At 46.4% G+C, this 58,753-nt stretch overlaps 1 protein-coding gene and 1 pseudogene across 4 annotated transcripts; both read left to right on the forward strand.

Annotated features, from left to right (window-relative positions):
* Window positions 1-8,669: 8,669 nt before the first annotated feature.
* On the forward strand, window positions 8,670-14,662 carry LOC115326923 (putative nuclease HARBI1). Of its 4 annotated transcripts, none has more exons than XR_006076955.1 (5): window positions 9,350-9,386; window positions 10,128-10,180; window positions 10,394-10,547; window positions 12,842-13,081; window positions 14,021-14,662. XR_006076955.1 is itself a non-coding variant. In XM_040218534.1 (2 exons), exons 1-2 carry the CDS (start codon window positions 9,001-9,003, stop codon window positions 10,549-10,551), a joined length of 810 nt encoding a protein of 269 aa, XP_040074468.1. In that variant the 5' UTR covers window positions 8,670-9,000. The 4 variants fall into 4 exon arrangements, 1 of the variants encoding a protein (XP_040074468.1); XR_006076956.1 differs by having other exon boundaries at window positions 14,024-14,662; XR_005798772.2 differs by lacking the exons at window positions 9,350-9,386; window positions 10,128-10,180; window positions 10,394-10,547 and adding an exon at window positions 11,790-11,935.
* Window positions 14,663-17,371: 2,709 nt separating this feature from the next.
* On the forward strand, window positions 17,372-45,439 carry LOC121048041 (annotated as a pseudogene).
* Window positions 45,440-58,753: the final 13,314 nt, after the last annotated feature.

A 58,753-nucleotide genomic window follows, 5' to 3' on the forward strand; every position in this document is an offset into this window, starting at 1 on the left:
GTGGAATATGGAAGGATTAAGAGCAACTACAGAGCTCCAGCTGACGGGCAATGTTGCCGAGAACTGGCGTCGCTTCAAGCAACGGCTAGAGGTCTTCATGACGGCAACAGAACCCACCGCTAAAAGGAACGATCGGCAGAAGACAGCGCAAGGGGGCTATGTGGCACTTTTTGCACTCCCAGGAGACTAGGGAGAGGGAAGTGACGTCAACGACACAGCAAACGCAGATTGGGTGTTGATTTCGTTTTCTTCTGTCAACATTCAATCTGCATTTGCTGTGTCGTTGACGTCACTTCCCTCTTCCAAGACTCCTGGGAGTGCAAAAAGCGCAACATAGCACCCCTGGGGTGCTATGTTGCGTTTTTGGCAGTCCCAGGAGACTTGGAAGAGGGAAGTGACGTCAACGACTAGAGCAAATGCAGATTGGATGTTGACAGAAGAAAATAAAATCAACATCCAATCTGCATTTGCTGCGTTCTTGACGTCACTTCCCTCTCCCTAGTCTCCTGGGAGTGCAAAAAGCGCAACATAGCCCCCCTGCTCCTTCATGTAGCTGGAGAAGAGGCGCAGGAGGTCTACAGCACCTTCCAGCTCGGTGAACAAGCGACGTACGCTGAAGTCGTGGCTAGATTTGAAAATTACTGCACACCTAAAAAGAATGAAGCGTATGAGAGATACGTCTTCAGAACACGCATCCAGGCCGAAGGTGAGCCATCGAGCAATTCCATCGCGACTTGCAGTTGAAATCCAAATCGTGCGAGTTTTCGATGCTGAAAGGGTCAATGATCCGAGATCAGAATGCATATGAAACTGCAAGCAAGAAATTGCGCCAAAGACTTCTTCGGGAACACGATCTGACGTTAGAAAAGGCTGTGGAAATTTCCAGAGTGGACGAAATCGCTGCCAAGCAGATGAAGGCATTAGAGGGGCCAGAAAAAACGGTCCACTTCATTAAGGGTAGAGGGTCGGAGGGGCGAGTCTCTATTCACAAACAAGGCGAACGAAAAGACCGGTGCGCAAAGTGCAACTTAATTCACCGGGGCCTTACTTGTCCAGCTGTAGGCAAAGTTTGTAGAAGCTGTAACAAGAAAGGCCATTTTGAGGCTTGTTGCGAGGCGGACCGAGTGCATGAAGTAAAAAACATCGTGGAACAAGAAAGTGAAGGCAGCCAAGATTTCGACATTCTTGAAATCAGCGAATGCAGTGAAGGACGTGGTTCTGAGTGGCTGGCACCGGCAACTGTGGCTGGCAAGGAGATCTCCTTCAAACTGGACACCGGAGCTCACGCAAACTTACTGCCGCTCTCGTGGCTGCTGCGTGCCAGAAAGAACATTGTGCTGCAAAAGAGCGCTGCAGTCCTGCGAAGCTACAACGGCGGTTTGATTTCCCATAAAGGAAAAACCAGCTTGATGGTGTCATGCAACAAGCAAGGCCTACTGGGTAGCTAAACTCGTGGAGCAAAACATTCTTCGCTTTTTGACGTAGCGGGGGGAGTGACCAAAAGAACGCCGCTAAGTTTCCTCCTCCCAGCGCGCGCTCAACTTCGCAACTTTTGACGAAAAATCCCCCGCGATCCCTAGGCGGTGCACGAGAGCACGAGACAGCGCGGGGAGGCGAGCGTTCACGCCGCTCGCTGTACGTCGTCTTTGGGCTCTCTAGCGCCGACAATCCCGTCATGCCTCGCCCAGGCGAGGAGCGAGAGCAGACGACGAGAGTTCTTCTGCTACGATGAGGCATTCGCACAGCGGAACTGAAAGAAAAAGTTGGTTTTCTGCTCGAAATCGCGTCCCGCGGGCCACAAACTGAAACGCGAGCTTGAATTGTAAGCGTCTGATATTTCACGAAGGGAGGAATTGACGGCCCGTCTTTTATTTGAGAAATTTGAGTCGTTTTGTAGCCGTACAGACGCTGAAACCTACCAGTGTGTAATGAAAGGCCCAGGACAACCACAGTGGCCGCGAGATCTAGCATCATTTGTGTATGGGTAAAAAGTGCAACATTTTTCGACAAAACTCCCACAGCAGAAACCTGCGACGCATTCACTTAGTGTCCAAAAGGCTAAACATGGAGACGTTGCCCGAGACTCAAGCAAAGTCATATTTGAACGGCAGCTATCTTGGCCCGTCATATTGTTTTTTGAGAAAGCTCTCGTTCTCAATGCTCTCACCAGAGAAATAAAAAGTCTTACGAAACGTATTGCTAGCTGTTCCAAATAACTAGATTTAAGCCGTATCCTTTCAGTGGTTCACTCATAATATTATGCTTAAAACGAAGCAAGCTCTTGCGCGTACAGTGCCATCAATTTCCTCAAGCGTATGCTGCTTTGTAGTCAACTGGTTTCGGAAACTTACGCCGTCTGTAGATATCTCTGACAGCCAAGTTGCTTAAGTGGAAGTCATCGCAAATGTAAGTTCCACGTTGCAGCAACCAACGGGTAAACGATGGCAGCGACTGCGCTCTCGCATTCCCACCCATCACGTCGAACCAAAAGGCGCTAGTTTCGGTTTGAGGTCGGTACTTTTCTACAACATCTATGGCGACAGCATCAGTCCGCACTGGGTGCATTCGGCAAGTTCGTTCGGGGCCTGTTCTCCGTGCAGCACTCGGCGGGTGTAATGCATTAGAACTCTCCTAGTGCAAGTCTGTATCGCGAATTGGGAGCCCTTCACTGGCCTCACCGGGGACCATTGCTTGACGACAGACAATATGCCGCGTCCTGTCTTGTTCTCCCTTCGTTTTCGTCCTTGTTGCTTTGGCCTTTTACACCATGAGGCAATACACGCAAGCCTAAGTAAGAAACATGCAAAAATTGGAAGCTTGTACGCGGTGCTCGAGGGCGAGCATTTTATGACGTGCTCCGGTGTTTATGTCGGGTTCTTTGAGATCAAATAGACATTCGTCAAGCGTTTGAACATCGATTAAAAAAAATTGGCCGGAGCACGATTGACTTTACCGACGTCGCTTGCTTCGGTTGCTAAATAAATGGCACGTCGAGCGACTGAACGGCGCGCTCCGACTTTCAGTTTGTCACGGAAGCCCTCACAGGAGTTCAAAGAAAAAGCTTTCACCATGAAGCACTATGTACAAGCGGTCAAAACGATGCGAAAATCCCCAGTAAAGGCATTCTAACTTATCGTTTGCTGAGCTTTGATGACTCCGAAATCACGGATGATTCCACAATAGCTCTCGGTAGCCCTTGTCTCATTAAACACATAAACACAAACACATAACATAACATAACATAACCACACAACATTTAGTTAAACAAGATTGGTATTCTAACGCGTTTAATATTCTTGCCCACAATATTAACTGTTATTTGCGGAAATATGATAGAAGTTTCATGGTAGAGAATAACCTACTAACGTAATAAAATTGAGTTTTCCCTTTTCTCCTATAGCATGCATAAGATCGTGTCAAGCGATGACTGCCGGTGGTGCCGCTCGACCCCAGCAATACAGGCCTCTATCCACGTTCTAGCCTCCTAAGAAATCAGTGGTGCCAGTGCTATTAGACATAAATCGTTTATTTGCATCGGTACTCCCACACCTGCCGGATGTAGGGACGAGGCGCAAAAACGTACATCCGGCCAATATTGAAGCCGGTTTTCGGACGATATCGCCTCGACACTCGCCAAGAAGCAACGTGCTGTTTCGGCAACTCGTTTGTGTAATTTATTTGTTCAGTCATATTAATGGGTCCCGTGCCACTGTGTACACCCCAAAAAAGAAATGTACTGTGGTAATTACACCTTGAGGAGAAGCAGGCACGTAGCCAGATTTTTGTTTAAAGGGGGGGGGGGGGGGGGGGCCCGATGACAAAGTGCTCTATGAGGGGGAGGGAGGAGAGGAGGCCCCAGCAAAATGGAAAATCTCGGGGGGGGGGGGGGCGGGAAGGCCAGGCCTATGCCCCCCCCCCCTCCCCTTGGGTACGTGCCTGACGAGAAGGGGTATTGTAGTTTTACATCTTTATAAAAAGGTGTAGGCATTATCATACATTGTAAGAAACGTGTTTAAAAAATCACACATTTTTAAAGGTGTGAAGTTTACATTTCTTTTATAAGGTCCATCGCTACACTTATTAAGGTGTTAGTTATGGGACACCCCACTTACATGTTTAAAGGTGGGAAAATGATTAATGTGTATATACCTCTAACAGAAGACAATCTCTTTCATGTGATTACATCGCGCGCCGATGAAACGATCTGTCGATGACACGTCGTTCGATGAACTGATTTGACCGCCAATGAGTGACAACTGCCAGTAGAATTTCGGGGAAATAATTCTGCCGGCTGCCGGGAGACTCGACCCTACCCAAGAATTACCCCGGTTCTTGTTTGTTTCCCAACATTCTGAATTGTATACCAGCTTATTAGTACCTCTTCGAATATTAAAGAAAAAAAAATAAAAAAAAAACAAAAAAAAAAAAACGATGGCAGCCGCAAAAGCTCTGGCAGCCCGGTTCACTGTCATGTGGGAGACTGACAGGTACTTGTCAGTCGCCACCATGCCTTGAAAGCTACCGGCTCCGAAGAACCGGAGCGCGCAGAGAACTTGTTGTACCACGGTCCGAGGCGGCGAACGAAGCTCGTCGCAGAGTCAACGCACAACGGCTTTTGATAGGCGGTAATGTCGCCGAAAGTCGTCGTCGGGGAGTTAAAAGGCGTCCCCGGTGGTCTCGGTAGCGACGCCGACGGTGGCGGAAGATAAGCTCGGCCGCTGCGTACGGCACCGCCATGTTGACAAAGTTTAACTTCGCCTCGATCCGAAGCGAAGATCTCGAGCTCAAACCACGGCTCTCGCAAAGTTCGGAAACGTCACTTTGACGTCAGCGACAACTTCGACAAACGAGGTTTCTTTTTAACAGAAACTTCGGAGGGATTTTGAGCGTCAGCAGGTCGCCTAGGGACAATCTGCAAAGCATTAATTTTAGCTTGGCGTAGGGATGTAGGGAAAAATGGGCGCTACGTCATCGGCGAAGCCGTTCAATCAGCGGGCTCCTCGCGCCCCTCACGCGCCGCACGCGCGCCTCGATGAACTTTGCTTTGAATGATTGACACCTCGCTCGGCGCGACGTCAGCGTCGCGAGAGTCCAATTAGCGCGTTCCGCAACTTTCGGACACAAAGTTGTGCTTGACGAGTTTAGCGACCCTGGAATGTTTTGTGGTGAAGAAATCTCGCACTCTGATTTTGGGTCTCCAAGCCTGCGAGCAGTTTGGTTTGGTAAACCGAATATCAGCGGTCAGCGACAACACCAACGCAGTCATTTCTGACTTTTCCGAAGTATTCAATGCCTTACGCTGCATCAAGAAAACCTACCACATGGTGCTTAGGGAAGGAGCCCAGCCGGTTGTTCAAGCAGCACGAAGGGTTCCTCAAGACTTGCGAAAACCATTGGAGGCAGAGCTGCAACGTCTGACAGCCGCCGGAATCATCCGGAACGTTGACAAGCCCATCAGCTGGGTAAGCCCTTTGGTGATTGCCCACAAAAAAGACGGGAACATTCGAGTGTGCTTAGACCCTCGTCATATTAATGAATGGGTGAAGCGTGAGCATTATCAGCTTCCGAAACGCGAGGACATTGAGGCAGAACTTTGCGGAGCACAGTGGTTTTCTACCCTAAATGCTAACTCCGGTTTTCATCAGATACCGGTAGACGATGAGACCGAAGACATTTGCACGTTCGCCACTCCGCGTGGGCGGTATCAGTATACGCGACTACCTTTTGGAATTGCCTCAGCTCCTGAAGTCTTTCTAAAAACGATGTCAGAAATACTTGAAGGTTTGCCGGGAGTTCATGTGTATATAGACGACATACTTGTCTGGGCAAGAACCGAAGCCGAACATGATGAACGTCTACGGGTAGTGTTAAGCCGAGCAACGCGAGGTCTCACACTTAATTTAGAGAAGTGGAAGTTATCCTGCAAAAAAGTCACTTTCCTAGGAGACGTGATAAATCAGAACGGAATCATACCGAGCCCCACCCTAGTTCAGGGAGTCACGACTTTCCGACGCCAGATAACAAAAATGATGCGCAGCGTTTGTTGGGATTTATAAGTTATTTGGGGCAAGTATATACCTAATTTTTCGTCCAAAACAAACTTATTACGTGACATCCTCAAAGAGAAGAACTGTATTTGAGTGGACTGCGGCGCATCAAACAGAGTGGGAGCGCCTGAAGATACTCCTAGTGACCGCTCCGACACTTGCGCTTTTTGACCCTGCGAAACCAGTGAGAGTATCGACAGATGCGTCGCAATACGGATTAGGGGCTGCATTAATGCAACTGCACGAAAATGGGTGGCGGCCGGTGTCGTACGCCTCGCGAGCTCTGTCAGATACAGAGACGAGGTACTCCCAGATTGAAAAGGAGACCCTGGGAGTCACTTACGGGCTCAAGAGGTTTCACGACTTTGTGTATGGGAGGAAGGTTTTAGTTGAAACGGACCACAAACCTCTTATCTCCATAGCAAAGAAGTCTGTGGTTGACATGTCCCCTCGATTGCAAAGGTTCTTTTTTACGGTTAATGAAGTACGACTTTGACTTGAAGTTCATTCCTGGAAAGGATCTAGTCGTTCCGGATGACTTCTCAAGAGCATTCTCAAGGAGTGAGAAGGAAGAACAATACGAATCAGACGTTGAGCTACATGCTGTAGGGGTTGATTACAATATGGTCAGTCCGAAAACACGGGAACAGCTACAGCTGCGACAGCTAGTGATGAAACTCTTGCTCAAGTAATGAATAGCCTTGAAAATCACAGACCTATTCAAGGTCTATACAGGGCCTTTGAAAAGGAGTTAACAGTAGCAGAATGAATTTTTTTCAAAGGCAGAAAATTTATCATTCCTCACAGCATGAGAAAAATAATTCTTGAAAGAATTCACGCGGGTCATCTCGGCAGTAACAATTGTGAGGCCAGAGCAAGAGAACTGGTTTTCTGGCCTGGTATCAATGAAGACATCCAGTCTCTTGTTCAGCGATGTCGGGTTTGTCAGCAGTATGCGTATAGGCTGCCAAGTGAGCCCTTCCTTATGCGGTCAGTTTCCGATCTCCCCTGGAATCGAATTGGCGTTGATCTTTTCGAGCGTGCTGGTTCCTCTTACCTCGTAGCCTATGACGCTTTCACTTAACTTTCAGGAAGTCGAAAAACTTCGAGAGGTCACGTCAGCGCCTGTGCTGGAGAAGCTTAGTAGCTTATTCTCAAGACATGGAATACCACTGGAACTATATGCTCGGATAATGGTCCAAAGTTTCCTCACACGAGTTTCGGTAATTCGCTCACAAGTACGACTTCATACACACAACATCAAGCCCTCGCTTTCCTCGCTCAAATGGAGTCGCCGAAAAAGGAGTCCAGATAGTTAAACGAATTTCGAAAAAAACGATTGACGCCAACGAAGATTTTTGGCCTGGACTGTTAAATTACAGGTCAACTCCACTGGACGATGGCCGGAGCCCGAGGCAGCTGCTCATGAGAAGCAGATTGCGGTCTCCCATTCCCCACTTTGCGCCACGGGCCCCATCACAAGTACAGAAGCGCTCTCAGTGCCGCAATCGGGGATCTACACAGGTTCCTCTTGCTGAGGGTCAAGTCGTGCGAATCCGGGACGATCGGGGGTGGAACAGAAAGGCTCAGGTACAACGAGGTGTAGCTCCACGTTCATATATAGTAAGCACGGAAGATGGACAAGAATTGAGAAGAAATAGGGTGCACCTCCGTCCCACCTACGAAGACTTTGTGCTAGATGCACACCACCCCGAGGCCCGTGCCACAGAACGTGCTTACTCTTCCGGCCCTTCAGCAGAAAGTGAAGAAACTGAAAGTGAAGAAACTTATCTTCAAGCGCCTGCGCTGAGCAACTTCATGGCAGACACGCCCGTGGAGACAGGGCAGCTTTCCACAGATCAAGGAACTGCCGCGAAACGAACACGTGCGCGACAACCACCCGCAAGGTTGTGGTACGACGAGCGTTTTCAGCAGCACCCGTAACTTCACTGCTTTCGCCATCCCTCATAAAGAAAGGAGGTGTAACGGTGCTGCTACTCTGGCAACCTGCTGCATCGTGGGTAGCGCCACCACTGGTGGGGCGCACCGCACCGCACCGCGCTGCACCGATGGACGCGTCGCGTTCAGATGGTCGTGTTGGTGCGGCTGCACTACGTTCATTTGGGACTTGGTGCGGCGCACGACACCGGCGCGTTGCTGCACCAGTTGCACCGTCGAAAGGAGGCTTTGCAGCTTCGCGCACTGCGGGCCGACGCGGCCTTGAGTTAACGCTCTCCGCCTCCTTCGGCCCTTTCTTTCCCTCGCTTCGTCTTCCTATTATAGTCGAGGTGTTACCTCGTCTCGGTAAACAAACATGGCGGCTCGGAAGGCGGGGATCTTGGCTCTGCTCACTTCTTTTCCTCGAGGCGGCTGCTCTAGCTACGACTCCAGGGCCCGTTTGCTCGAAGCTGGTTAACTCTAACCGCGGTTAAAAGTTAACCGCGTTTCCCTACCTAGGGACATCCGAGTACCTAGCCGCGTTCGACAAAAACTCAACGCACAATTTCTCCGTGTTTTATTATTATGCGGTAGCTCCCGCCACCTTCCGGTCGAAGCAAACAATAGCCTTTTAAGAAACGTTTTTACTAGTTTTGTCTTTATTAAGAAAAATAAAAACAACATCGTATCACAATGTTTCTTTTTATGCATGAAAATATATATGTACTTTAAAAAAATAATAAATATCTTGATGCATCTATTGTGCCGCCAAACACAGCATAAGTTTGCAGCGTTGATTTCGGGTCTGGCAACGGTCTTTATAGATTCGTTGTTTTTGGTTGTTTTGTTCTCCGTGTTTTGCGACGCACGTTTCCCGCGCTTTAGTTATCACCTGATTTTCACTGTTTGTCTTCTCCTGCCGTTTGCCCAACCGACCCTCCGACTCGCTCGCCGACTGACTACCGGACTGACTGACAACTGATTTGCGGACGGATTGGTGAAGATAAGGGACGCAATGTCGACTGTGACGCGACGCCGACATCGAAGAGAGCGCGTGTTCGCCCAGTACGCTGTTGTGATGATGGGACGGCAGCGTGTGTTCCGTGACCGCTTGAACCCTTTGGAGGAGTTCGATGAGGACGAACTGCAGGAGCGCTTTCGATTCGGTCGCGCGGGCATTGTGTTCCTCGCCGACACACTGCGCCCGGACTTGGAGCGGCCGACGCGTCGCAGCCGCGCTCTCTCTGCAGAGCAGCAGGTCATTGTCGCCTTACAGTTCTACGCCACGGGGAACTTCCTCATCACCGCAGGGGACTACATCCGTGTGCACGTCTCCACTGCTTCGCGGACTGTGAGGCGGGTGACTCAGGCCTTGGCACGTCGTGCCCAAGACTTCATAGGGTAAGTGGTCTGGAGCATCTCTGGTGCGTCCCGATATTAGGCGCATGTGCAGGCCAGTTTTCCGAGAAAAAAAGCCTGGGCCTAGATTGCTCGATGAGCAATCACCATTATTTCAGAAACCCTTTGTATAGAAATTTCGGTGTGTGAATTGTGTTCGCTGAAACCCCCGAATTCGTTAAAGGTGGTCTTCTCCGCACACCTATTCTGCAATTTATTTACGGCGCACCCCCTGCGCAATGACCCTTTCGTTTTTGTTTCCTAAGCTGTAGGCTTGCTAGCCTGAATATCTGCCAGCGCATCGATCCCCACGTATACTGGTACCTCCCTAAAGGATCATTAAAAGTGTTGCTTCAGCACTCGATATTTGTTTTTTGGTAATGAGCGTGACATGCAGACCAGTGAACTGGGCAGTAAAATTACACGAACCAACTGGAGTGTACAAAATGACTCCCTTAGTACCTATTATTGGTGCAGGTGCAAATTCAACTAATCTACAAATAAAGTAGGAGTGCAGACATTTACAAACAGCCTGGTTTCTGCACTCCCAACTATGCACTTGTTGCTACTGAGCTAGTCTTGCGGCTACTGAGTACTGTCATTGTGCAGACGAGGCTTTTATTGCTCACTATTGATGACGATGAATGATAGCTGTGTTATTTTGAAGCATGTGATCATAACAACAAAACTGTCACTGTTAATGTCATAGTGCTACAGACTGACTCAAATCCATCTACAATGCAGGTGGCCAGGTGAAGCTGAGGGTCATGCCTTACAACAGGCCTTCTTTGAGATCGGTGGGTTTCCTTCGGTCGTGGGTGCTGTTGATGGCACTCACATTCGGATACAGGCACCACAAGTGCATGAGGAGGTGTACGTTAACCGCCATCTGTATCATTCAATAAATGTACAGTTAGTGGTTGACGTCTTTTACCGTATCCGCAATGTGGTTGGAAAATGGCCTGGAAGCACCCACGACTCTAGGATATTCACCGAGGGCTCGTTGTCAGGCAAGCTGGCCGATGGCGTTTACGAGGGCCTACTGCTTGGAGACAGCGGCTACACCTGCAAGCCATGGCTGATGACGCCCTTCCTGTCTCCGTCATCAGCAGCGGAGGTCGCCTACAATGCGTCACATAGCACAACGAGGAGCATCGTGGAACGGTAAAGCCAGGCTATGCGTCCTGGTTCGACGGTTCAGTGTTTCGGTACCTTGAAGCACCTAACCTTTTTTATGTGGTTGTGCCTGAGCTTTACATTTGTTGCCATTTTTATGTTCTTGCATAGTAGGCTACGGCTGCTCAGAAGCAAGGAGAGGAAGGCGTATCTCTACTATACCTTATTTATACTACGGGCTATAACCTACTGCCATAGCCTGAAATGTTTATTCTAAGGTTAGCCAGCATTGTGGGAATGAAGAACATCAATTCACAAAATTCAACCATTAGCCAGTTAACTCTATATGTCACAATAATTGTTATATTTCATTTGCTCTTTTCTGTATAAACTCCAGAATAGAAGTTAGAACTTCTCTGAAACATATCCTTCCTGTATGACTGGGTTTATTAACCTACAGGTTTTTACTAGCTGTTTACACATTTCAAACAATAGCAGTTAATTTTTTTTGTTACTCTATATTGCCTAAATGTAAAGCAATTCTTAGAAAAAAAAAACAGCTTGCAATGTTAAAAAAAACACTGGCTTAGGCAGGTTTTGTTTTTAGACAGTTTGTGTACAGACTTATTCAAGCATATCTTATTAAATACTGCTTATCTCAAACTGCAATTTTCCTTGCAAGTTTTTGCGAAGAACATTTTCAATATATCTGTGATGGGATTGCTGCGCCATTTGCGCCAAAGTGATTACCCTGCTACGTCCTGCTACATTTAACAAAAATGTGAGAAATTTGCACCAACGTAGCACCAAAACTTATTTTCATTTTAATAATACTGAAAATATAATAGCTCGGGCTTCGCTGCCCGGCCGGACCGTCACGATATGCTTACGCAAGTTTTCAGGTTTTCAAAACTTTTGATTACTCTCGTATACGATACCATTCCATCACATTTCGTATGAATGACAGGCAATATCTGGAAGTTTCGCAATAATTTTTATGTTAGTCGTCTGTTCATTCTGGAGGGTTAGCTATAGTCCGTTGCAACCTAAGAACGAAGGGCGAGGGTAAGACAGGCCGGGGAGGAGGAAGCAGACGGAACGCTAGAGAAGAGAGGGGGAAACCTCCTTCTATCTTTAGCGTTCCGCCTGCTTCCTCCTCCCCAACCCGTCTTACCCTCGCCCTTCGTTCTTAGGTTGCAACGGACTATAGTGTCGTTGAATGCGCTTTTCACCACGCACCGGTGTACTGCAAAGAAGCAAACACCACGGAGTAGGCATTGCAACTTTGTATGTCTTGCTTCTCTGCAGCGGACCCTGTGTTAAGGAGAAAGCTCTCCTCCAAAGTGAGACTCAACACAATTCCTGAACACAACTTCGGCTCGTAAATATGATGGATTACAAGATCCCGGCGGCACCTTTTCCAATTTCGAGATTTAGTAAGGGTACTTTGGTATTGCAAGAGCATTTATATATGCTCTTATGCATGTTTATTTATTTATGCCAACTCATTTGTTTAGCTATCAATTTTCTGTAGGTGCGAGTAGATTAGAACTAAATTGACAGGAGCAGTGGATGAAATCTCAGGAAGAGCCTGAATGAGTTCGGCGGGTTTGTTTTTAAGTTTCGTTCACATGCCGTTTTTGCTCTGAAGTTCTACAGATAAAATGTAATTTATGTTGATAATCAAATGATAATTGCTTTGTTTTTTTATCTCATTTATAAATTGCAGTTTTATTACAACCTCTAGAACTTGAAGGAAACATCAGTTTATGTGACCAATGTTATTGTACTAATTTAGTGGCATTCAGTACCTAAAATAACCATTTAAAGGAGTTTGTGCTGTCCTTCATCACTCACCTTTTTGTTACCCTGTCATGGTGCTTCTCCACGCAACTGAACGCTATAGTTTTGTGTTTGAGGAACTCTTGCTGCGCAGTTGATTCTAACAAAGGTTTGAACGTATGTGAGAAGGCAACGTAGACTTTGCCCTTTAGTTGGACAGGCCGAAAAATTAATCTTGACGTGATGTTTGCATTGGTATCAATAAAAATGAATGTGCGCTTATGCTACAAAAGTTCTTTTTGTTGCAACATAATTGACTTTTTACTGCTCCAAGGGCTGCTCCAAAATGACTCAGACCAATCACATCACTGAAATCTTTAACAAAATCTGCATTTCATTACTATGTTAAAATATTCCAACAAAAATATTAACTATTAGGCATAATACCATGTTTTCGATGGGCTGGAGCGATGATAGACATCGCATGCCGATCTCATTAGATGTTCTTATAAACCACTTCAAAAGGATAACAGATCTTGCTCTATTTATACACTGTGCAGGACAATAGGCCAGCTCAAGCGGAGATTTCATTGCCTCCATGCTGAGTTGAGGATGCAGCCAGAGAGATGCTGCGACATCACTGTTGCCTGCTGTGTCCTGCACAACCTGGCCAAGACATACCCCTGCAGCATGCCAAGGACTGTCCTCCCCGAAGAGGTTCCCGTCGAGCCCGTGGCAGCGGGCCGTGATGAAAGCAACGAGGCTCGGGATGCCATCGTCAGCCAGTTCTTCGGTTGAGCGTAAGTATACCAATATATTGCACATGCTGCTTTGCATGGTCTTGAGTACCAGTGCATTCTGCTTGTTTTTAATTGATCAAACATTGGAATACCAAATGTTGTTTCTGCGTTAGGTTGGAAGAGAGTGGAATTTTCGCCCACGCCGTCCCCACATATTACGCTTGACTACTGCTGCCGATTACCCCGGCGCAGCGGGAACACGAATACCATAGGCTATGGTTCAGGGAGATACGAAGATAAATTAGGCAAATGATAAAATTAGCCAGACGATCTTCCGATGAGTACATGCAAGGCAGGCTTTTAGTCTTAGCGGCAACTGAGGCGCATACGAGGCTGACGGCGGTACGGACAGAGCACACGGAGATGGATCAGCAGTCAAGATTCCTTGAGCGTCGCAACTATTCGTGCTGTGACAAGGAACTAGAGCAAAAACCCTGCAAGCAGGCGGAGCCGCCGTTAGTTCTTGATAAGCAGATGAAAAACTTGTCTTCGCATGACACGTTTCGGCGCACCGATATGTTTGACGGAGTAAATATACCACATGGTTTCAAACAGGCTCGTGATTGGACCCGGCGGCGTGTAGCATTGGGCTTTAGTCCATCGTAGGACGAGACAGAGTATAGCAGATCTGAATCTAGAAATATACAGTTGCAAGTAAAATGGATTTTATTTATCAGCAGCTGTGTTGGCTTTGTCATATATATATATACATTCAAAATGAAAATTAAAAACAGCGTAATATGTCAATGTTTACTCTTCTCCTAATTGTTTTTTTAGCAATTTGATTTCCAATTCTGCACGCTGTGTTTCCAGTTGAATTAAATTTTTTTGGTCCTCTAGTAATTTTTTTGACTGCTGGTAGAACTCCTCGGCAGCAGTTGCTGCTGCAATTGTTGCCGTGGCAGCTTGCTTAACCATTTCTGTGCTCTCCTTCTCCAGCAGGAGATTAGCTCCCTCGAGCTGCTGCTGCCTTTCTGTCTCCTGCAAGAAGCGCTGTGAAGCCTCCCGGCACCAACGTCGGCTGTATGGCACATTTGTTGGAGCCCGCTGCACCGCCTCCAGCGGCCGACTCTCGTGCAGCACTGCCGCACTTGCTCCGCTCCCAGAGAGACCAGGCTGTGGATCTATTCCCCTGGAGCTGTCACTGCGACAAATTCATGTGTAAAAAGTGGTCAGGTTTTGTTCTTGTCAGCATGGGCAAAGAGAACACACTGTGCAAAGTTTGTAACCCTGATAAAGACACCGATGCTGCGCCAAAATTCATTCATACGGGTTGGTACAGAGGACAAAGTTTATGAGCCAAGTTGGTTTATACACTGACGCACAGGCTTGAGGTCGGAGCGCAGTGTTGTTACTTCTTGCACAATTGCCCAGTACATGGTGTAGGAAAATGTGCATTTGGTTGTGAAGAGCACACAGCTGCATTCTAAAGGTTAGAATGCAGCTGTGTAGCTATGCGATTAACAGTTCATAAATTTAGTGGTCACATGTCCAGTCAAACCACAATGCACTGCACATTTATAGGACAACTTCAAACATTACAGCACATAGCTTCACTGGTATTGATTTCACTCACATAGGTTACCATCATGGGGGTAGTTAACTTCTTGACCAGAATGAAGTTAATGTTTGAGCCAATTTTCCTAAGTTGGTAAAACAAGCAACAGGATGGTTGTACTGTGTGTGATCTTTTAATTTGCATATTGAAAGCGTGCTACAGTTAGCATTAAAGAAAAGCCATTGCCACTTTGTTGCATTTAATTTCTATAAGATGGTAATAAACAGCTTTACCACCTGATTTCTCATTGCATGCCGTGTTATTGCATGAATTTGTAGCTTCGGTGAAACTGTTTCAGCCTTGTTGAAAATAATTAGAAATGTGGTAGCGCTGGTGCCTCGTCAGATCTTAGAGTGCACTCTGGAAGACGGTTTCGTGACTTATATTTCGAACCGCCTTTGAGCTTTTGTTGTTGAAATAGAACTGAAGCCAGATTCCCGGAACTTTCTTACGACAAAAAAGTTAGTAGATTTATCTTATGACAAATTTACGAACTTTTAAGTATTCCCGAAGCACAAAGATCGTAAGTTTTGCGCAAGCTACGGATTTCGTCAGAACTTGCGCAAAACTTACAAACATTTTGCTTCGGGAATACTCAAAAGTTTGTAACTTTGTTGTAAGAAAATTTCGGGCATCCGGCCTCTGGTCTTTATATAAAAGTACTCGGCAGTAATGCCATTCAAATGGCAACATGCCCATCTTCTTATCATCATTTGTCCTCGTCTTTTAGAACCTCGCCTGGAACGACAGTTCTGCATTACTGTGACCGGTTCCTTAAAACCATTTACTCTTCACACAATCGGGTCTAGAAACCAGTCGCCTACTCTTCCGTGTCACCTATGGTGGCCTCCAACCCGCACAGGTTGGGCGAGTCCTCGCCGATCACTTCGAGGACGGCCTCGACGAGGGGCGTCAGGACGTGGGGGTTTGGCCCAGCACCTATGAATTAAGGCGTAGTAATTTCGTCTCGACTCTTACTTACTCGAGTTACGAGCAAAAACAGAGGAGGTGGGGTTCACTGTTCAACCAAGTATGTAAATGGAACTTTCATGGGAAAATTAAAATAAACAAATACTGCATGAGACATTCTTTTAAACATTCATTAACTGCTAGATAACACTGCTGAAACTGTGGACTGTGTAATCGTGCAATTTTTACTTTCTTACAGTTTGGCCTGTCGGCCTCTACCATTGTGCTCTCTTATAATCTGTTTTAATATTTTGTCCGAAGTTTTGGGTCTTCCACTGAACTGTTTTACAAGTTCCATACAGCCTGTGCAGAACTTGTACATAAACTGGAATAAATTGTTTTCTGATGCTGTAACACTGCTTTTGCTGCTGTTCAAGGAAGGTGAAAAGTCGACTCCCAGCAGAGGGCAAAGGTGAACGAATATACAAATGTCCACATTCACGTTTCTAGGTTTGGTTGCTCATGTATTATCACTAAAGCAATGCAATATCTTTTGAACTTAAGAACACAATGAACTTACCGGTGCGCTGTTCATGCTTCTTGAATAAGCTGTAGAGTTGTCTAGTCTTTTTTAAGAGGTTTCTCCAGCACTGTTGTAGCTGGTCTGGGGTGCGCAAACAGCCCATGGCTCTGTAAATTTCGTCCCATGCCTGCCTTTTTGTTTGGGTCGTGACCGTAGCACTGAACTTGCCCATAATTTGATGTTTCCTCTCCCCCACTGCCCGAATTAGTTCTAATTGTTCATCCAATGACCAATTCCTCTGCCGTTTCATGGTGATGCTTGCATTCGCCTGACTCATTTTAGATTTCAGATTGGTTGTGATCGTCTGCTACGTAATTATGTCTCTCTTTATAATCCTAATAAGACATCTAGTTATCTGAAACAAAATAAATTGAAGAAAGACAAGCGCAAGAGAAAATATGCACACTTCTTTTCTGATAGAAGCTTTGTTTATTTTCCAGTTGTACAAGTTCGCAGACGACAGTACCGAAGTTCGATCGAATGCCGTGCCGGCATCCGTGCCGGCAGCTTCTGTTGAGGTAACGGATCTTTGCTTCTGAGGGAAGTTTTTAGTTTGCATCTTGCCTTCGTTGAACCGTCGCTAAAAGGGGCTCGTCGGTGTTGTGGATGCGCTGCAAATACAAAACACGACGAACTGTACTATAAACCAGACTCCGCGATTAGAGGCCGTTTTTCGGAGAGAGATTTGTTGCACTAACATGCGATTGGGGCTCGAGGTAGGTTTTAAAAGTGAAAAAAAGAAAAGAAAGCTGGACGTTGATTACAACGCAAGTTCTGCTGACATGAAATTTTGATAGCGGTACAATCTCATAACTTTCTCGTGAAACATCGCGGCACTTACCTAGGATATACGTTTTGAAGATCCCGCTGACTGTAGCATTCAATAAAACAAGTCCACTTCAGAGGGCGGTGCGTGATGTTATTCAAACTCGACGAAACCAGTCAGGCGTGGCCCTGCTCCCACAGCATGCTCGCCGTCAACTCCGACAGTAGACTTTGTGTTGAAATGTCCTTTTCGTGACACGAGGATGACGCATCTTCGTAAAAATAAATGTTCCCAAGCGTGACGAGCGGCCGTAGCAGCCATATTGGACATATTGTCTGATGCTAGGTACTATTTTACTCCGGCGTCCCTACTCTGCAGGTCACGTGACCTAAAATTCCCCCTCGTAGGGAAATCCGGTTAACCGCGGTTAGTTAACCAGCTTCGAGCAAACGGGCCCTGCAGTGACGACGAAAGTGAAGCCCGCGCGTGCGCCTACATGTTGGAGAAGTTGTTTCCGCCACCAACTAAACGGCCAAAGATCGTCGGTTACATCGAGGACGTCGTCCACAAATACTCGGACGAGGACTTACGTACTCTGCCGGAATTCTGGGAGGCGTCTCATTTGATTCTTTGCTTTTCCTTTTGGCGTGCGGGGTCGATCTTCATGTCGTACGCTTTCTGCAGTTCCGGAGGAACTTTAGGCTGCCACGGTCAGCGTGCTACGACCTCATATCAGATTTCGAGGAGTCGTCATTCTACCCGGACTCGTTCTCCAGAGGAGGAATTCCGCAAAAGATGGCCGAGGAGCACATCCTGTCGTTTCTGTGGTACTGACAACATTTCTCTTTTTGCGTAATAACTGCAAACAGTGTGCCTATCACAGGCCACCATTTTATTTGATAACATAGCGTTTGTTTAACCGGGAGAGGCAGAGAAAGGATAGGGGCGTCCTATCGGCTGTTGTGAAAAAGCAGAGCAGGGAAACAAGGGGGCGCAGATGGAAGGCAGGAGCAGCGGCAGTCACTTTTTTATAGGATGCAGGAACTGTGGCAGTCTACTTTCAATAGTATAATATATACTATGAAAAGTAGACTGGCACTATTACTGCCTTCCATCTGCGCCCACTTGTTTCCCTGCTCTGCCCAGGCAGCACAAGGTGTTGGGCAAATATTGGAGAGCATTGGCAAAAAAAGGTCCAATGATGCTCCACTTTAGCCAATCTGCACCCAATATTGTCTATGCCATTATATAGCGTCTTCAGTGATGGCCCAGCTTCTCCAATGACCAACCAATATTGGAAGCACATTGGCATAAAATGGGCCATCTTGGCCTGTCAGTTCCATTCACTTGCGAATATTGGATGACCACTGGCAAAACATGGACAATGTTGGCCTGACAGTTCTATTGGCTTACGAATATTGGATGAACACTGGCATAAATAGACAATGTTGGCCTGTCAGTTCTATTGGGTCGCGATTATTGGATGAACACTGGTATAAAATGGGCAATCTTTGCCTGTCAGTTCCATTGGCTTGTGAATATTGGATGAATAGTGGCGTAAACCGGACAACATTGGCCTCTCAGTTCCATTGGCCTCCGAATATTCGATGAATACTGACGTAAACCGGACAATGTTGACCTTTGAGTTCCCTTGGCTTGCTAACTTTGCATGAACACTGGAATAAAATGGTCAACGTTGGCCTGTCCGTGCTGTTGGCATTCCAATATTTGATGGGGACTGAAAATGTACACTGTTGCCTTGTCTGCAGCATTGGCTTGCCAAAGTTGGATAAACACGAGCTTATAATGGTTACTGTTGTTTTGATAGTACCATTCGCTCATCGTCATTTCAAAAACACAGTGGCATATAATGGTCAAAGTGTGTTAGTCTCACAACACCATTGGCTTAGTAGTGGAAGCATGTTGAAGTAGGCTGGTTTTGGCAAATTTTGTTTTACCTCAACAAGTTGAAATTGCTCGAGCGATTGTCAATTTAAGGTTATTTTTTCAAAGCGCGATTCAGGTGCTTTTCTGCAAAGTAAACAAAACAATAACAACGTACACAACTTAATGGCGATGTTTTCCTCCTTCACTGTGCATACTAAGGAGTCGCCAGCGATATGGGCTCATCAGGACCGCCCACTGGGGAAAAAAAAGAAGAAGAATCGATGTCCGCGTTATAGTCAACATAATAGATTATTATGTTGACTTTATGATCTCGACAGAAAAGCTTCGTACTCTAACTACGGGCTTGTGGGCTGCACCTCGTGTCAGCTGAAGAACTTCTTTGCGATTAATTGGAACAAGACACTATTCTGAAATGTGGTTGTACAATGACGGCTCTATGACTTTACGGCACTACTGGTGCTACAATAAGAGCCCTAATGCCTCTTACAAGGCGCCAAGCCACTGATAGCAGACGACAATGTTGGTTTGATATGGAGTCTAGCCCCTTTTTTCCGCATTTGATTTATCACTGTCTCTTTTCAATTTTGACATTAGGCTCCGAGCTGATTTCAGAGCTTCGTGTCTGTCAGTCAGTAAAGATGTTCTTTCTTCGAAATTGCGCCGGGATCCGACGACGGAGGCAGCTGATGGTCGCTGACGGAAGAGTAAACCATACAGGACTCCGCGGATAGGGGGAAGAAAAAAAACACGTCTATTTACAAGCCAAGCTAATTTCTGAATCCCTGCAAAAGGTCCCACCACGTCCTCTCCTCGTCTTCTTCTCTTCTCAAAAATGTCCCCTGCCCCAGTTCGCACGAGCGTCGCCAGTTCACCCACACACCGGGGCACACGTGCCAACGCAAACACGCAAAGAAAAGAGCCTGTTTCCGTGTCCCTTCACGGTGATGGCGGGCCGATTCTCACACCTCCCGACTAAGTATATTTTTTAGACCCGAAATGTCAAAAATAATATATAACAACTAAACTCAAACGCGTACGCGTATCAGTCTCACTTTGCACAGAGTTAGTGACTCAACCCATAGGAATCCAAACTATAGAAGAAATTTACACCAAATGTAAATCCCATGCTAGTAAAGTGCTTCTTACTGTGCCCGCCAAGGCTCCAAAGCAGTGACAAACCTCGCGCCGAGAATAGCGCAGCATCTAGCCTCCTAGCCTCGGTCTCTTTGCCGACAGGTTATTCAAGCCACCCAGATTTCGGCGGGGCTTGAATCGGACGGCGTATACCCAAGTAGCACAACACGCCGGGTTGGGGATGGGGCGGTATTGGCCTGCCGGGATAGCGATACCGGCCAGTACCGGAAACGCCCCAAGGGGCGACATCGGCCGGGCCCAATGCCGGAATCCGGCCGGTACCGGGACCTTATTGGGAAACCGGGATGCCGGGAATACGGGATGTTCCCAGCGAGCTCCCGACAAAGATCCCCGGCATGGAACCGGTGGTACGGTAGGAAACCATCAGTGTGCCAGCGTGATTCCGGGTCAGAGCCAGTCCAATTGCGGATTAGTCCCAGCGTAAAAACAGATCAGTGCCAGCGTAATTGCGGGTCAGTGCCTGCGAAATTGTGGATCAGCACCAGCGTATGCGTCGTTTAGTGTACTCTGCATAGAACCAGCAGAATGCTAGCTGTGTCAGGTTTTAAAGCCCAGGAATGACATCCTACTGCATTTTTGAACAGCCAACTTCTCAGTAGATCAAATTGAATTAAATGTGGAAATGCTAAATTTCTCAGTCCAAACCATTTTATTGGTTTTCATATCTTTTATAGGTACTGAACGTTTTTAACATGTTTTTCGGACTTGAACTGAAAAAAGCCGGTTTAGTATTCGTGCAATTTTAAGAAACAATTCTGTGTGAACAATTGACTTTCTCCATGTATACAGTATACTCATGGCAATTACTGTATACTCGTTGAGACGACATGTCCCATTCATCTGTCGCCCAGATGCATATTGTGGGTAGTACAAGAAGGGAACATACAAAATGTTTTTTACCGTGACATTCTTTATTGTGACTTGTGCACCCATAGCAGCTAGCTCCTCAGCCAGAGTGTCCCTCATCGTCAAAGGCGGTTGGAACCACCAGTGGAGTGTCCGTCTTTTTAACTCTATTGCCCTTGCCCGCCTCCCTGGCCGTCAGCCACTTCTGCACCGCGTCCACGCTGCACGAGTGAGACTTTGTATGGCACCTGTAAAGAGAATTGTCAGATCACACAGATTAGTTGAGGGATAGGGGAAGCAAATATCTTGCATATTAGCTACACACAAGGTGCTGTTCAAACACTGCAGTTTGCGAGCGTTTCCTTTGTGTAAATATGGGTCCCTCACCTAGCCTGCAATTCAAAGGTGACAGAAAGAGAGCACCACAGAGGTGGAGATTGTGGGTTTGGCTACCACGCTAAGGTGCAGATTCTACGGAGGCATATGGCTATTTCACGCAACATCCTATTAATCTGAAATGGGGGGCGAGACGGGGTGGGGTGCAGAGATGAGTGGCTAAAAAAAGAGCAAAACTTCCCCAACTGACACTCTACAGACCAAGGCCTCTAAATGGTCGTCATTAGATTTTCAACCTGGAAACTAACAGGATAACAAAACAAGACCAACAAAAACCTTTTTTCACAGTTCCTTCAAAACGCTGCTTTTCAGTATGAAGGTTCCGAGAATGCTAACACAGGAGATAATCATAATAGAGAATGCAAGTCAAATTAAAAAAAAAAAAAAAAAAAAAAAAAAAAAACGACAGGAATTGACGATTTAAATTTTGCATATTGCAAGACTTAACGGGAAACTGAAGCTGTTCTGTATTTGAGGAAGAACACCAAAATCGTCTTGATATGGCCTCCAGGATCACGAATATCGAGTTTATTTTTTCAATCTGGTGCATGGAGGCTGCAGAAATTAATTTCTAAAGTACAGCTGAAGCCCCTCCTTCCCGGGGCGTGACGTCATGCTGGGAGTTTTCGGAAAATTGAATTTGTAAACAGGTCGGAAATAAATTTGTAAACTTTACTTCTGACCTTTTTCTTGAATTTGAAAAAAGGTCAGAAATAGACGCCACAACTGGCGTCAGTGTGGAAAAAATACAACTAGCAAGCTTGCAATTGCACGCGCCGCCCACACGAGCGACACGTGCTTGGCGCCCCAAAGATTCTAGTACGACGTCACGGCTGCTCTGAGGATTTCCGTGTTTTCTCGCGTCTAGTTACACCTTCGGGGAAAACGAAAGCGATATTCAGATTCACAGGACAAAAATATGCCAGAAGTCACCTATAACTCGTTTTTTTGTCCAGAAGTGTTTCAGTTTCCCTTTAATTGTCAACATATTTCAAAGATTGTGCTTGTCTATTGAGCTCCAATAGAGATACCATCAATTTAATAGCTAGTAAAGAATATGCATTACCGATGACCACCTTACACATCATGGCGTCCTTGAACCTTGACTTTCCTTGGTAGCCCAGAAGGGCCGGAGAACTGCTCCTGGACTTGCTTTGAGAACATGCGTCCCACCATCTCTCGCACCACCTTCTGCAGGTTCTTGCTGTCTCCTAGAGACACGAGCTGCCCCTCCTAGAAAGACAAAATGTGTTCTCAATATGTCACTAAAGTTATTTATATGCAGATACAATGGTATGAACATGTCTCAAGTAAGAGAATGTGAATGCCCAGGTAAATGCAGTAAGCCACACCATACATGCATCAAAATTTTACAATATTTACTAGAGAGAGAATAAAAAATATTAGAATATATGGCAACTCTACTTGCCTTAGACGAAACCAGAAAGATTAAAATATTTCCTTCCATACTCTGCTAAATCTCAATAGTCAGTCAAATTCGTTGCAACGTTCAAATTGTGCAAACGTTTTGATGGATCCTCTTTGCCCATCAGCATCCACTCAGTAATTTTAATAATGTATGTGGTTCTCAAAACAGTGCATTCAAGACCCTGCGCATCTTGACTTTGTTAAAGCTTAGTCTAGCTGCCGGTTAGTCACCCTGCAAATTTATCACCTATTTTACGACTTTACGAAGACTGGAATTGAAAAAGGCATAAAAAGGCAGGAATTGACCAAAACCGTCATCATAGTTGCAAAAAATGGCAACAGCAGCACAGTATGAGTAGTTACCTTTCCATATTTTTGTTTAGTGCTGACTCAGTGGTGGCCCTGTAGGCCAATGAACCAACTTACTCAGCTCAAGCTCGCCTCGTGTAATAATCGCTTGTGTGACTACCGTATGCTATGCCTGGAGACACAGCTACGCATGCACTCACACCCCCTGACTAAAGTAGCGGATGCAATAACAGTTACTCTTTCACCTTGGAAAATTTGATTTCCTCTCATAGGGTGACCTTCGGTTAGGACTGGTTAACATCTCATTTTGGAAATGCACTACTAATGTAAAGTAAAGATGGAATTAGGATTTATCTGGCAACCCCTTAGAAATTTGTTTGGGCATACGCATATGGTGGGCACGCTCAAAAGCGATTTTAGACCAGGCTAAAAGTTATTTTCAAGCATGTACCTTTACTTCTGTGGCAGATGTCGAAAGCGCAAATGAATTTATCGCCCTAAATATTTAGATCTCTTGACTATAGCCTCAAGTGAGAACAGGAACAAAACCAAAAGAAGCCTATAATATACTACAGCATCTCGATCCTTCTGTCAAGCAAGCATTAAACACAAAAAGCACGCAGGCAGGTTTGCGCGTGCTCCACACACATACTCACGGCGAGAGTTATTGCAGGTGCGGAATTTAACTTCTAAGGATAAAACGGGCAGAAGTGTCGTAGCAAATCAGCATGATTTATGATTATTTGCAGGCTGACATATTGTAAGCACCCAAAGGCAAATGTGTTGGGCGATTTTACTTCCCCCGTTGTGAAATGTTCTACTTAAAAATATTTCAAGAAGCGGCAGTTGAAAAAGACTTAAAATGCCGTTCAATGAGGATGCACATGAAGCCTCTTGTCTACACGACCTTCGGGTGGAAAGAACCGTTCAAATATGTAAAGATGCACAAATATTTAATTTTTGGTGGCCACCGTCCATTATTTCTCCCTTCAGTAGCCTCTATGAAACGCAGTTTAACAATTGCAAAAACTTTACGCAGGCTACTAAAGCTGACTTGCAAAACGTGCAACTGGCGTTGCGTCACCGTGACACAATTCTATCGCAGGGTTCAGTTTAAGGGTACCCCTTACAATAAATAGCCTTCCGATGTGCATTGGCTGTGCATGCACTCTGCTGTTATAAATAACAGAAGGCCCGTAATGAAGGGACGGCAACTTTCTCATTTTTCATTTGCCACTGACTGTGTTTAAAACATAGTTTGGGTGGGCATCCATTTGAAATATTACGGTAAAAGGCTTCAGTCCACATTCCAACCCCATTTGCATAAATCTTCAGATAACCCAAGTTAAACCACAAAGTAAGAATCGCAGCCTTATACCCGTCAATATTGTGAAAAAGGGGACACATAAATACCGGCAGTGTCCTGTTGGTGAAGTTCTTCAGCTGTGCTTCTGCAGCACTAAGCTGTTCCATGTTGCGGAGAGGCATCAGGAACAGCTCGGGTGGTTCAGGCCTGGCCAGTTCCTGGGGCGTCACCCGTTCCCCAGGCCTCGCCTGCTCTCCCTGGTGCTTGAAAGACACCACGTGCCCGAGCACCTGCCCAACAGACTTGCAGTTCCCTGTTCTGCTGCTGTAGGTGCCCATTCTGGATGTGCAGGTCTATCACGGCCTAAGCAGCTGAGCGTCGAAGCCTGCAAGATAACCAAGGCATAAGAAAGCATTATCCATTTTGCTGATCAACATTATGCACTGATGATGCGAAGAAACTTTTTCAGAAACTTGGGTTTCGGGAAGTTTCAGAAGAACGCTTGAACCTTCAGGTGTTTCGGATGGTTTGGGTAGCTTTGGAACGGTTGCCAGACACAATGAGTGTTTCAAATTTTTGTAAAAATTTAAGAGACATTATAATTTGTATGCAATATTCATAAATGTAATAAAAAAAATGTGTTAATCAAATAAACTTTCTGAAAAGGAGACACGGCCCCAATTTTCAGAACGTCACAGTTTTGGCTTGTATGGTCAAAATGAATGCTCCCACAAAGTTTTATGATGTTTTTTGACAATCAAAGGAAATAAAAATACTGATTCGTCGGCGACGCACGCGAGACGCGCTGCGCTTGGCTGCGATAAGCACCAGCTTAAAAATCTCATATATAGGTCCGTGCCTATTAGGCCTAGCTTGGTGCCTGTACCCTTGTTGGAACTGCCATTTTCTGGGCTTTCAGGACGGCCTTTTTTTTTTAACTATCAACCGTCCAAGAATGGGAGAGAATCCCGTTAAGAACACTTGCCCTGGTATAGAAAACAAAATTGGCTGCAAGCGGCTGCTCTGTGGTCACATGATACCTCGCGCCTAGGCATATGACGCTTTAGAATGAATTGGCACTTCCAAAAAAAGCACAGGTCATCAATTGCACCCCTTGTTAAATAGCAGAAGTTTCCAAGGCAACTTTGTTTTCTATCGTTTCACTTGCAGCATACAGTGTGTAACAGATGATCCACCTTTCTTCGGTTCTGGTAGCAGACGACGCAGCGGCGTCTTGTTTCCCGCAGCAAATGACACTCTAGAGCAGACAAACCCTCCCTCTTTACTCACGTTAGCAGGCGACGTGTCTGTTAAAGAAAGGTCAGCTCCCTCAGTACAAGCCTGCCGAGATCTAAATCTCACAAAACACCAAAATCGGGCCATTGGTACAACATTTCAAGGTACAAACAGAAGCTGCACAGCACGGCGCCGAAGCGAACTTGCTGCACCTAAAAACAAGCATCTAAGCTGTCCGTCTAAAACCTCTCCAGAGTAGGACAGCACCACGGTCGTTCTTGGCAGCATGCAATGCTTTCCCACAGCATTACGAGAAAGTTTTGTGACCAGTAGCGTATTTAAGGACTCGGTCACTACTGTAATTGTGCATGTGTCACTACGAAGATTATGGAGCTAACTAAATTGAGCAACTGCACGCAAGCTAATCTGGTCAAGCATGCTAACAGAGGGCAGATCAAAAACGTGTATTAGCACATTATCAGGACTTTAGATGAAAAGGAACAGTACAAAATAATACTTACTGCATTTCTGCAAACTTGATGCTCTGAACGAAGGCCAGTCAGGGTCTGGTGCTTGGCCCGGTCGCACACGAGACAAGATGTGCGCCCCAGGCATTTTGCTTGGCCACCCGCCGTTGTTTCATACTCACGTCGAACCACAACAGAGGGACGGACGCCACCGTTATTTCGTCATTCTCTTCGATGAACAGTACTCCTCCTCACTAGAATAAAAGGCGTGGTCAGACATGATGTTCATTCAAGTTACTTCACACTGTCAGGTCTTCGCAACCTTTAGCATATATTATAATAACTCCATGGCTATATCCCCATGCACGGCCACAATGAAACACGACGGCGTCGTATTCCGGTATACGCCAAGTAATAAAAGTAGCAGTAAAAGAGAAAAACGGTGCTCATTTCGCGTAAAGGTTCGTTTACACCATGCTTTGTAGCTTTTTACTTGCAACGGTTTCATGATACCGAGGTTTCGTGCAAACAGCTTATTTACATCCAGTTTTTCAAGCAATGGCAATGGCGTTTCGACTATACTCCGTTCATTTTTAAGCTGAGACTAGAAGCTCCGCCTTCAACGCAAGCTTTCTGCCCTTGCTAACACAAGTGCGATCACGCAGGCACGCGCAACCAAAGCACTGCAGAAGCCAGCGAGCTCGCACTGAAGGCGGAGATTCTAGTCTCAGCTTAGGGGCGAACGGAGTATACATTCCTTGCATATGACGGCACGCTAGGTAAGGACAGGGCCCTGTGCCATGCCGGTGGTGGACTTCACAACGCGCGGTTGTGCTTACCAAGGCGTAGGATGCCGCTAACTGCCTGGACATACCGTAGAATACCGTGCATCCGCCCATGCCACATTAAGCGCCCATTACCAAATTTGTGAGATCTGAGAAAATACGCAGAGTACATTTATATGTAAAATTGACGACCGGACAAGCACCTATCCCCCATTTTTTTGCGATTATTTCCAAAGTTTGAGTGCGCGCTTGCCCGGTATTTAACGGTACATCGTATTTTCATAGAAGGAACCTAGTTTTCTTTGATGTGAACTCGAAAAAACGAGTCGAGCTTACGATGATGACTTTTAGCCAGTACGTGCGGAATTTTTCAGCATTGGTGCGATTGCGCTACGAGCAGAAAGTTTCGATATACCGCTAAGTTATAATAAAAAAAAAATGTGTCGAAAAAAAAAAAAAAAGTTGTATTGCATGCCGCAAAATTTGACGAGCGGCTTTAGGAGTCGCCTGTAGAAAAATTGTTACGACTTTGCGAAGTATGGCAAACAATGCAAATTTACCGTCATAATCTAAAACCTGATGCAAGGATAAATAAAATAACGGACAAGCGTCTCGCAGACGGCACAACCCGATGCCCCGCCAGCAGCGTCTCGGCGAGCTAGCATGCCTCCACCAACACGGCGCGGTCGCCCCCGGAGACCGCCTTGATCACCGGACACCGCGCGGTGCCAGCCACCAGTGCTAAATCCCCCCCCCCCCCCCCAACACACACACTCACTCACGGATTAAGCGCGGCGATGGGATGACGAGCGAGCGGGACAGTGAGACGACGCTCCTGACGCCGGACTCCTACTTCTATCTTCTCCCCCACTTTTCTCCCCTCACCCTACCCCAAGTCAGTGACAAATGCGCCTAGCGCGCGTACACGATTGACTCTATTCCCCCCACCCCCCCCCCCCCCCTTAATTTCACTTCAACGCTTACAACAAACGGAGGCCGCCGCCGAACGATCGCGGTCTCGCCGGGCTAGCGGCGCGACATTCGTCCATACTCGGCCGGGAGTCTTGAAGGTGCGCTCGAAGCGTGGAAACAGCGGGGCATCTACACTGCGAACGGGCAGAAGCCGATGCAAAAACGTGCGCGAACGTAAACAGAAAAGTGCCGCCGCTCGCCACTACGAAATAATACGCGGTCGCATCCCTTTCCTGCTGCTCGTACTTTCTCTTACTTGACGGCTACTCCGTCTTGCGGGACATCACGACGTCGGGATACGGCGAAAGGCCGTCAACACCTTCGAGTCAACCACCAGCAAGCGTTGTTTGAGCGGAAGTTGGTTCACTAGGCCTACGTACGACGAAACCGACAGAACACGAACATCAAAATCAAAGCACAGGCGGTAACTTCGAGCGACTTCTGCCCCGCATAGATTTACATGCAGCGCTTTCACACGCCACCACGGTCACATACAATTTTTCAACCCTGGAGCCACCGTACCTGAACCATGCCGCGAACCACGCCAACGTCCCGCTCGCCATTTGTGTTTGCTCACCTTGTCCGGCTTTGGATTGGATGCTGGATCGGCTTTCTAGCAAAGTCTATCAACAGCTGGCTCGATGCTGGATGAGGTCTGTTCTAGTCTAAACACGAAGTCGGAAATCTATAATTGTGCTACTGTGTTACTCTATAAACAAAACAAAAAAAACAGCAACAAAAAAAAAAAAAACGGGGGCACAAAGAAGTACACGACGCTTCGACGAAATGCCCTCTGGGAACTAGTTGGCCACTCAGTTTCGGTTTCGATTGAGCAGCTTCCTTTCATGCTATCACGCCGTGACCGAATGCGCCGCTTAAGTTTTCGATGATCTGACTTTTCACGAACGTACAATACATTCATTCTCGAACGATACAAAACGAAACGAGAAAAGAGTCAAAGTACAGGCTAGCTGGTGGAAGTTTTCGTTTTGTCAACCATTTCGTCGTTTACCCTGAGACCTGTCTGTTTTTTCTGTTACTTCTGCTCTTCAAAAAAAAACCCAGTCTCAGGGTAAACGACGAAATGGTTGACAAAACGAAAACTGGGGCAATTTCCTTGCACACAAATTACTGCACACTAATTACTATGGTGTCTTCTTCGTGTCATCATATATCGCCCACTCAAATTTTACGCTGATAGGAGATTAGGTTTTCGCAAACGCTGAGGTCGGCTAGCTACGACGGAGGCTCTAACAAGCGTCTCCTACTCTTCGCTAAGCCTTTTTGGACGAGCTTTTACTGACGCCCAAGATTTGTGTCTGAGCGGTGTGCCCGAAATTATCTCGGCATACTCAGTCAGGAAGAAAGCAAACACATAAATATTACGGCCATTCCCAACCGTCAAATGCGCTTTGAATAATTTCGTTCCTTTGGCACACCGCATAGAGGTTCACGCCCGTCCGACGCACTTCCGGCGAACGGTGCGACATTCTTCATACAATTGCTCGACTTTTGCTTTCTAAAAACGGTTTGTGTGGGGGAATGTGCCTATATGATTGCAGAAAAAATTTATGTGCATACGCGATGTTGAATATTAGCGGAATGCAAGCGGGTGGGGACTTAGCTTCGTGCAGTGCTGCGGGTCAGTACAGGTAAGAGATAAGATGTGTGTTCAAATTGAGCTTTTCAATGGCGCCTCCAAGTTTTACCTCACGTACTCAGGCGTATTAAGAAAAACAGTAGTTGCAAAAAATATTATTTCGTCTATGGACGCATAAAACAAACAAACTTCCTGACCAGCTGTAAAGGTGCGAGCTCGATGTATGCAAACTTATTGGTCGTTACAGCTTGTTGACTCGTACACAAGCAAGATACCCGAGCTACGCAGCGTCGAGATTCCCAGCACTGGCTCGTTCACATATATCTCGAAACGCAAACAGAAAGGCTCGATAGAGTATAAAAATACAACAAGCATGTGTGAAGGCAAGCTATACGTCTCGGGCTTGTGATATAGATTCGAGGTCTGGCCATTTAGGTTAGTTTAGAGACCAAAAATGATGCTCTCGAGACCAAAAAACGTGAGATCACGGCCGTTAATAGTCCACGCTGCCGATCGAAACCGAAACCATGCCACTCTCCTCCCTGGCCAACTAGTTCCCAAAGAGCAACGCGCGCCGTGTTGCACGCAGGGGTTTATGGAAGTAGTGACCCTTTCTGGTTGAATATAGGGTGCACGTGATGTTTCGATTACGATCATGCAGAATGATGTAAAAAACGAATGTGCCGCCCAAACTGTGTCTTCCTCGGACAGACCGCTCGGACCCGGAGTAGTTCTCCGCGCAGCCTTTTTCGGGGGAGTACGCGAAGGGCAAGTTCGTCTGCTCCTTGCGCAGGGGGTAGCGGTGACGTCAGAACGCCGAGCCCCGATTGGCTGATCGAGCCCCCCTATCTGAGCGTCGTCTGCTTCTTTGCAACGTCGTCTGCTCGCAACGTCGTCTGCTCCCAACGTCGTCTACGTCTGTCTTACGTTTCCTGCGACTTTCGGAAGTGCAGAGGCCAGATTCACGAAACGATCTTACGCCAAAAATGTACGTAAGACAAAACTTGAGAACAAATTCGTATTCACGAAATGAAATTTTCGTAAGTTTTGCGCAGGTTACGGCGAAATCCTACGACAGCTCCGAAGCTGTCTTACGCACTTCTTACGATCAAGTCAGCATGGCCGACAGCGTCGCGGTCGCGACGACCCACGGACGTTTATTTTTCTACGTGAGCTTCTCACGCGTCCTGACTTCAAGCGGCAAAAAAAAAAAGTAAAAATTACTTGAAACAGAGCACGACCAACAAGAACGCTGGATCCACAGACACCGGGGAAAAGCTCCAACGGCGACGATTCCACCGAACGCGACCAAACGAGCTGGGCAGTTAGGCCTAGCAGGCACTCCGCGACTCGGCGACCGTCTGCCCACGACCGGCTGACGTGCTGAATGGAATATGCCCACGCGACCCTTGTGAACCCTTCCCGTGTTATACTTTGATCGCTGACCTCAATTTTAGATTAAGAGGTCAATTTCTTCCTCTTGTTATCTCCTTGTTTCCCGAGGCAACGGTGACTCTCGCCGGTGAAAAAGCGGCGAATCTCCGACAGACGCAGGAAAGGTAAAGCAGCCATCGCTTTGACTAGCAGACGTAAAGCAGACGACGTTAACTGCGCCAACCCGCCGGCGCCGTTAAAGAGTGAGGGGTCTCGCCGCACACGAATGGAGGTAAAAAGTATTTGGGAGGGAACTTGCGGACACTAAGCAAACAAACCTCGGCGCCCCGGGACACCTCGCCAGTGAGTCCTTTGACTTCCCTCCTTGATGCGCGTCTGCTAGTTGTTAGACGAAAACAACGTACCGCTCGAGTTATTTCGTCTGCCCTCCCTTAAAGGACACATGCAAAGGAAAAAAAATTTTTTTAGACAGCTTAGATGGAAAAAGGATGTCATAAAACGATTTTACAACGAAGAAACAAAATTTTTAGAGCTATATTTACGGCGCTATACGAATTTGTAGTTGGCGCTCGCGGGAGCCGCCGCTGGTCACGTGGTAGGCCCGCGCGCCGCCGCGCTGCGTCGCCGCCGCACGCTGAGCGTTGTGCGAACGCCGCTTCAACGCGTTTCTCCACGCCGCCGTCGCCGCCGCCGCACAAGTTCGTCTGCTTCGGGGCGCCGCCGCCGTCGTCTGACCGGCGCACAGGTCTATCACGTCTGCTTGCGCTTTTTCAGGAGTTTCCTTTGGGCTCTAAAAGTTACTTATTCGTCTTGGTTTTTTGTTATACTTCAAACAAAGATGAATAAGTTACTTTTAGAGGCCATAGGAAGCTTCCGAAAGAGCGCAAGCACCACGTGATAAATAAAGACCAGTCACGTGATAAATACAGACCACTTTTCCGCGGTGCCCGCGGGCGCCAACTACAAATTCGTTTTGCGCCGTAAATATAGCTCTAAATATTTTTTTTCTTCGTTGTAAAATCGTTTTATGGCGTCCTTTTTCCATCTAAGCCGTTTAAAAAAAATGTTTTTTTCCTTTGCATGTGTCCTTTAAAGGCGAAGTCGAGTTCGCTCCGAAAGTCGCAGGTAAGGTAAGACAAACGCAGACGATGTTGCGAGCAGACGACGTTGCAAAGGAGCAGACGACGCTCAATAGGGGGTCGCGATCAGCCAATCAGGACTCGGCGTTCTGACGTCACCGCTACTTCCTTGTCATGCGCAGAACACGAAAATGAGCCCACTTGCGAGGCGTATAGTCACTCGCAACATTTCAGTTTCGTTATCAACGTTGCCGCGGGGAAATGAAGGAGTTTCGCTGTTTTTTTGTTTCGATTGCTGGCTGGGCTCTCTTGCTGTGCTTGCTTTCGCTCCTCTTGTCATGACCGACTGGCCCGAGCATACTGCGGCGCTGACATCGTCTAATAAAACGCAGTAGCAGCGAAATCAGCTACAGCGACGAAGATACCAGCTTAGCTCCAGCTCGAGTGACGACGAGGCAGCCGTTCTCGGCGAAGTCTTTGCCGACTCATTCGCCTTGCCAGCGAAGAGGCCCAAGGTATGGCGTTACGTCGAAGACGTTGTGCACACCTATTCGGATGAAGAGCTAGATATGTCGTTTGCTAGAAGACAATACGACAAATTCCCCTCAGATGGAACTCGCCTGCGGAGATGACGGTCGCTTTACGGCATGCGTGTTTGGTATTGCTTAACAGCCCCTTTGCAAACCGTACAGCGCCACGACGGCAGGACATTTTATCAAAGCATGAAGTTCCGATCAGAACTTCATGCTTTCAGCAAAATAGCAATGGGAACCGAAACTGTTAAAAAGCGAGGGCAGACGCTATGAAAGCGGTGGCAGCGCGTGCAACTGGGTGGATCGCTTACTGAGGCCGACCGCTGAACGACCGCTTGCGCGGAGCGCTCGGCATCTGCCTGGGCAAAGGGCTGGATCGCGTATCCCCGCTTGGTCGCTGCAGCTGCAGCACGAGAGTGAAGCCACCGATCGGCGATTTTGCATGTTGAAAAATCGCGTTTTTGGAGCGTTTCGGAGGCTGGCGGCAACATGCTGAAGACACGTTTTCTACTCGTTCGTAGTCAATCGTCGAAGAAGCTCTTTAAAACCCTGCGTAAGCCCTAAGACTTGCCGTTGAGAACATGTGGAAATTTTTACGGAAGCGCAGTGCCGCAGTAAAAATGCCCAACTCATCGAAAGCAAGTTTCGCCGCCACGATGCAACGCGCAGGTCACGAGTGACCCGCGCGTTGCATCATTGGACTTTTTCCATAATGCAACGTGCGGGACCCTTGTGACGTCACATGTGACGTCAATTGTGATGTCATTATAGGAAACGTCCCATAATGCAATGCGCGGGTCACGAATGAGACTGCACATTGCATTATACGACGTTTCCCATAACTTAACGCGTGGTTACGCCGACGGCGACGTTGGCGTCACCGACCCGCGCGTTGCATCATGAGGCGCTTCCCATAATGCAATGCGCGGGTCACAAATGAGACGGCGCGTTGCATTATGGGACGTTTCCCATAACGCAACGCGCGGTTACGCCGACGGCGATGTTGGCGTCGCCGTCGCCGACCGCGCGTTGCATCATGGGACGCTTCCCATAATGCAACGCGCACACGCCGTCATTATGGGAAAGGCCCCATAATGCAATGCGCGGGTCACGAGTGAGACTCGCGCGTTGCATTATGGGACGTTTCCCATAATGCAACGCGCGGTTACGCCGACGGCGACTGCGACGGCGATGCCGCTCAAGCCGGAAACGGGCGTCTAAGAGCTGCTCTCTAAAAAATTAATAGATGTAAACCAAATTGAATTTTCATTCCACAGCCATGTTTGATCCCGTCTTTTTTAACAAAACTGAAATAAGCCTTTGTTAACTGGTTTAAGGATGACGCGCCGTTAATACTAGGCCAAGGATAATATTAGGTGTCACCTTTTAGCATATTGAAGACATGTCCAACCTAACGGTCACTTGTAACCATCATATAGTTTCTATATCAGCGAAAAAGCCATGTCGGTTACATATCAAAACTTGCATGGCTCGAATGGCCTGTGAAAGCAGCGAGAAAACGATGTCGGTCAGTCACCGAAAACTCCGTGGCTGAACTGGCCGGTGATTACAGAAAGAAAACGATGTCGGCCAGTCAGCGGAGACTCCACGGCTAGACTGGCCGCTGACTACAGCAAGAAAACGATGTCGGCCAGTCACCGGAAACTCTATGGCTAGAGTGGCCAGTGACTACAGGAAGAAAACGATATCGGCCAGTCACCGGAAACTCCATGGCTAGGCTGGCCGGTGACTACAGCAAGAAAACGATGTCGGCCAGTGACCGGAAACTCCATGGCTAGACTGGCCAGCGACTACAGCAAGAAAACGATATCGGCCAGTCACCGGAAACTCCACGGCTAGACTGGCCGGTGACTACAGCAAGAAAACGATGTCGGCCGGTATCGGGAACTTTCCGGCTGGCGCTGGCCAGTTTAGACAACGAGTCCCCGATATCGGCCGGGATCGGTTTCTTACCGGCGTCCCTGGCCGGGATCCGCCGTACAGCTCCCGGTACTGGCCGACGTAATCCCAGTATCGGCCGACATGGTGTGCTACCTGGGTAGCTGGTTCCGGAATTTCTCCGCACAAGAACGACGACAGTTTATACTCTCTCTTGATTTACGAATCAGGAATGGTCCTCGGAGGCGGTCGCCGTTGTCGACGTCTTCTGCACTTCCAGCTCTCTCATACGTGGCCGGCTGGCAGGTGGTCGAGTCTTCATCGGCGTCCCTATTCTGGGCATCTTCATCTCGAAGACGGTGTCCTCGTCCCCGTCCCCGCTTTCCCTGACATCTTCACCGGCCGGCTGTGACGTCAGCCACCCTAACAAGATGTCCGATTTCTTGCCGATAAACACTTCCCTGCCGTGGTCACTATCGGCTTGCCAGAACGTCTGCCGCCAAAGCAAGATATTCGGTCCTTTGTCGTCGTCCACGTTCGCGCCATCGTCGTCCTCGGCTCGCCAAAACGCCTGCCGCCCAGGCGATAAGTTCAGTCCTTCGTCGTCGTCCACGTTCTCGCCGTCGTCATCTTCGACTTGCCGGCATTTCCGCCTCCCAGAAGATACCCTCTGTTCTTCTTTGTAACCGGCGCCCATGTTCTCAACGTGGTCGTTATTGGCTTGTAGGAGCTTGTGCAACCCAGGTAAGATGTCGGGACCGGCCTCGACGTTGTCGAAGTTCACACATCGGTCGTCCTCAGATTGCCGGGACGCCTACCGCCCAGGAAAAGTGAATGGCCTTTCGTCGTCGACGTTCACCTGCTTGTCGTGGTCGTCCTGGGCTCGCTGGGACGTCCTCCAGGCACGCGAGACGTTCAGCTCATTTCTGTCGTCAACGTGCGCCTGCACAGACACGCAGCTGCGATTGTTCTCTGACGACCGCTTCATGTCGTCGGCTTGTAACAGAATCTGAAGCGCCTCGCGGACCGATAGGTGCAGCCGCTTCTGGCCTTGGAGGTTCAAGTTGCTACCGTCGGACTGCCCACATCGGTCGTCACCTTGTCGGGCTTACGGCTGGAGTCTTCCTCCACAGTGACATTCTTGGCGTCTACTCTTTTCTTGTGAAACCGAAGTTCTTCGTCTGGTGTCTTCGTCCGGGGACATTCGCGGGAAAGGTGTCCCAATTTCTTGCATTTAAAACACTTCACCCGATGATATTCAGGTATAATGCCCTGCCTTGGGTTCTCGTGTCTTTCCTTGAGAGAAGTGGTGGTTTCAATAAAGGGCCTCGAGACCTCAGCTCGCGACACTCAGAGCTCTAACAAGACCGATTCTTTGACCACATCATATCCACTTCTCTCACCCATGTTTAGCCTATTCACTAGTGCACGCATGCTCTCCGTGAAATAAGGTCGCACAAGATATTCTCTGAGCCGCTCAGGCACTTCATATGTCTCGAAGACGTTTTCTACGCCATCAAACCAGCTCGGCACTAATAAATCGGACAACGGCACGGGATTCAGCACTGCCTTCATCAATCTCGAAAAGCGAAAAACTTCATCTCGGAGGTTGAACTCCATGCCGCCGCCACTGGCTCGACTTCGGTTTTTTGAGCGTAGATGTTCTAGTTCTAGCTCGAGGCGTAACAGCCGTTCTTTCTCCCTTATAAGTTGTATCTCCTTTTCAATTAAGCTGTATGATCGGACTCCTCCGTTCCCATCCCCTTGTGTATGCGAGTTTGCCACTAATCCTCTCAAACGTGACAATTCACTGGCACGTCAACATACCTATTCCGACCCCTATTCTGCTCTGGCGTTAGAACCGGCATCCGCCGCTCTGCGCTGTGTGTATCCATGGCGGGCACACGTCAAAGAATCACGTTACCGTAAGGTCAACGACTGCCGCTGGACCACAGACGCAGCCCGCTGCTCAGAATAGTCAGGCACGAAAATGATGTCCGAGCTGTAGACTCAGGCGTTCCTCGCTGGAGTGGGACGGCATCTGGTCCGAGGTAGCTCTGTCACCACGAAGTAGGTCGGTGGTCCAGTCTTCAAGGATCTCGGTGGTCCAGTCTTCTCTTTACAAGGCTCCACCAAAACCGCGTCAAGTCGCTGTCCGCCGATTCCGTTGTGAAGATCACGCCGCCGGGGTCCGCTGACGCAATCCTGTCGACTGCGGCAGTAAAGATGTTCTTTCTTCGAGATTGCGCCGGGACCCGACGACGGAGGCAGCTGATGGTCGCTGACGGAAGAGTAAACCAGACAGGACTCCGAGGATAGGGGGAAGAAAAAAAACACGTCTATTTACAAGCCAAGCTAATTTCCGAGTCCCTGCAAAAGGTCCCACCACGTCCTCTCCTCGTCTTCTTCTCTTCTCAAAAATGTCCCCTGCCCCAGCTCGCACGAGCGTCGCCAGTTCACCCACACACCGGGGCACACGTGCCAACGCAAACACGCAAAGAAAAGAGCCTGTTTCCGTGTCCCTTCACGGTGATGGCGGGCCGATTGTCACACAGTCCTTCTCCGTCCTCTTGCTGTAGAGTTTATCATGTCTAAGCAATCTCTTCTACATTGGTTTTTGGAAACCCGGATAGCAAATACCAGCAGAGCGAAACGAAAGAATTCGAGAGAGAGAAGTATGCAGGGGAGGGGTCGCGCCGACGGCCTCGGAACTAACGTCCCTGAATGGCTTCCCCTCCCATTTTCCCCACGCCGTCACTAATCTCTCCTTTGTGGGTGAAGTGGACTCGACGACCTTGAGGGAGGAGGACACTGCGCATTCCTAAGCTGACAGTGCCGGGGAAGATACGCGCCGGCCGGACCAGTCATCACTTGCACCGCTCTCTGCGCGTGGTTACGGGAGAGAGTGTGACCACGTGAATAAAAATAAACCTGAGATTGGTTCACCGAGCTTCTTAGCTTCCTCTGCACTCTCAGCTTAGGAGTGATGGAGTCCAGACCGCAAAACACACGCACACACAAGCACACAGAAAGTGGGATCGCGAGCACCAAGGCCACACGATAAGGCAACGACTGGAAGGCGGTGGGGACGGTCTCCTTAATTTCCAACACGCGCATCCGCGAACTGCATGTGGGCAGGTGCGCTTCGCAAATTGTGCATGTTTTTTTTTTATTTTATTATTTATTTTTTTTTGTGGCAGAAATAGTTTTTTTTTTCTAAGGAACAAGAATGGCAAGATAATCATGCTGATACCAGGACACCGTGGGTCCGTTTCCAGGTTGTCCGAATGGATTTGATTGCTTAGCAGACTGCTTTTATCGGGCGAAGCGGCTCGGCATATCCGCCATCCATGGGCAAGTACGGTGGTTCTAGAGCTCCGATCACCAGCAGCGCATTTCGTCTTAGTGCCAAGTGCGATCTTCAACATGCGGATTGCCAAGACCCATGGATATTCTTTCGGCAGCGCCTACATACCGGTGATCTTCCTTTGTTGTGGGCATACATGTGACCACTAGCTTCGACGGACCGAAGACACGACGGACTGCTTTCTCTTCCATGTGAGTGACAAGGAGAGGTCCTCTTGACCATTGGGGATGGGCATTCTTGCTACGCAATGTACGTTTTGTCACTTTCCGTTGAGTTTGAACCGTGTCGGACTCTGTGCCAGGGATCTCCGACGAGTTCAACGCGGAATCCACAGCGATCGGCCCGAAAGGCCCTGTACAGCGCTATTTGTAGTGCTGTTTATTCTAATAGACCGCGAGGGGCGTTCTGATGGGTTATTTCTGTGCTCAAATTTTTTTTTATTTCATTTTTTTTTAAATACGGCTGTCATTTTGGCGGCAGGTGTGTACTGCAGTAAAAAGTCAACCAGGTGTGTCCAAAGCCGAATACTACAAAGCGTTGGGTAGTGCTTATTTGACAAGGTTCGGCTTGTTGTGTGCGAGTTGAGTGTCAGCTATGTCACCGCGCTCTGCGAGTGTAATTGCCACTAATTGTCTTTACACGGCAAGCTATTTTATATGCGTGATTTTTTTTTAATTCTTGATTGATTCAAGCATAAAATTTTGTTCAACTGTCATGTTCTTACGTGTAGAAATATCGGTGTGAACTTAGATGGCGAGATTATAATTCTTAAAACTCCTTATAGCTAGATGAAAGGTTAAGGGACGCCATGATGTTGCAAGATTAGAGCTAAGCAATTGATAAAATAACCTTCGTACTATTCGAATATTTTTTTTTTAAATCACTATAAATATCTGAATCTAGATCGATCGAGCTTTGAGTAAGGACAAGTCGGACGAACGAAACAATAGTAAGCGCCTGGGCCGTCTTGATAAAAACAGCGTCTCAGCCCAGACGGGGGAAGAGAAAGCACTGTCAAAGCCAGCGTACGAGCTGAACGGGACTCAAACCTCGACTCAAGACGCTCGCGCGTTCCACCCTTTACAGTGCTTTCTTTCACCCAGTCTGAACTGAGACAGTGATTTCAGCAAGCTGGCCCCGGTGTCTTTCCTGCGCATCTATTTGTTTTAGAAGGCAGTACTAAGTTTTTTCATATACTAAATAATAAAAAATAATTAACTGGAAAAGAAAGTTTATCATATAAAAAAGTCGGTAGGCTTTTCCCAGATTTTATACTTGAAGAGCAACTGAACCGATTAATCGACGCACGAGGACACAGCGCACCCGTAACAAACACTCAACGTTCACAGTCACACCAAAAGAAAGGGACACTTACACAGCAGCGCTGTGTAAGTGTCCCTTTCTTTTGGTGTGACTGTGAACGTTGAGTGTTTGTTACGGGTGCGCTGTGTCCTCGTGCGTCATGAACTACCAACTCGCCCGAACTTCTGTTTTAACGATTAATCGAATATTTAATTAAAGGGCAGCGATTAGTAATAAAGCTCTGTTTTATTTTGATATTCATTATTGACAGGCGTAAGAGAACTGAGAGCCTCTGAAACCCTTCACTTGAATCCAACCCCCGCTTCTGTCTCTTTCAGAATCCTGTGGTCATGCCCCTGTGTGGTATCCCCTTCCTTGCCCAGCCCTCTGCCCTGTCCACTACCGAGCCTGCCGCCGACCCTGCCACCGAGTCTGCCCAGGCCCCCGTGGTTGCACAATGTTTTAAATATATTTATTCGATCTAAATAAATTATGAACTGTCAAACGTTATGAACAATTCATTTGCATGCTTTAATGATTTCTAATGTGCCCAAATATGGTCAAATTGCCGCATTTATTAAATTTTAGTATAAGAAAGAAGACGGTGCTTCAGGAAAAAGGGAAAGATACTTGCTTGGTTCTCTGCACTGTTTTTGTGACACTGGTTACAACACTGGCTGAAAGATAGCATCTAATAATGTCATAGACAATGGATGCAAAAATTTGCCAGTGTATTAAACTGGATGCCAATATTGGAATAGCCGATATTTAAGCCAATGTTGGAAGAGCCAGTGTGTAAGGCGTTGGATGCCAATATTGGTTCAGCCAACGGTGAAACTTCTATGCCAATATTGGATAAAAAAGCGGAAACCACGTTGGTCCAACGTGGGCTAGAACGTTGGCAAACCAGTGGTCCAACATTGGCATCAATGATGGACCACCATTGGATCGGGTAGCGTTCTCGAAAATGCCAACGTCAGACCAATATTGGAACCATTTTTTGCCAACATTGGGCCAACGGGGGTCCAACAATGGTGTGCTGCCTGGGTGCTTTTTCGTTATCGATATATTCCTGTACACAAAAATACTGCGGGTGGGAAGAAATTTTTTATCGGCCATAGACAGGCACGTAGCCAGGATTTTGTTTCGGGGGGGGGGGGGGGGGGCGCCGGCCATGACAAAATGCTGTATGAGGGGGAGAGGAGGTCCCAGCAAAATGGAAGATTTCGGGGGGGGGGGGGGGGCATGGGCCTCCCCCCTGGCTACGTGCCTGGCCATAGATTTCTGTTTGCTTCTGTGCGAAAGCTGGGACCTCGTGATGCTGTACCTGCTGTAGCTTTTGCTCCGCTACCACGTTTCTCATAGAAAAAAAAGGCAGTTGGTTCAAAGAATCCTACCCAAAGTAGCCAAGTAGATGGAACTAAAGGCTTATTCACACGGTGCATCTTTTCAACGCGCCACAGTTTAGCGAAGCCAACATTTCGCGAAATCGGCCTGTTCACACGTGGAGCTTGACGCGCGAAACCTGTGACGTATTGACTCACGAGAATTTCGCCAAACCTTGTCATCTGCACCGAGAATACCAAGCGTTTCGCATCAAAATGATATGAAGTAAGCACAGTGTGAAGAGACAGTCTGTTTTATTAGTACCACTCAATGAACTTGGTACGACTCGGCTCACTGGGTTTACTAGTCGTGCCAAACGCGGGAATGACCGCGAACGTCAAAGAACAGGAAGATGATCTCGAAGCATTTCGGACATTTTTGCACCACTCATAAAGAAAGTTATCCCGTCAGCATGTATATATGCGGTGCTTGCACTCGTCGCGACTGTTGATGAATCTGCACCGCGCCACCAACTCGTACTGTAGGCGCCGTTCACACACCTGCAACCGAGTAGGACCAAGACACGCCGTTCGTACGCACCGCTTCACCGGCATCGCCGCTTATCGCTTGCCATGTTTGTTTGCTTTCTTTCGGCTTTGGCTCGGATACGGAATCGGCCAAAAATCATACTCCTCCAAAAGCTCGCTCCTCCTCGAAGGTCAGACGTCATAGCGAAGTCGAGCGGCCATTGGCAGTGTCCGCGTTGTCCTTCGGGTGATTGACAGGCCTCGGTGAGGTTTCAGCAAAAAAATGCTCGAGAAGCGAGGAACACGCGCCACTTTTTTCGGAGGCGCGCCACTTTTTCGGTGGCGTTCAGACTAGGAATCTGTTTCCCGAAACCCAGTTTTGCGACACAAGATTCGCCAGCAAGATTCATCGTGTGAACAGGAAGAAATAAACGTTTACTGTGGCGAACTTGTGCCAAAAATAAAAGAGTACAAAAGGATAATAATAGAGCGTCGCGGGCGTCGAAATCGGCGTGGCAGCAGAGTCGAACGCTGGGGCGAGACTGACTCCTGCTTGCCAGGCGGAGCCGCTTTTGTACACGCGTTGGCTTCGATGCAGAAGGTTCGATGCGGAGAACATTCCAACCTCGAACCAGCTAGACGGTTCTCGAATTCACTAGAACATCACATTACAGTGTAAACAAAAATGCGTAGCCGCGGCCAGGAATCGAACCCTGGCCCTTCGCGTGGGAGGTAAGCGCGATAACCGTTGTGCTACGGCCGCGGTGCCTACTTGGCGCGCAGCAATATGAAGGAGCGGGTGGTCAACTATCTGCTGGCCATCGCCCCAAGTGTTATAAAGTTTCCGGCGGACTTGGACATCCTTGCTTCAGACTTCGAAGAGGTATGCACATTTCTCTTTAGATCAGAGCAGAAAAAAAAGGCCATCTCTCGGGACAGTGCCGTGTTTATTTCTTCCCCTGAAATATGTGATTCCGTAGACGGACTCTTCGAAACGACCGGTTCAATGCACGGCGAATGAAGACACAACTCGTTTCAGCAATGTTTAAACACCGATGACCAGTTTGCCCTTCGCCTTCCCCCTCTCCCCCCTTCTAGCCTTTTGCTTCCCCTCGCTTGAAGACTTGGAGAGGAGGGAAGCGTTGCGGGATCTCGAGTTTTAGTAGGTTAGAGTACGTAATTCAGTGCCTTATTTCATGCCACATCATATTTGACAAAGAAATCTACTGGGCAGCATTGTGCTGTCACTGCTTATACAAATAGCCAAAAAAACAATGTCAGGTATAGTTGGGCAAGTTAAGAATACAACATCTGCTCTGCCCACAGGCATGTTGCACTTGCTTTGATCAAATGTGACTTGTTCTCCGTGACAATAACCACTGGCTTTAACGGGGGGAGGGAAGCTGGCCTCTGATTGAGTGAGGTAATGTCGTGGAAAGGTTACCAAGATGCTGGTGCGACTCCGGACTTCCTACCTTGCGTCGTTGAAGTGTATGGCAAGACGCAATTATAATCTTGTCCGACAACCTGTTCATTGTGGTTGTCTGGTACAAAGAGACAGTCATTGCGAGCAATCTCAACGAGCTGAGAAAGTGTGATGTTTCAAAGATTAATAGGAAGTGTATTGATAGTGTCACTTTAGATCACATTGTACATAGGAAGTGAAGCCATAACGTCCGGAAATGGACAACTTCGTATACTCGGGGTGCAACTAGCGAGCTGTAACAGCCTGCGAACGTGGATCAGACAACTCGGACAACAATGCAACCCACTACTACATGCTATACGACGAATGTCTAACAAATACTGGGGTGCACGACAAAAGGCCTGTCAGACATTGGCCCGGGCAGTCGCAGTCGGCAAACTTCTGTATGGATTTCCAATTTACGTCCTTTCGAAGAAACATATGGAGGATGTGGAGCTACTGCATCGTGAGACTCTCCGCACCATCACTGTGCTTCTTAAACATACACGGATAGACCGGCTCATCGAATTAGTGGCTCTACCGCCTATAAGGGCAACGTACGCTGTTGCTAAACAAGCCCTTACAGATAGACTCGAAAACACGGTGCAGCACTTTAACGTGGGACCAACTGAGTCACATAGACAACCGGGCCCCCAGTCTGAGCCCCCATGGGACAGTCCTGTTATTCAAATGAGACAACAGGCAATACCGTTCCGAGAACAAGGGGCCCTTCAAATTCGTATTGCCAATCAGCACCAACAGTTCGAACAAGATCACATGATAATCTACACAGACACCAGTTTTAATGACGGCAAGGGGGGCATGGCCTGGTACTGCCCCACATGACCGGAACTAAATGGCGCCCATAGCTGTCACCTCCTCTATGGGGACGCCCGGCAGGCTGAACTCCTGGCAATATGGGAAGCCCTTTCCTCTATTCCCGGCCCCCTACCACAACACGACTCCATAAGAATACTAACGAACGCCAAGGAAGCGCTCGAAGAAATTGAGACTAACACGGTTTGACGCCACGGCTCAGGCCGTAAGGAAACGAGTGCACGACTTGCAAGAAGTGGGCCTTGACCTACGTATTTAGTGGACACCAGCACACACCGGATTCACGGGAGGGAACGCAGTGGCACATAACACAGCCACGGCAGCTCGAGGGGGTATTGACTCAGTCGCCCCTTACCCTCCCCTCAACCCGCCACTTAATGCCTACGCATGGATCACAGACTCATGAGAATGTCGTATCGATGGTACCTCATTTTTATAAGAGCGAAACACCGCAGGGAACATAAACAATTTCTTACATCAATTAAGCATTGTCACACATATACACCCGAGTAAGACCGAGAGAGACCAGACCGGTTTTTAAGCCTCTTGCGACGTCTTAGGGTCGGATGCGCTGCAGCGGAGCTGGTTCTAAGACGTCGTAAGAGGCTTAAAAACCGGTCTTGTCTCTCTCGGAAATACTCGGTCGCAAGAGTGTGAACGGGCCCTAACACCTCTGCCCCAAGTCGATCCGCAACTACGACTCTCGCGCGCCCAAGAAGTATTCTTAAACAAAGTATTTGCAGACGCAGCCTTCACAGTGCGTATCATCAGGAAATGGTACCCCCCAGCCGCGGACACACCAGTTCGCTGCTGTCACTGCGGATCGAAGTGCAGAGCTAATCTCTTGCACCTTATCTGGGACTGCCCCCCGCTTCTCCGCCGGCAGGACAGGTATTCAGGATATTCCACATGCCGATCATGACACATTACTTGCACACCTCCGAACATACCCCCCCCCCCCCTAGCCAAAACACGCTAGCCCAATATGGTAGTAAGAGTGGCCTTGCGAGGGAAGTGTGAGGTGACTCCCAGTACTTGACCAGCAGATTCTCATACCGGCAGCAAGATCGAGAAGCAGAACGACTGCCAAGATGCCTTCTGCACCCCAGAGAGATTGTCAAGCCTGCACAACTCCTCGCAGATACCTCCTATCCCCCTTCTCAAACCCTAATCCCCAGACATCGGCTTTAGCCATGGTGTTAACAAGTTTCATTTCTAGTACAGCGGGCCCTTTTAAGCATCACCCCTTGAGTCCCGATGTTCTGGTCATCTCAATAGCCATCTGCGTATGTCAAGGAAGGAGTTTCGGGTATTGTCTACGAGTCCACATGTTGCCTCTGCAGGTCAAGGCCCTATTCGAAGGCTTTACACCAATCATAGGACATGGGAAAAGAAGAGAAAGTTTAGCCATCCCCTTCCCATGTGGTCCAATAAATAAATAAATAAGAATTTTCAATTTTTTTTTATAGAATTCCCCTTCCCGACCGTCTTCGAATTAACGGACGAAAGAAATTTAATGTGACCAAATCTTCAGTTTCTGGCAGACGCTCTTCTTCAAGTAATAGACACAAGTCAAAGAGGAAGGAGCTATGTAGATCAGTTAAAAAAAGGTGAAGCTGTTAGAAGACACAGCGCACTTTCTTTTGTTGTGAAATATGTGTGCCCTTTGTTTCTGTTTTCTGTTTTGTTTTTTTTTCTTTTCAGCATAAGTGCTGGTTCATAACAGCTAGTGCTCTCTTATTTTTCCTGCAAGGTTTCTGGAATCCCCGGCGTCATCGGATGCATCGACGGAACATACATCAATTTTCGTTGTCCAGACGAGAAGATCCCCGCAACGTATGTGAACCGGCACGAGGCCCTGTCATTAACCTTGCAAGGGGTATGTGATGACAAGGGCCGGTTCATCGATGCTTTTACGGGGGTTTCGAGTCGGATCCATGACGCCAGGGTTTTCGACCTGTCGGACCTCTCCGAAAGGCTTCCCACTCTCTGTAGGAGAGGGAAGTTCCACATTCTAGGGGATGCGGCATACCCCAGCAGGGAGTACCTAGTGACCCCTTTTAAGGACTACGTCAAGATGACCCGTGAACAAAGAGATTTTAACAGAGACTTCTCTGCCACACGGGTGACAATAGAAAACTCCTTTCAGGTACTGAAGCGCCGCTTCATGCAGCTATCCTACCTTGAGTTTGCGGAGGTTGACACAGCTAGTAAATTTATTATGTCGTGCTGTGTGCTACATAACCTCTGCATTCAGTAAGGAGATCTCGAAATTGAGGGCGTAGAAGCCACAAGTGGTCGTCTGCCAGATGACGATGACACAGTTGAGGAGACTCGCCTTGTTCTACGAAGCAGAGGAATTGCGAAACGAGAGAGGCTTTGTGATTATGTGAATCGGCCTTGATCGTTGCACAAAATAATGTTTTGCATCAAGTATTGTCTTACAGTCCTCTCTCATTAAAGGGCAACTCCGGTCCATACTTTCGATTTTGGGATTATGCCTGTTTTTAGTGCAGTCAGCGTCCCTGAATTGCAAGCTGTATTTTTTTTGCTCGTTATTGTGCGTAGTTTTAAAGATATCGACGCCTCAAAGTTTTGTTTGGGGCGCGGCCAACAAAACCGAAACTAGCCGCTATGTGAGTGTGACGTCAGGATCGTTCTCGATCAACGAGTATGCAGGCCGAGCGGCACCTACCTCTGTTGCGCTAGCCGTCTAAAGATGGGTGATAAGCTAATTTTGTTTTAATTTTGTATACCTGGTAGTTATCCAGCATATGCAGCAACAGTTAGTGCGTATACCCAAAAGCCAGCGAATGGAAAACCCGAAAACTCGTTCGGTCTTCGGCGCACAGAGTTGGTCGCTAAAACGAGCATAGGAGTCCTCACAAGCCAATAAACAAAAGGCTATACCGAAGCGACACGGGCTACAGATAAAAGCAACGGCTAAACACTCCAATCACAAGTCGAAGTAGCGGTGGTAGCTGCTCAAAGAAGCGCACTCCGCGCAACGCCCGGATCGGAGGAAGAAATGAGAACGATACTGGACGTCACGGATTAATGTTGCTTTAGCGATCGGCAACCCGCTGGCCGCCCGCTAAGGAGCAGCAGCTCGTGGCGGGTCGCATTTTTATTATCGGCATTAGCTGAGTATGCGGGGTCCCCCTGACATAATATTTTGGCTGGAGTCGTATTGTGTGTCACTACAGCGATATGAGTAATTTATTTCATTTTGAGTTTTGGCCGGAGTTGCCCTTTAATACGGACCCCATTAATATGAACACCCCACAATATGGACGAAATTTTTAGGAACCGTTAAAATAGAAACCTGCAGTCCAGTCTATATACAACCTTTTTTTTTTTTGTTACTATAAATGTAAATCCTCACACTGAAAAAAAAAATGGAATTAGTGAACCGTAGAGAATTCACTATTGTCCCTTGTCTGTCCGAGATAAGACCTGCAAACCTAAAGTGTAGTAGGGTTTTTTGGGCTTTCAACTCAAAAGGTAATTAGGTATGTGCAATTCAAATGTAACAGACACGCTTTACTTTCTGGGCATGAAAGTAAGATTCAGTTTAGGTATAGGTACAAGCCCACATTTCCTCATTTCATGGCTAAATAACCCCCCATTTCCTTTTCGCTACGATTCCTATCTATGATCTTGTTTTATTTTCTTGACCTTTTATTATGGAAGATTTTTCCTGTGAATGCAGGCATCCATGTTAACAAGACATGACTGTATGACCCTGTAACATTTGCTTAAGTAAAAACTGGAAGCAACTGGAAGAGCATTTTTGTAATCCAGAAGCCCAAAGCAAGAAATGCCAAAGTTGGACCTATTTTTGTTTTTTCGGTTATGTTAACTGTGTGTATTTGACTGGCGGCATCCTTTTGGTTCTGTTGGTCCATTTCAGGTTGCCTTTCATTTCTTTTGAATAGATATTTTGCACCCGTAACCAATATTCTTATTTTTGTTGTAGCTAGCCAGGTACATTGGCTGTCATTGTTACCTTTCCTATTTTCATGTGCATTGTAGCTACCCCGATATATTGGCTGCTTGTGTCTTGAATTCATGTTTTAGTGACTATTTTTGTGTTGTAATCCTTTTACAAGTAGTAAACAACTATTACTGGAAACACATGGTTTGCCTATTGCCTTCTATTTTATAGAAACAACCTACAATATTGAAGGAGTTATGGGAGGGACAATACAACTGATGGGTGGCACTCTTATATTGCTTTGGGGAACACTTGAATAAAAGAAGCCAATAAATAGAAGGATGCACTGTGATTTTTTTTTTATTATTCACATGGGGGCCAGTGATAGAAATACATAAAAGTTACAGCAGCGAACCATTTTGCTGCAGTGCCTCCCTGACTTGTTTCAGTAGCTCCATGTGCTGCTTGTGCACCTCGAAGTGCTCCTTGTGCCTTCTTTCTCTGTTCTTCTCCTTCTCCTTGTGGAGCTCTTTCATCTGTGAGAAAAACTGTACCATTTGTTGCTGCCTTGTGGTAGTGCTGCTCACACGGTTAGCCCGCTGCCTTCTCCTCCGTGCCTCTGCAGAGGTCTCGGCACGATGCTGATCTGGAGGGGATGTTGGTGACATCTGCTCCACCACTGCTGCTGAGCCTGTGGGGCTGTCAGTTTCTGCGACTGCAGCGGTGCGACCAGTTTCCTTATATAAGACTGAGCTTACACCACGCCTCATCTCAGGTTCCAGGCTGTCGTCCATACTTCTGATTTTCGAAAACTCTTCCTCAAACTCAACGGTGCAGCGTGAACTTCCTGATGTCCTGTTCACTTTTTAAGAGTTTTTCTCGCGCTTCAAAAGCGTCTTAAATCTGTTGTCACACTGTAGTGCTGTCCATGATATGCCCAAAACTGATTGCAGGTCAAAGGCGATTTGTTCAAACATTGCCTTCTTTGTCTTAAACGTCTTCATTGGCCCAATCTCAGGATAATATTTTGAGTAGTAGTCAAGACGCAGCTTCGACTCCCCTGGAGTGCACTCTGCTGCAAAAAAGAAAAGTTAAGTAAAACTTCTGTGTCTCAACACATAATGTTTCCACATACCTCCTTGCATTTTTGTAGGGTTTTCTTGCGACAGGTTCTGGGTCTGTGGGTCTGCCAAGCAGTCTGCATCGGCAATTAAACGCAGGGTGAATTTACAACTCCTTTTGTCGACAGCTTTTTTTGTGTAGCTACTAAACAGGTACATGAAGATGCAGAAATGTGGTGGTCTAAAGCACATTCTGCATGTGTACCATTCTGGTAGGAACTAAAATGCAAGAGCCTAGTAAGCAAACAAAAAACCGCGTTAATCTATCTCGCTTTAGAAAGAGGAGAAATTGTATGTCTGGCACCTGGCTAGATAAACTGCCCTCAAGCAAAAGTACTATGCTCAGATTCAGTATTGCAAAACATGCTTTATGAGAAGCGTCAATGAGTTATTGTTACTTCACAGGAGCGGCCTGAGCATGTGCACTATACGGGTGGGACACTTCTACAAGAAAAATTTAAAGAATACTTAATGAAGAAGCTGATTGTTGTTCACCTTTACAGGAAAACCAATATGGGACAATACACAAAGATGGAGACTGTCTCCTCAGTGTCCGGTTTTTGTAAAGATGAAAGAAAAAAATACGTGCCAGCTTACCGTCTTCAGTATCGTTCACCATCGCGTAAAGCAATCCTTGGGGCGATGCGGAGGCAGCCATCCCGGACAAGACAAACGAGGGAATGAAACCGCCAGATGGGGAGGTCCCGTTTCAACGCTGGTTCAGGGATCCGGGAGAGCAATTCCCATCTCGCATACCATAGATATCACGGTACGGTTATTGTCAATATCATCGCATATGTACAACAAAACGCCTTCTTCTGTATCTTATGTGTTTCTTCTACGCTTTTGATGGAATCTCGGAGGTAACAAATACATGCTTTGATCAACCGCTTAAAGCACAATTTGTTAGTCACATCTCTCGCTAGATGGCACGCGCCGCCTCCTCACTAGCGGCGGATTTTGTTCAATGGTCCACCCGTTTATGTTTTGCCCTTGAAGTGACCGCGCCAAGCGCGTTGCACGGCGGAATGCTTCGTGTTCATTTGGTAGTGTGTCATGCGCTGCACCCGCGCGGTGGCGCGGCCTTGGGGGCAGCATTTTCTCGGTGCTGCGTGCGCCCCAATTGAATGTGACATAAGGGACGCACCATTAAACTTCATCCTCTTTTCTTCAATCGCAACCTCACGGCTCGTGTCTTTATTCGATACATGTGGAGGCAGCCGTTTTTGTATTAAGAGCCAGTTAGAAGAAAAAGAAAATTACCGAGTTCTAAGATGTTATTACTCAAAAAAGTGTCGCGTGTATGAGACGACACTATTCGAAGGCTTTCCTGTTTTCCAATTGATCGCACGCGACGTCTGCATGCGCGGTTATAACATTGCTGGTTTTGGCATAGGTCTGTATTTTCAGGATAGCTGCTGCATGATATTCCAAAAGCGTAAGGTTAAAATAAAAGTCTGCTTCCTTTTTATCTACAGTGGCTTACTAGTATCGCTCGTACAAGTATCGCTCGTGGCTTACAAGTATCACACTTTGAGCGAGTGACTGCAAATTAGTTTTGCATTTTTCGCTCAGCACTACACTTTGAATGAAGACTACACGCAGATATGTCTCTCCTTGAAGTGTCTTGAAGGGGTGCACAAACGACCTATTTGGAAATTGTTGAAGGGGCGCGATAGTCGGTTGTTAAAATGTTCATTTAACGGAATTATGTTGACTAATAATTTTTACCAATTTTTCCTTTGCCTGTCTCAGAACATGACACGGTCGCTCCTGTAGGCAAATTTAGGTTGACTGAAACAGCGGGTTAAATAACTTTTCTTCAAATGTCGGAATAAGATGATTGCTCTCTCTTTGTAGTCTACAAAGGTCGCTGCGGTCAAATTAGATGTTAGGTTAGCGCTGTTGTCAATATTTTTACCAAATTTGAAGATCACCTCTCATCATGAGTACCCATTTGAAACGCAAAGCGAGTTACAAAAGCTGTTTTAGGGTGCTTTAAATGACGGGCTATTTCAATGCATTGCAGACTTCCGCGTCAACATTTGTCGGGACAAGTCTTACATTATGGCGTCCATCGATTCAATACAACTCCCGCATTTTTGCGACAAAGGCCAGCACGCTTTGTATGCTCGATGAGAATGCGTGAGCACAGTACTCGAAAACTAAATCTGTAAGTATCTTTTTATTTTATTTTGAGTGCCGCGCTGTTGCTCTGAGCTTACACTCAAATTCCAGAGTACAGTTCGAACTTGGCGCAATAACAAGGGTAATGCGAAGAAAAGACAAAATAAACGTGAATGAGAAAATAATAAAATACACGATTTCACGTTGTTTTGAAAGAAATTATTGTACAAAGCATGTGGTCGGATAAATTTACTTGTGTGACGTATTGACACGTGAAAGTTTGTAACATCTACATGTAATGCTTAAGATCGTATAAAATGTAGTCCTGTCTTCTAAACCTATTGACTCAATTGAGATTTTTTTCAGACGAAAATGAAACTTCACTCCTTTTTTAGTAACGTTTACAACTAAGATGGTGAGCTTGCAAATTGAGGGGTGCGACGTAGAAGCCAGTCCCAGGTCCTGGCTGGGCAACAGCGGCGAACTAGCTGCCGATTTACAGTACTACGTCTTCATGAACTGCGAGCGCCATCTCGCGGAAAGCAGAAACATAAAAATAAGAAAACAAGCACCAATTTTCGGTTTTTATAATTCGCTGTAGTTACTGAACGAATCAGCTTATATAAATAGTTTTCATATGATTCTGTTGCGGGTTAAATTTAAAGGGACGGGGCGGAAAATGGTTTTCTTATAATTAACTTCGTAGCATGTCTTCAAACACAAAAGTGCCAAAACAATCGATTTTTGGAAATATCATAATTTTGTTTAATATAAACAAATTATAGATAGGTATACGTAAGGTTCAGTTTCTTAAAAACGTGTCATTATGTATAAAGTAAACATTTATAAAACATATGTGCACCACCGATCGCGTGAGAATAAAAACAAATCATAACCCATTCCACTCTGTGAAGGGGGATGACCAGCGAAGCTCTTTAGCACACTACACAGACGTGACACACAATTTTGAACAAAGGTTCGAACACATTTATTGTCGTGATCGCTGGTCAGAGTGACTAAAGGTACGGACACAAATTTATTGCTGTCTTAAGTGGTGGTCATTTTTCGCATGGACGTCTAACACCACCCCGAGGAGACGGAGGAAACTAGACACGCGCGACGGGACCGTCACTCCAGGAGGGCGGAAGGAAAGGAAACTAGGCACGCGAGCGGCTTGGAACCACGAAAAGAGAGGGCGGTGCGAGCTTAGACGTGACCGACGCGGGTCGCACAGCGGCAAATCTCAAAGGATACTTTGCTATTTACCTGAAGGCCCGTTCACACTCTTGCGACTGCTTGCGACCTCTTAAACCTGGGTTCCTTAAAGCTTGTTAAACCAGAAAACACACTGGCGCCATCTATTGGGAAGCAGTGTAAACTCGGCGGTCCGGCATATTTGTTTTTATTTCTCGAGCATTATCCTTTCTTTCTTGGCTCGAAAAACTTTTGACAATGTTATAAACGAGCCTTTCTATGGGTATTACGCACTTTTGACCTCGAAAATCCCGCAAAACCTTCGCTCTTGTGAAATGCAGTTCCAGGGTCACCGCATAGATGGCGCCACAATGTCAGTGTGTTCCCTCATTCTAAAAACGTTTATGAAGTTGTAAGAGATCTCGTCTCTCTCAGTCGTACTCGGTCGCAAGAGTGTGAACAAGCCTTGAGAGTCTACTGATCTGAAAAAGGGTGACTATATTTGATAACTAATGAACTATACAGACCTATCTCAAAATTACCCCAGCATCAATGAGAATGTCGGGAAGGGTGTCCCACGCGCCGCACGTGCCTGTGTCTACAGCAGTAACTTTTCTAAAGCAAGTCTAAAACAAATAGCATCTTGCACGCGCGTTCTTTGACACTTTATTTGGGTTATTTACTTCGAATCTTTTATGCGGGGGAGGTGTGTGGGGAAGGCGCGTTCGGCTGTGCGAGCGTTGAGGTTGTGTTGACGCATATGCAAACTCTAAGAAAAACGAGCCATAAACATCTTCGCTAAAAAAATGCATGTATTTTTGTTAAATTTTAGGGTGCGCTCTGTCGCTCCTATGGCATTTGACATTTACTTCTTGTAGGAATGCATTGTTATTGAAATTCACATCTCAATAAACTCTGCTTACCAATACACTTCGTACTTTCTTGCAGCGGTGAGGCAAGATACAAAAACACGGATGTGCAATGTTTTTTCTGCTTATTTTCGATATTTTGCGAGCATGCATTGTTTTTCGATCGGCTGTGCAGAAAACCGGCTGTGTGTAAGATGTTGTTTCGACCGTCTCTTTTTCCACGTCTCTACGCTTAAAACACGAGTGGAGAGAATTAAGATATTACAGTGAAGTGTCAAATCTATTTGTAATACAAATTGTAGAAACATAGTGTCGTCAATGAGTGATTGACATCAGTTTTGTCAATTGCTTGAAGTACATTGTACTTAAAGTACTACTTCAAGTGGGTTTAGGAAACTTGTACCTTACTTGAAGTACGTTATCTTGTATGTACTTGTACAATACTTAAGGTAATTTTTCCTAGTACTTTCTGAGGAAAGTAAAATTCCCGACTTTAAAGTACATTCCCCAAATTTAATTTTGTTAAATTAGTATTACGAAATGATTCTTTGTTAAATCCAAGGAAATACTGGGTGGTATATTCTACTTTTTCCGGAAACGTAAGTAAACAATGCATCGCTCCGTGTGTTCTCGGGGAGGCTTTCGTATAGCTTTTTGAACTTTCGCGAATTCTCGGTCGGTCAGTGCGAGCGAGGAGGTTTAAAAAATTAGGCGAGCGAAATTAATCAAAATATAGCTCCTGAGACTGTGGTTCGGAAATATTAAACTTTCGAGTCAAAGTATATGACACCAGACGAAAAAGTCAGAATGTTTTGAGACATTCTCTTTTGTCGTTTCCTTCGACTTGAAAGTTTCTTAATTTTTTTGCACCCCATTCTCAGGTGTCTTATTATGATGAATTATCACCAGCTCGCTTGCACACTCACTGTTCGTTCTTTTTTTTCTTAAAGAGAGGACACTTCTCTATGAGAGGGTTGCTTGCGGAATCTACGGGGCTGACGTCATGTTCTCTTCCAGTACATTTAGCTCAATTGGGCGCAACAATCTAGTGCAGGAAAATCACTATACAGTGATTTTTGAGGAATTTCGCTCAATTATCGAAAATAAGTACTCTGTGGCCAATTTACTAAATATCCGCTGCTGTTCTTGAAAATAGGTCATGCAGTCCTCATTACCCCTGCGCTATGCATACCTAGTTAAACGATCACGGTATAGTGGAATTAAAGGGTATCATGAACTATTGTGTTAAAATACTTGTAGTTTACTTTGAAAGTACATTGTATTTATAGTACTCTACTTCAAGTATATTGCACCCAGTGCACTTACTACCTTACTTGGAGTACATCACTCCGACTTTTTTTTGTACTTTGCTTAAAGTACCGTTTAGATGTACTTCACCCAACACTGATTGGCATTAGGCGTGAAGTAACCACTGCCGGTAGTGAAGAGGAAGAAATTACACTGCGTACACAAAATATATTATCGCACACTGATAAAGGTGTTTCTTTAATTAAGAGTTCTTGAAGTTGACGATTAGTTGGTACGCAAAAGCATGATACCTACCTGGGCGTCCATAGTCATTTAAGTCATCCTCCGTTTTATAAGCCAGACAGCGCTCAATGCTACGATCCGCCGAAGCCTATATTATGTAGCTCCAGAAGAAGTATCGTGATGGCGCTGGTCATTTATGTGCGTTTATCAGCTAAAGCAATCTTCCGTATTGGAGGCGCCGTAAAACTATGGAGCCTAGAGCGCGTCTTCGACTGGTTTGTTTAGCGTACTATGCTGCCCATACACCAGAAGTGGTCCCCCAAGTGGCAACAAATGACGTCACAGAAGCCGAAGCGTCATGGTGTTGCATGTCGCGATCCTTGCGGTTGATAACAAAAATGGTAAAAAGAATCTGCGAGCAGCACAAGGGAACGCGAGTGTCGCGGTCGTCACGGGGGTCCCAACTTCTGGCTGCCGAAGCTTCCGAGGACTGCCGAACTGGAGAGCGACCTGCAGCAGAACAGGCGTCTGCTGCGTACTGCACAGCTGTTGGGACACCGCCAGGATCGAAACTGGCGACAACATGACAATTCTTTGACGTCATGAGGCGGAAATCGAGAGACCACTCTTTTGTACGCGGTAAACACATAGCACAAAACGGGTTCCAGGCACCATAGTGACACCGAGCTTCCTTCTAGACACAAAGACAACAAAAGCCACGACTATTTACTCTAAGCATTGCTCCGTCGGATAGTCGCGTTGGCTGTGGTCGGAAAATGTGAAATTGAACAGAGCTGCAAATAATATTCACATTATAGTTCAGAGACAAAAAATAATACGGTGTGTTTTTGCTATTCGTATAAAAACAATCGCTGGAGATGGACCTCGCGATCTATTCCAGGGTGTCATGGCCGGAGGAATATCCCGTTACCAAAACAACATTTCAAGTTATGACAGCTGAACATATGCAAGCAAAATAATTGTTTCCAATTCCTTTATGTAGCTCAAAAATACAACTACCACGAGAGCTTGCGCTTCGAAAATAAATGATAATTTTTCAAGGGGCTATCTATCCCAACTTACCCGTCCAATGTCGACTCGCGCCATCTATCTGTAGGCAGTGGCCTCTTTCAAAAACTTTTAAAAGGAAAAAGAGTGTCTTACTTCGAAATAAATTTGAATTAGTTTGCCGTTAGGAAAGCGACTTCGTGCATCAACTCTTTATTGTAGCTTAAACGCCGGGGGTCTCCAAACTCCGGCCAGCGGGCAAAATGCGACCCGCGGAGGTTTTTGAAACGGCCCGTGGGTGGCCGCAGTACTTCCAATGAAGCTCAGCCCGCGGCTGGCTTTCAGCAGGCCCACTGCTACCGGGCAAATATAAGCGCGCGTAAAGAGACGACGTCGCAAACGTTACTAACCGCGGAAACGACGATACCAGAAAGAATCGAGAGAAATCTGCCCTTCAATGAGGCGTGTTCTCTCGTCATATTATTTATTGCAGATTGCCGTCACCATCATCACTATTCTTAGTCCCCTCTTTCATACCTGTGTAACCGGTTATGTTACAATGTCTTTACTTTCTTCCATGGATATTACGCGTAGTGTCTTGTGTCGTATCCTTTGCACATTGTCAGCGTCAGTTCTGTCATTACCATTGGTCTTCTGCCCTGAGAGGACATGACAAAGTTTGAATGCGCTTTGATTCATGCCTTGTGAATTTTCTGGTTCTGAATTGCTGTGTAAGGCATCTGTTGCCTGGAAATGAATATGTAAATATAATTGAACAAACGAACTAAATAAATAGTCCGAGATCAGCGTCTAAATACAAAAAAAGAGAAAGTTACGAGTAAAAAAAAAAAGACTCTAAGGAGGATAAAAAGGCATTTGTTTTAAAAGCAATATTTCTCTATTAGATGAATCTAATTTATCTGCTGGATGTCTATCAAATGAATGTTGATTTTCAAAATAAAATGTCTTTTCATCATTTTAGAGTCTCTTTTTATTTTGCTCTAGCTTTCTTTTTTTTTTGTATTTAGACACTGATCTAGGATTATTTATTAAGTTCGTTTGTGAATTATATTTATTTATTTATTTCGCGGCAACAGATCCCTGATCAAGCATTTCAGCCATATTTGGAGACAATTTAAACGGTATTCGCGCAGAAAGAGGGCTCAAGAATAAAGAATTGTTTTTTTTCTTCAAATGCGATTGAAATTTTGTTTAATTTCAATTGGATTCGGAACAGAGTCGTGGGAAAAGTAAGTCTTGATTAAGAACGTCCGGGATATAAACGAGCTCTTCATTCAGGAGAGTAAACGGCATCCGTAGGAAGAAACCTCCATGGAAGCACATTGTAGTTGTTGCCAAGCAGTGCGAAACACCCCCCATTTGTAGAACATAAAAAAATTAAAACTTATCTAGAAGCGAACCGGTTAGCACGTCGGTTTCCAATACTGCTGACCTGGTTGCGAAGTTCGTTACAGCAATTTGTTTTCTTTTTACTAAAGCGATTTCTTCGCGGGCGACACTTTGTAGAGATTTGGAGCTCGTTGGCTGCCGACGCCGCCATAGGAAAAAGCTTTTTTCTCTCCCCCCCTGCCGCAAGGGAAGTCGGCACTTCCCATAGGCCGTGCCGTGCGAAGATGGCAGCCCTGCCGTCCCGCCAAAAATGGCTCGACGAAGGGAGAACCATAATAATAATAATAATGCTTCATTTTTCATCCTTTATGATGGGGGGGCCCAAGAAAAAAAGCTGCAGTAAGCAGCCTGACGAGTCCCTGGGCCCCTACAATGGACAGCAGGAAGCTTGCGGGAAAACAAACAAAAAGCAATATAATAGCGTGCTAGAGGCAATGATGTTAGATATCAGTACACAGAACTAAAGGCACCGTTTGCAAATGTTAGGAGAAAAAAGGATCACGTACAAGCATATATAATAAGCGCAAATCTCTAAAGGGTAGACTTTCTAGATCAATGTTATTGCTGTTACGGCTGTTTAACAAATGCGGGAGTGTGGAGCTTAACATTTGAGAGCCATAATTTGTTCGCTGCGTGACCATCTTCCATTTTTCTGGGTTACGGGTAGGATACGGAGGAGAAGTTTTCCTCAGTGACGCAAGGTTTTCCAAAAGACATGTGCCTCTTATTTTTTCACTTTTATAACAAGTAGAAAGCCGATACTGATATAACCTGTGAATAGTGATTATTTGAAATTTCTTAAATAAACTAGCGGTATGAATGTCGCGTGGCACGTTACATATACATCTCAATATTTTTTTTTGCAACATAACAAGTTTTCCAATATTGGTAAATGTTGACGTTCCCCAAACAAGGTGGCAATACGTTAAGTTGGAAAAAAATAATGATTTATAAAGCAATAATTTAACATTTGTTGGTAACACAGATATGTATCAATTCAAAATCCCCACTACTCGAGCTAACTTTGGGATAAGATAATTTATATGGCTATCCCAAGACATACCTTCCCTAAAAATGACTCCAAGAGTTTTAAAACAACTAACAATTTCGATTGGAGTAGAGCTAAAAGTGAGCACTTTAGACAGCACCACAGGCATGCTTTTTGGACGAAAAATCACAGCTGTTGTTTTATGAATATTGATTTTCAAGGAGTTGCTATCCTCCCAACTTTTTATCTTTGATAATGTCAGATTCGCCATATCGATTAAATCGTCTCAAGTATCGGAAGAAAAATATAGGCCCGTATCATCCGCGTACATCACGAATTTTGCGCGCTTATTTACGTCAACGATATCAATAATGTACAAATTAAATAGAAAAGGTCCTAATATGCTTCCCTGTGGGACCCCTGACGTGATGAACCTTACAGCGGATGAATAACCGTTTACATTTACATACTGTTGGCGATATTCTGGGTAGGACTGTAAAAGTAGCAAACCTTGTCCGCGGATGCCATACACTTTAAGCTTTTTAAGTAAAACCACATGACTAAGGCAGTCAAAAGTCTTCGTAAAGTCTAGAAGACCCCCAAAACACTTTTTTTTTTGTTCTCAAAATTTTCCAAAATATACTCTTTTTGATCAAGAAGTGCAGTTTCAGTTGAAAAGTTCTTCCTAAAACCGAACTGCGATGAAGTTACGAGGTCCCACTTATTTGAAAAATCTACTAGACGTTGGTAAAGTATCTTCTCCAAAGCCTTAGAGAAAACAGGTAGTATAAAAATAGGCCTATAGTTACCTAACTCGTTTTTGTCACCTTTTTTATATACAACAGCTACTTTTTCAATTTGTATTCTTTTGGGAAACACACGTTTCCAAAGACAGACTAAAGATATAACTTAACACTGATGCAGTTAAGTCAACTACATACTTGGCTGGGCGAATTTTAAGCCGTCGGCATCACAGCTCCCGCTATTTTTTACGTGTGTAATCACATTAAAAATTTCCTAACTATCAGTTGGTTTTAAGAATATCGAACTTCAATTATGGGGACAAACATGTCTACAAGCATTAGCTACATCAGCGTTAACACCAGCGCTAACACCTATGTCTACAAAATATTCATTGAACACATTAGCCAACTCTCGATTGGTTAACTTTACACATCAATGCTGCAATGTTTCGATATTATTTGATGCAGGAGCGCCTTTAACCAGTGAACCTAAATGTTTCCACATTATGTCGGTACGGCCGTTTGCCGAGAAAAAGAAGGGAAGATTAGAAACTTTTTTGCATTCCTCAGCTGCCTGGTTCAATTGTTTCGGAAAGTCTTAAACTTCTTAAGATCATCTGGGTCACGCGTCTTGATGAAACGTTTATATAGCTCATCTTTCTTTCGAATTTTTCTAAGCAAACAGGATGTTATCCATGGTTTACGTCTTTGTTGGATACCACCCTATTGAAAAGACCAGCACAAGCTGGTCCCAGCATCCCAGCTTCATGCTGGTTCCAGCATCCCAGCTTCATGCTGGGTTATTGCCCCAGCATGCCCAGCTTGTCGTG

The sequence above is a fragment of the Ixodes scapularis genome, unplaced genomic scaffold (assembly GCF_016920785.2).
Source record: "Ixodes scapularis isolate PalLabHiFi unplaced genomic scaffold, ASM1692078v2 ptg000146l_1___fragment_2___debris__unscaffolded, whole genome shotgun sequence".
In the NCBI taxonomy this organism is placed as follows: Eukaryota; Metazoa; Arthropoda; class Arachnida; order Ixodida; family Ixodidae; genus Ixodes; species Ixodes scapularis.

Coding starts and splice junctions, on each gene's coding strand:
- LOC115326923 (XM_040218534.1), top strand. CDS start 9,001: ATGTCGACTGTGACGCGACGCCGACATCGAAGAGAGCGCGTGTTCGCC. Junction 9,387..10,127: donor CGTGCCCAAGACTTCATAGG/GTAAGTGGTCTG, acceptor TCTACAATGCAG/GTGGCCAGGTGAAGCTGAGG.